Source organism: Stenella coeruleoalba, assembly GCF_951394435.1.
Source record: "Stenella coeruleoalba genome assembly, chromosome: 6".
Lineage (NCBI taxonomy): Eukaryota > Metazoa > Chordata > Mammalia > Artiodactyla > Delphinidae > Stenella > Stenella coeruleoalba.
Window position 1 is genome coordinate 125283446 of NC_137151.1, and position 64258 is coordinate 125347703.

General features: G+C 53.2%; 3 protein-coding genes and 1 pseudogene across 7 annotated transcripts; 3 read left to right on the forward strand and 1 right to left on the reverse strand.

The window, feature by feature from the left end:
• Positions 1-205: 205 nt before the first annotated feature.
• On the forward strand, positions 206-9331 carry KLHL30 (kelch like family member 30; the record flags this gene model as incomplete). The annotated part of the gene is made up of 7 exons (XM_079924793.1): positions 206-979; positions 2288-2423; positions 4315-4401; positions 4936-5091; positions 6249-6437; positions 6968-7113; positions 8485-9331. The coding sequence occupies 7 exons, from the start codon at positions 206-208 to the stop codon at positions 8734-8736; spliced, it is 1740 nt and encodes a 579-aa protein (XP_079780919.1). The 3' UTR covers positions 8737-9331.
• A 6729-nt stretch (positions 9332-16060) lies between these two features.
• On the forward strand, positions 16061-26856 carry ERFE (erythroferrone). Its single transcript, XM_079924427.1, has 8 exons — positions 16061-16319; positions 18764-18886; positions 20668-20770; positions 21966-22231; positions 22304-22412; positions 22506-22596; positions 23356-23434; positions 24701-26856. The coding sequence occupies exons 1-8, from the start codon at positions 16149-16151 to the stop codon at positions 24797-24799; spliced, it is 1041 nt and encodes a 346-aa protein (XP_079780553.1). The 5' UTR covers positions 16061-16148; the 3' UTR covers positions 24800-26856.
• A 1035-nt stretch (positions 26857-27891) lies between these two features.
• Positions 27892-57147, reverse strand: ILKAP (ILK associated serine/threonine phosphatase). 4 transcript variants are annotated; one of them, XM_079923604.1, is made up of 12 exons: positions 56820-57147; positions 47940-48005; positions 47410-47466; positions 44078-44197; positions 42534-42660; positions 41038-41144; positions 40317-40410; positions 39950-40037; positions 38457-38578; positions 31589-31708; positions 28417-28498; positions 27892-28158 (listed from the first exon to the last, which is right to left on the reverse strand). In XM_079923604.1, the coding sequence occupies exons 1-12, from the start codon at positions 56872-56874 to the stop codon at positions 28018-28020; spliced, it is 1179 nt and encodes a 392-aa protein (XP_079779730.1). In that variant the 5' UTR covers positions 56875-57147; the 3' UTR covers positions 27892-28017. The 4 variants fall into 4 exon arrangements, with proteins under 4 accessions (XP_079779730.1, XP_079779731.1, XP_079779729.1 ...); XM_079923605.1 differs by lacking the exon at positions 56820-57147 and adding an exon at positions 47796-47842 and having other exon boundaries at positions 47940-48007; XM_079923603.1 differs by lacking the exon at positions 56820-57147 and having other exon boundaries at positions 47940-48212.
• On the forward strand, positions 49200-56413 carry LOC307187488 (heterogeneous nuclear ribonucleoprotein A1-like; annotated as a pseudogene). The gene has a single exon. The product of its transcript is annotated as a heterogeneous nuclear ribonucleoprotein A1-like (transcript).
• Positions 57148-64258: the final 7111 nt, after the last annotated feature.

Here is a 64258-nt window from a genome sequence, read left to right on the forward strand (position 1 = left end):
TGGGAAAGACACTGCCTGCCTTGCAGAGCTATGGGGACGGCTTAGGTGAGAGGCTGGGCGAAGCGCTTCACACACAGTTGATGCTCAGACCGATGGTCGGATGGATGGGTGACTCGGGCTGAGGAGACCGTCCCCGTGGCCGACCGTGCTGGCTCCTCTCCCTAGGAGCCCGTGGGGACGCCCGTGAGTAGGTGGCCGCGCAGTCATGGTGTGGAACGTGGACGACCTGGACTTCCACCTGCCCTCGCACGCCCAGGACATGCTGGATGGCCTGCGGCAGCTGCGCTTCCAGCCCAAGCTGGCGGACGTCACGCTGCTGGTGGGTGGCCGGGAGCTGCCCTGCCACCGGGGGCTCCTGGCGCTGAGCAGCCCCTACTTCCACGCCATGTTCGCGGGCGACTTCGCCGAGAGCTTCTCGGCCCGCGTGGAGCTGAGGGACATGGAGCCGGCCGTGGTGGCACAGCTGGTGGACTTTGTGTACACGGGCCGGCTGACCATCACCCAGGGCAACGTGGAGGCGCTGACCCGCACGGCCGCGCGCCTCCACTTCCCCGCCGTGCAGAAGGTCTGCGGCCGCTACCTGCAGCAGCAGCTGGATGCCACCAACTGCCTTGGCATCTGTGAGTTTGGGGAGCAGCAGGGGTTGCTGGGCGTGGCTGCCAAGGCCTGGGCCTTCCTGAGGGAGAACTTTGAGGCCGTGGCACAGGAGGATGAGTTTCTGCAGCTGTCCCAAGAGCGGCTGGCCACTTGTCTGGCCGGCGACCTGCTGCAGGTGCAGCCGGAGCAGAGCCGGCTGGAGGCCCTGCTGCGCTGGGTGCGCCACGACCCCCAGGCCCGGGCCACCCACCTGCCCGAGCTGCTCGGCCTGGTGCACCTGGACGCCGTGCCCCGGCCCCGCGTGCAGCAGCTGCTGGCCACGGAGCCGCTGATCCGGGAGTCGGAGGCCTGTCGGGAGGCCCTGTCCCAGGGCCACGAGGGGGTGAGTGACGGGTGGGGAGCGGGGAGAGGCGCTCCAGAGACCCCACCGGCATGGGGACTGACAGTATGATGGGGGTGTCCCCAACCTTGCAACTCTGCCTCCCTTGGGCCGGTTACCTGTGAGGGGGTCGCAGTTCATCCCCAAGTACAGGTTGTGCCCCTGGGTGTGCCATACCCTGGACGTGAGGGGAGAGGGACCCCAGAAGTGGTCATTCCCAACCCCTGTCTTGAAGGAGCCCACAGCTTGGTGGGGACAAACCTGGAAACACACCTAAGGCAGCATGAGAAAGGCCAGCGCTGGACTGTGGGCATCCTCAGAGGGTCAGGCAGTCACGGAGAGCTCTCCGGAGGAGGCAGCATCTGAGCTGGGCTTTAGAGGAAGGATAGGAGCTTGGCAAGGGGGACAATAGTACAGGAAGACGGCACAGCTTGCGCCCAGGCAAGGAGCACGGACAGGCGTGGCAGCCGGCCACCACCTGCCCCTTAGGAAGCTGCTCCAGCGTTTATCGGGTGCCATTTCCTATCTGTGCTGGAGGTGGGCCCGGTGGGTGGACAGGTCCTAATGAAGCGACGGGCCAGGGGAGCCGAAGTCTGTCCGCTGCCAGGCAGCCTTGCTCGGAAGGGCTTCTTAGGAGCCATGTCAGGGGACAAAGACGTGGCTCAGGCCGGTGGCGGGGTGTGTGGTGGCAAATACTAACCGCTCCCCCGCCAGGCCCTGCCAGGCCCCGCCAGGCACAGAGGGCGGCCTCGCGCTGGAGCCAGCTAGGAGCCCCGCCCACTAGGTGGTCACCCGGTGACGGTGGGTGGTGGGAGGGCGGGTCTGAGAGGCAGTGGGACCCCGCAATCCTGGGAGCTCTGGGCGGTGGCTCCTTACCCACCCAGGTAGGAACATCCCAGCATTTCCTGCTGGGCCATCCCAGCGCGCCCTGCCACAGGCTGGCTCGGGGAGCTGGGCTCCTGGTGGGGCGGGGAGCTTAGGTGGGGAGCTGGGGAAACGTATGGGCCTTGGCCGCTCGAAGCGAGCAGGTCTCACGCGCAAGCACACCAGGACCTGATGCCCCCGCCTTTCCCGGCCCTGAGCGCTTCTTACCGTCGCCGGCATGGCGTGTGGACGTGTGTGTGTGAGTGTGCACCCACGCACAAGCACACCCGGGCACGCACGCGCTGCAGCTCGCCCCGTCCTGTCACAGGGCCACGCGGAGGGCCCACGGCTGCCCCCAAACGCCCCAGCCACCCCCTGCCGCAGAAGCCACCTTAGCGGCCCGCCGGCACCCGGGCGCCTCTGACCCCAGCCCTCCCGGCCCCACAGGCGCTGCTGAGCCTCCCGCGGGAGCTGGAGGAGGTTCTGGTGGTGGTTGGCGGGCGGGCGCTGGAGGAAGAGGAGGAGGACACCGAGCAGCTGGCTCCTCGCCCCGGGAACTTCGCCTTCTACGACCCCAAGGCCAGTGAGTGACCGTCCGGCGCCCAGGGCACGGGCACTGCTGTCCCCGCACCGCGACACGGGCTGCACAGAGAGCGGGGCACCCACCGGCCGCGCAGGGGCGGGATGGGGGGCTGCAGAGGAAACCGGGGCCCCCACAAGGGAGGGGGGCTGACCGTGGGGGGCGCTGCGGCCCCCTCTCCCTCCAGCCACAGCCCTAACTTTGGGCCCCGGGGCCTTGGGTAAAGGGTCCTACCGCCCAGACGGCACAGCGTGGGAAGGTGGCCGCTGGCCGGAGTGGGAGGGCGGCCTGACCGCTGCTTCCTCTTGGCACCCCTGCCCTGTGCACCCAGTGGAACCAGGTCCCAGGGGGAGGACAGAGGGCCGGGGGTGCAGGCAGCCTGGGGAGTGAGAGCTCTGGGTCGGCCCAGTGGGGCTCTGATTCTGGCCTTTGAGTGGGTCTCTCCACCTCCTTGAGCCTCGGTTTCCTCATCTGTGAGATGGCCTTTGTAACAGGGAGCCAGTGGGAAGAGGGGCCAGGCCTGCCGTCTGGATGGGGCCTCTCCTGACCGCAAGAAAGCAGGGTTGAGAGGGCAGCAGGACAGTGGAGGGGCCACACTGGCCCCAGGAAGCTCTTTGGAAAGCACTGCGGAGCTGGCCGCTGTCCTGGGGCCGCACGGCAGGTGGCCACCACCCCCATGGCGTCAGCGGCTGGCGGGCTCCAGGAAGTCCGAGGCCGGCTGTCCCAAGTCAGGGCCTGACGAGAAGGGATTTGGGGGCTGACGTCAGGAGCCGAGCCCAGGAGCAGCTGTCCCTCAGACCCTGAGGGGAGGGGGCCGGGGGGCACTGGCAGGCAAAGGTCTGGTGACCGCTGGGCAGTCCCCACCCTAGGGTGACACAGACATGAGTCAGAGGGACACGCAGTCCCTGCCCAGCGGCCTGGCACCCGGCAAAGCCTGGGGTTTCACATGTCCTGAAAACTGTCGTAAACAGTAAACGAAGTCCTCCCAGGGACGTCCCCGAGGCCCAGGTCTCTCCCACAGCCTCCCACAAGCACCCAAAATGTGTCCATTATAGGACTTAACCACTCCCACACTTGTTGCCTCATTTTGGTTTTTTCAAAGCACCTTCTCATCTCTTGCTTCAGTTTACCTCATGTAGCTTCGTGAAGGCAGGTCCAGCGCCGGGGCATTACCCCATCCCTCACATTGGGGACGCTGTACCTTTAACAGCAGATGCCGTCTGACAGACGAGTCTCCTGTAGTCCCCACGCCCCCAGAGATGGGAATTAGCCCCATTGTACAGATGAGGAAACCGAGGCTGGGGCTTATTCAAGGCCGCACTGCCGGTGCAGAAGAGCTGGGGTCTGGACCCGCTCTGCCCGCTACATGGCCGAGTCTGATCCCCTCCACGCTGCCCGTGGGCGCGGAAGGTGCTCAGGATGAATGAACGGATGAGAAACGAGTGAACGAATGAGGCTGGTGTCATAACCCCCCTGTGGCTAGTGAGCAGGCCCCTTAACCCATTCCCCCATCGGACTGAGGTGGGACCTGACTCAGGCCCAAGAGGGCCATCGGGGGTCAGTGGGATCTGCTGCAGTGCCGGGGTGAGACCTGGCCTCTGGAGCCTGGACCGCTTCTCGGCACACCCTGGGTGCAGTCAGGTGTCCAGTCTGGGTGCCAGGCTCTGAGGGCGGCGTGGGGCACCGGGGGTCTCCAGGAGAGACGGTGCACACGCAGCCCCCGGGGCCACCTCGAGCCTCACCCCACCGGGTGTCCTCCCCCACCTCTGCCCTCAGCTGAGTCCCGCCCCTTGGCCCTCCCCACCGGTGAGGGGACATTTCTGCACCTCTAGAGCGGGGAGGAGAGGCCCCCGCAGTGAGCCCAGCCACCCTGACCCCTCAATCTTCTTGCCAGAGAGGTGGATGGCGCTCCCAGACTTCCCTGACTACCACAAGTGGGGCTTCTCTCTGGCGGCGCTGAACAACGATGTCTACGTGACAGGTGGGCAGGCGGGCGCTCCCCGCCTTGAGCCAGGCTCCCAGCAGCTTAATCCACAGAGCAGATCTGACCCCTGAACGTAATGGTCGTGAGAACAAACCCTCGCCCTGCACTCAGTGGGATACCTGCCCGTTTAGTCAAGGCTCTTCCAGACCTTTCCATCTTGTGAAAGCAAGGACATTTACAGTCCACACGAGGGTGCAGGGAACCGTTCTGTGTTCTGTCCTACAGCCGGGGCCTCCCCAGAAGGAGCTGTGTGATGGAGGGTGCCGGGGTCAGTCTTCTGTTTTATGTCTTAGAAGTTGGGGGTCCTTGTAAGGTCTGATTGAGAAGAAAGCTCCCACTGGTGGAGGTTTGAAACCACTGATCATGTTCCGCTTGTTTCTGGGGTGTCCAAGTCACACGGCGAGACTGCGCCACCACGGCCACCCCCTGCCCAGTGTCCAGCAGGACGGAGGCCTGGAGTGGGGGGAAGGGGGCGGGCTCTGGAGAGCCCAGGCTGGCGGGCGCCCGAGTGGACAGAGCCTCTCCCGGCAGGGGGCTCTCGGGGAACCAAGACGGACACCTGGTCCACGACGCAGGCCTGGTGCTTCCCGCTGAGGGAGGCAGCCTGGAGGCCCGTGGCGCCCATGCTGAAGGCCCGCACCAACCACGCCAGCGCGGCGCTCAACGGGGAGATCTACGCCATTGGCGGTGAGGCCCCTCCCCTCGCCTCCTGCCTCCTTCCGGCCCCTCCTCGCCCTCTAACGCCTGGCAGCCTCTCGCCCCCACACCTGGGCCACCTGCTCCCTGGGCATCCGGGGTGAGGCTCAGACGCGAGCCTTGGTAGCCGGCCCCAGGGTGATTCAATGCTCTCCAGGGACGCAAGAACAGGACAACGAGTCAGTCCCCGAAAGGGACCCATGAGGAGCTGGGGCCTCGAGCTGCCAGCAGGGACGACCACTCCCATCCCAGAAACTTGGGCTCAGCCCTCAGCTTGGGGCCACCTCCTTGGTGACGTCCCTGGGGTGAGGGGACCCACCGTGCCTCCTTTTGCTGTCACCTTTGCCCACACCACGCCCTCAGCCTGAGCCCAGGGCCCACCTTATCCCCCTTACACCCCAGAGCTGCTGCAAGGAGACGCTAACGGTTAGATAAGTATTGAGACATGAGATGCGTGTGGGAGTTTCCCAAGGCCTCTGGAGGTGACAAGCTGGCCCTGAGGCCGTCCTAGGTGCCCCACCTGTCCTGGCCGGCCCCCTTGCCCTCAGTGGCTGCCGTATCCCTGACCCAAGGGTAGAGGGCACGCGTAGGGCCCAGGGCAGCTCAGGGTCCCCAGGCTCTCAGAGCCCAAGGTGGGCTCCAGGGAGAGCAGGAAGCCCTCCCACCCACGGCTGGTCTATGTCACTGTCCCATCCAGAGCGGAGGCGCTGCCCAGAGCTCCACCCACTGACCTCCTCTCTCCCACGGAAGGACCCCACCACGTGAGGGGTCGGGGGCGGTGGCCTCCTGGGGGCCCCGCGGGCACCTCTCCAAGCGCCCTGGGCTCTGAAATGTTCAGAGAGGCTGGGCTTCACCGTGAGGCCCCATTGCCCACTCTGGAGTCGGGCGGTCCTGGGTCCAGGTGCCCACCCTCATGCCACTGCTTGGAGGTGAGGCCTTGGGCAGACACCCTCACCTCTCCGAGCCCCAGCTTCGCTCTCTGTAAAATGAGGATAAGTCCCCTGCCTCTCAAGGCCGTGCCCTTCCCCTCCTGGGGCGCCCGGAGTGGTCCCTGCGGCCTCTACAGGGCCCCAGACCCTGCATCTCTGGGAGCCTTCGCTCATCCTAGCCCCCTGCAGCCCTGACGCCTCCACGCCTTGCCCCTGCAGGCACCGCTCTGGATGCTGTAGAGGTGGAGAGCTACGACCCCTACACGGACACCTGGACGCCCGTCAGCCCCGCCCTCAAGTACGTCAGCAACTTCTCGGCGGCCGGCTGCCAGGGCAGGCTCTACCTGGTGGGCTCCAGCGCCTGCAAGTACAACGCCCTGGCTCTGCAGTGCTACAATCCCGTCACAGGTCGGGGAGAGGGGGCATGGGGCACGGGGAGGGGCCGGGGCCGGGCCACCAGTCCCTCCCAGTGTGGCCGAGGGGTAGGTGGGACCCGGGGGCAGGGCACAGGTGGGATCCCACCTCAGTGAGCGGGAGGGTGGAGGCCCCAGGTGTAGGTGAGGTCGAGGGGGGCAGGGCGCCGGCCGCCACGGCCCCATCAGCAGCGGATGGGACAGTCGAGGAAGGCAGGGGACCAAGGGGGCAGGGGACAAAGGGGGTCACCAGCTCAGAGCCACAGCTCCATCCCAGCCTGGAGGTATAGGGGGCTGGGGGCAGAGTGCCCAGGGCGGGGGACAGGGAAGCCCAGCCCTGGGACTGAAAGCTGTCTGGCTGCTGCCTCTGCCTGCAACTGGTCTCCTGGGGACGAGCAGTGGCCCGGACCCCAAGGCACAGTGGGCGCCAGTGTGGGCTCTAGACTCTGTGCCAGGCTTTGGGCCCCCTCGGGAGCCCTGGCCGCACGGCCGCCTGGTGACGTGGGCTGGGGCGTGTCCCCGCAGACGCGTGGAGCGTGGTCGCCTCGCCCTTCCTCCCCAAGTACTTGTCCTCGCCGCGCTGCACCGCGCTGCACGGGGCGCTCTACCTGGTGGGGGACAATACCAAGAAGGTCTACGTGTACGACCCCGGGGCCAACCTGTGGCAGAAGGTGAGCCAGCCTCACCTCCCAGGGCGACCCCCACCTGGACCCCTGACCCTGCAGAGAGCAGGCCTGGGGACGGTGGGGTCTGGGGGTGTCGCCACCGAGGGAGGTGGGGACAGTGAATGGAGACACGAGAGCCCAGAGCCCCCCTGAGGATGAGCGCGCCGAGAACCTCAGGCTGCTGGTCGTGGAGGGTGCTCCGTCCCCAGCACACAGCGCCTGTCCTCCTCAGGGGGCAAAACCGGGCTCAGTACTCAGGGACCTGTGGACTCAGAGACAGCGCTTCCTTCTTGGTGTAGGCCGGGCCCGAGGGGGAGTGAGTCTCCCGGCCCTGGGGGTGGTCAAGCCAGGGAGGGGATTCCTGAGCTGTGGGGGCGGGGAGCAGCCATTCCTAGGCACCCCGTTCACCCCACCCCCATTGCCGCTACTCCCTCCCTCCTCCATCAGGCCCAGGGGAGGGCGCGGTGGGTGGACCCCTGGGGGCAACGGAGCCCTGGCCTTTCCCCCTGTTTCTTCCCGAGAAGGGGGAGGGACAGTGCCCGGAGCCCGTGGTGGCCTCGGCACTAGCTGGGCCAGCAGGGCAGCAGCAAGGCCTCTGTGATCCTGCTGACCGCAGCTGGCCCCTGGCGTCAGCGCTCAGCTGACCGGAGGCCCCCATTACAGCGGCAGAACAGGTGCAGGGAGGACCTGCCAGGCTGCCGCTTTCTTCCTGGGTCCCGTCGGCCGGGCCCGTCCCAGCCCACAGCGTGGTTCTGGGCTGGGTCCCAGCTGTGCGGGGCTCCACTTGGTCCTCCCCAGGCCTGGGGGGTGCCACCCAAGACCTCTCTCTTCCTGCCCTCCCAGGCTCTTCCAGAAGGGCTCACATCTTTAGCCCTCACCCCGCAGCCCCCATCCAGGGCACCCCTAGGCTACGGGCCAAGGCAAGGGGTGCAGGGGCAGAGCGATGGGTCCCATGGGGCACCAGTCAGGGCTGAGGCCACATCTGTTCCCTCCGAGAGAGAACCGCCGAGAACCAGAAGCGCAGCCCAGCCCTCACCCTGGGAGGGAGCCCTGGGGTCAGCCCTCCACATCTCCCACCCGCTTTGACTCCCCAGCTTCAGATGTGAGCAAATTCAGGCCTAAGAGAGAAAGAGGGGGCCGGAAACATCATCCTGGGAGACGTAGGGTGGAGAGGGGACCAGTGGGGTCTCTCCACTGAAGGGAGAGTCTGAGGGGTCCTGGAGGGGCAGCCGGGGTGAGGTCCCAGGCAGCAGGTGTGCTGGTACCCTGGATGGGGTGCGGGCCATCCTCTCTGCATGTCCCCCCGTCCCACCCCGAGGGCACCGTCACCACCACCCTCCAGTCGCCCACTGGACGCTGACCGAGGACTGTCCACAGGTGCAGTCCCTGCACAGCCTGCATGAGAACGGGGCACTGGTGTCGCTGGGGGATGAGCTGTACGTGACGGGCGGCCGCTGGCAGGGCATGGACGGCGACTACCACGTGGAGATGGAGGCCTACGACCCCCGGCGCGACACCTGGACCCGCCACGGCGCCCTGCCCCGCCTCTGGCTCTACCATGGGGCCTCCGCCGTCTTCCTGGATGTCTCCAAGTGGACCCAGCCCTTCGGGCCCACCCAGGAGCCCTAAGCCGCCCCTCGGCGCGCCTGGAGCAGGCCCGCTGAGCTCCCGCCCCGGGGGACGGCCCCCTTTCACTGTGGCTTGTGAACCAAAGTGTCGCCGTCCCCTCCAGGGCTTGGGCTGGGTTCGGGCCACCAGGGGACGTCAGAGGACACAGCCTTGGTCTCCGCAGCCACCACGCCAAACTCTGAGCTGACCCGCGGGAAGGGCTGGGCCTCTGGAAGCCTGTATGGATGGGAGAAGCAGCTCTACTGCCTGTGGGGTGTCTGAGACCTCAGAGGAAGGAGCCCAGGGCCGGGGGAGCCTTGAGAGAACTCCCGTGCTCTCTGAATACTGGCCGCTCCTGGCTGTGTGTCCCACTGGTGGCTTTTGGAGGACCTGCACAGGTGAGGGTGACACGGAGGCCCAGGAAGCTGAGGCTGTTGCAGAGGGCGGGCAGCACAGAGCAAAGGGCCTGAGGTGGGGTCAGCGCCCAGCCCTGGGGGGCCTGCTTCTGCCTGTCCCACAGCTGTGTGACCACGGCCGGCAGCCGACCCTCTCTGGGCCTCGGGCACATGGGGCTGCCTCGGGTGGGCTGCCTGCTCTCCCTGCCCCCAGCCTTACGTTGGCACCTTGTTTCCAAAGACTGTTTCTGGGGACAAAGGAGACCCAGCCTTTTCTGTGTCAGCCCCAGGAGGGCAGCACTCAGAGGCTCTGAGGGAAGGTGGTGGGGCGTGGCAGGAGGAGAAGGGTCCTCCCACCCGCTTGGGCGCTGGGGGCAGAGGGGGCAGTAGGGCTTCCCAGGGAGGCGAGCAGCGAGAGCCAGGACCCCCCCTGTTTCTTGGGGAGATTTGCTTCTAAACAAAGGCTCTTCATCAAAATGAAGGTCCCCAGACGCGGGCCCACAGGGGCGGGGGTCCTGCAGGGACTTCGGGGGATGGCCCTTGGGCGCTTTGGTGGTTTGCGCCCAGGCGGCCTCCTGAGTGAGGAAGACCAGCATTTGGGGTGACTCGGGTGGCTCGCGCCTGCCCAGAGCCCCCCGACTTGGACTGGGTCCCCTCGCGGGGCTGGCTCGGCCGCCCTGCTCCTTCCACCTCATCCTGAACAAGGCCAAGTTTGTAGCCAAGGGGATGATGAAGGACTCCCACTGGGTGCTCCGTGGGCCAGCCCCTTTGACACAGCCTCTGTCAGGGGACACAGGGCTCCAGATGGGGAGCTCTGGGTCCAGCCTGGCACCGAGCAGCTGAGGCCTCGGGTACCTCCCACCCCCTCAGGACCCGGGTTTCCTCTCCAGGACCAGCCCACAAGCTCCTCTGTGAAGGCATCAGGGACCCAAGGGACCCTTGACATCCCTGGTCCTGAGGAAGGAGCCCCTGGTCCCTCCAGCTTCTATGGATCCAGATCCACTTTGCTCCCAGACCTGAGCCCTCACAGCCATGTCTTACGGGAGAATCCAGTTGGCCCCGGGGCCCAGACAGAGCGGGGCCTGCTGAGTGTCTGCTCTCTGCACCTGAGGACACGTGGTGGGCTGGTGGCCTGGGCGAAAATGAGGATGAAGGTTTCTGGGATCCTTGAATCTTTCCTTAAGAAAATCTTCTGAATTTTCAATCCAGACAGTGATTGAAAGTGCTGTTTCAAAACAAAAACTGAACGTGTCAAAGTGGACTTATTTTGATGACAAATGGGTAGTTGAAAAGGTGGTGTTCTAGGAGAAGACCTGCTTTCTGCCCCACTTGCCCCCACGGCACTGGGGGGCAGTACTTGGGGTGGGGGAGCATAGCCCACCCCAGGGCCTTGTCCTCAACTTTGGGGCGCCAAACCGCCCTTCGTCTGATCAGCAGAGCTGGAATCGAGCCCCTCCAGTTGAGTGATGGAGAATACTTTAATGAGGAGCTATTTCCGAGGTGCGGGCAGGCTGAGGGGGACCCAGCAAGGGCTCGAGGAGCTCCCAGGGCTACCGATGGTGGGGAGCTGCCACCACCCCTCGGCCTCCAGGGCCGAGCAGAGGAGGTGCAGACCCCAGAAAGGGAGCTAGAGGGAAAGGGCTGCTGAGGGGCTGGGGCCTTTGCTAGAGGAATGCAGCCACTGCCACTGCCCCAGCGCCTCCCACTGGCCAAACCCAACCAGAATCAGAGGAAAGACAGGCCACGGACACAGTCTGTAGTGGCCAGCCTGCAGGGGCAGAGAGCAGGTGGAGAGGGGTGGACAGGGCACCAGGATGGGCAAGCAAGGTCTCCAGCACACAAAGCAAACACAGGAGATTCTCATGTGAGATGGACACCCATGTACTCATTCAAGCAAGGATGGTCGTGGAGAATCCAGGCCTCCACACCCCTTTCCAAAGCCCCCAGAAATCAAGGCTCATCAGAAGGCTTGGGGCTAGTGCGGAATCTAGAAAAGGGAACAGGTAACCCTGGAACACGTGCAGATGCCCACCACTCTGAGACCCACGGCAGGCGACCACCTGCCCTACTCCAGAATACTCGTGTGTGCGGGTGGGGGCATGCTGCCTTTCCCTCAGACCATGCTGGGTAGACGGAGACACTTCCAGTGTCCTGCAGTGACAGACCCTGTCTGCAGCGACCACAGTGCTCTCAGCCGCCAGGCCCAGCACAGCTGAGCCGGGGGAAGCTCCCTTTGGTCCCCAGATGAGCCGGGGTTAGGGATGCTTCTAGCCATTTCCACTGGACTTGGATTTTCCAGTACCTCCTAGACAAGACCATTTCATTACTGAGCATCTTCCCTGTACCAGGCAGGGACAGGGATTGCTGGAATCAGCCAGCTGACATTTGTAATTAAATGGACTGGTCAAATGACAGTTCACTGTAGTCCATTTAGACCACTGCACCAGTTGGCTGGTTGACCAGGTGGCCCAGTGGAAAGTATGCGTATTGACCTGGACTCTGGTAGTGGCTGAAGAACGGGGTAGTTTCAGCCACATACAGCGTAAGGATGTCCACTCCTCCAGGGCTATGTCATTCGTCTTTGATTCCCAGCGCCCAGCACAGCGCTGGACACTCAGGCTGAGCGTAGCTGCCGTTGCTATGTGTGCAGGACCAGGTACACAGGAGAACAGCCGGGCATGAAGCGGATTAATTGAAGAATGGAATAGACTGTGATGAGACTCTTCACGGAGAAAGTAATTGCCTGTTTGGCATGAACACCCTAGGAGGCAACGTGATGTCCTCAAAGCTAATAGACTGTCCTAGGAATTACCTTGGTCACAATCACATTTAAGAATGTGCTTCTTCCCACAATGGCAAACGGAGCCATTGAGAGCCTACCATCTTGTAATAAGCTGAGAGGTGGGCTAAGGCCTAATTTTAAAATGAATCTCTTGAAAACATGGAAACAATTAGCAGAAAATAACCCAAGAGACCCTCTTGGTGAGAGGTGAGAAGGAATGCTTCCCCTGAGCATTAGACCTGAGGTTGCCCACGGTCCCATCCAGGAGGTACATGCAGGTTCCCAGCACTTGTCCCTGTGCTTGGCACGCAGCAGGAACTGAGTCAACATTCATTGAATTGAATTGAATCTGTGGGCTTCAGAGTTACTGACCTCAAGTTGCGGGGCCTGGATCTGGACGAGTTTTCATTTGGTGGCTACGTGACCTCAGGCCGATCCCAAGACCTAGCCTCAGTTTCCTTGTCTGTGCAATGGGGACAATCACGTGACTTGAGAATTAGATGATGTCATGCTGGGAAGGCTCCGACGGACAGCAAAGGTTGCCCGCCTGTATACCGGGAGACCACACAACAAGGTTCCCATTGTTTTGGGGGCAGAGGGAGCTTTGATTCCCATGACTTCATCTGCAAAGGTCCTTCCTTTGGAGGAAGAGAGGAGAGTGGGAACAGCCTGACTGCAGCAGGCCGCTGGGAAGCCAGGGCTGAGGCTGTGACATGAGGGCCCAAGAATGAGGATTAGATTTCAGCCAGGCGTGAAGGCGCGTGGGGGAGGCCACCTCGAGCCCCGCCCGCCCCCTCCTGCGCCACTCCATCCAGTCCTTCCTCCCTGGGATCCATGAACTCACCCTCAGATGCCACCCTCACTTCTGAGCCCACGGGATGCTGCTGCAGTGGAAGGGGCCCCCAGGGTCATCGGAACCTTGTTTGTGGTGGTCGTTGAGCTGCATGCTTTGCTAAGCTCCCCCCTCCTCTGAGTAGAGGCCGTTTCTGGAATGCGACCCCAGAAACCTGCAGGGAGCCCCACCTGAAGGCCCCAGCCCTCTGTGCTCTCCTGCCCCACGGCCAGGCTGTGTCATCACCTCCGGAGAGGGTTACTGGAGGCTGCACAGTGCCAGAACGGATTTGATTTGGGCCCTCTGGCAGGCCTATGACATCATGAGGATTGTTCACTGTTTGGGAAAATAACTGTTTTTCACATAGCAACAGCTCCTGTCCTCAATGCTGGCCTTGTGAGGACTGGGGCTCCCTACTGTGAGTTGGAAATGGTGTCACAAGACTATCTGAAGGATCACGTGACCCAAATCTGGTCCCTCCCTCCCCACACGTCCTCACGTGACCCAAATCTGGTCCCTCCCTCTCCACACGTCCCCCTGTTGTTGTGCCCATTGTACAGAGCAGCAAACTGAGGCTCCGGGGGATGAGGGCCTGAAGGCCCTGAGGTGTGCCTCCTCCAAAGCCCCAGAGGGCCGTGTGAGGACCAGGTTTGCTGCAGACCCGCGGCTGGGTGTGACCTGGGCTCTCTCCAGGCTCTGCCATGGCCCAGGGCCTCTGTCTTCAGGTAGATCTGAGGGCACCTACCCTCCGCGCCCCCATGCTGTGATGTGATGACCCTCACTGCTCAGGCAGCCTGGAAGGCAAGCAGGCCTCGCTCGTGGCTCCACACAGGACCTGCCATGGACTCAGCTCCTCCTAGAGCAGGCCCTGAGGACACGTGCATTAATCCCAGCTCTCAGCCAGGGAAGCTGAGCCTCCAAGGAGCTCGAGGACAGGCTGGCCACCCTCAGGTGAGGGGCAGAGCCCAGGGGGAGCCCCTTTCCCACCACATCGGGCTGCCCCCCTGGACTTCCATCCCCCCAGGAAGGGAAAGCTCGTGATGAGGCCCCTGGTTCAAGAGTGGCAGCCGCACGTGTTTCTCTGGGCTTCCCTCACAGCCAGACCCCCATAGGAAACCCCACACCTAAGGGGTTCCCGTCCCGGAAAAGACAGAGCTGTATTTTCAATAACCTTCAAGTTCATCAGCAAGAATAGGCAGGACCCTGATGGGCAAAACATGTGGCTGTGAAGATGTGACCATGCCCAGGGGGCCAGAGGGCCCAGCCTGGCCCCAGCCCCGAGCCCAGGCTGTGAGTCCCTAGCGAACCCTCATCTCGCTGGGCTGACCAGTGAGAAGTGAATGAGGTGCTGGATGTGGACAAGCTTTTTCAGAAACATGAAGGTACTGTTCACAGAGCTGCATCTCCCGAGGACAGAAGCCCCTCTCTGCCAGCGGACTGTGGGTTTCAACGATGAAAACACCCCACACTTGGCATCCCATGGTCCCAGATGAAGTCTCCCCCGCGAAATGAAAGTGAACAAAATTTTAATACCTAACGCTGAAGCACACGCCCAGCGCACACACACACATGTCATTACAAAGTTCCAATGCCCGGCTTCCTAACAGATGTTCCTTGTGGGACCAGAAATGAGAAGCCACCCAAGAAGTCCTGAATTCTTTGAGAACCTTCTGGCAACACCATCTACAAATTTTGGAGCAAATGGCCTTATTTGTAGCAAATGGTTGCCGATGGAATAAGTTCATATAGTTTATTGAGTATGTATTATAAAACCCAGTATTTCTCAAATATCTTCTTGGAGAGCTGCAATTTCTATAGGAATTTCAGTTTTTTCATTCCACTGATAATTTCCCCCCCAAATTGAATAAAGATAAAGACAGAACTCCTTTGCAGTTCTAATTTGCCTTTCAGTAAGTCTCATAGAGTAAGTCTGTAGGACACACCCTGGCGGGGACACATTCTCAGGGTGGGAAGGGTGTTTTTCTCTTTAAACCCCCCCCAAAACTACCACCATCCCCCCATCCTACAGGAAAAGAGGCAGAATCACAGGGAAAAACTAACATCTAATACCAGGCTTTTTCTAAAGTATTAAGTGTTTCCTGTCCCCTGGAAACAGTGCAGGGGTGGGGAAGACTGCAGGCGAGGCGGTGAGGCCCTGACTGAGGATGACCCCCAGCCCTTCCCCCAGGCCCTGGCTGCACTTGCTGAAATTGGCGGAGCCACGCTCTGAAACAGGACAGGGGGAGGTCCCCCCTCTTCTCAGAAGAGGTGGAAATCATCCCTTGTGAGGGTGGCAGGCCCTTGTAAGGTGCAATCCTCAGCTGTGCCCTTCCCTTGAACCCCCTGAATAAAATGCACTATTTACCCACCAGGTTCAGGCCCCTCGGGGAGGGACACAGGAGAGCCTGGAGTGCCAGCCTCGGCAGGCAGTCGGGGCGGGGTGTGGGCGGAGTGGACGGTAGGGGTGGAGAGGCGACGCGCAGGTGATAGAACAAACAGCCCATGGAAGAGTGAAGGGGCTGCTCTTTTCCGGGAGGAGCCTGGACCCCAGGCCTGCAGGGCCTGGTCCACGTGTGCCCGCGGCGTGCCCTGCGCTGATCCTGGTGGGCTGCGGGTAATGTGGTCCCGGGTCGGATCGGCCCCCCCGCCCCGGCCCCCAGGTCGAGATTGGGCTCAATCCTCCCAGTCCAGGCCTCAGGGCGCCCGCTTCAGTGCAGGGCGCCTGTCCCCGGCTGTAGATTTGCTCCGTGCCCCACCCCCGCCCCCGGAGGCCCCTGCAGGTGCGCCCTGCTGGGGAGGAAGAGCCCATCTCTGACCTCAGGGTGCCCCAGCCTTGGGGAGAAGGCTGCGTCGGAAGGAAGGGGCCGTCGCCTGGGAAAGGGGCTCCAAGGAGGGACCCTGACGGTATTTGCGCTCCGATGTGCTCAATCTAACATGCAGGGCGCGGCCGGGAGAATGGGGAGGAGGCGTCTCGAGGTCCCCGCAGAAGACGCGCGGGATAGGGAGGAGAGAGGGATGCCCCGGGTCGGTAGAAGGGGCGTCCGGGCTCCCCGCCAAGCAGAAGCGCGGGACAGAGCGCAGGAGGGACCGGGAGTCCCGAGCTGGGGCGGAAACGAGCTCGACAGGAGGGGGCGCTCAGACCACCGCCAGCCAGCGCTCCCCGAGCCCCCTGCCTCCCCTGTACTGCCTTCCTCGACCCCCGCGCCCCCTTTCCTAACGCGTGCCCCGCCCCGCAGCGCCCCCTTCCCTCCCCGCACCGGCCCCCCGCCCCCGCGGCTGCAGCGCGCGCGGGAGCCGGGAGGGGGCGCCGGCGGTGATGCGCGCTCTCCGGGCGACGCGGGGGATTCAAGCGCGTTATAAGGCGCGGAGCCAGAGGGCGAGTCCCAGACGTAGCGCTCGTAGGAGAGAGGGACCCGCCGCCCTCATGGCCCCCGCCTGCTGCCCTGCCGGAGCCTTGATGCTCGCGTACGCGGGCCTGTTGGCCGCCGCCGCGGGCCTCGGCTCCCCGGAGCCCGGCGCGCCTTCGGGGAGCCGCGCCCGCGAAGAGCCGCCGCCCGGGAACGAGCTGCCCGCAGGGTCGGCCGCCAGCCCGCCGGTAAGACGCCGCCCGACTACTCGCCCGGGCCCCAGCGCCCCAGAGACCTCCGGGCCTCAGCTTCCCCACCCGGAGCCCGCACCTCCTGAGCTCCAGGGCGCCCCAGAGGCGGAGGGCGCTTGCTTCCGGGGCGGTGGGGAGCGCGGCGCCGCGAGCGGGGACCTGGGCTGGCTTGGGTGTCCTCCTTTGTAAAGTGGGCAGAAAAACGCTTAGCTTGCGGGGGAGGCCCAGGAGGTCTGGACGCCTCCTCACTGCACCTCCCCACGGGCGCCTTAAGGCCAGCCGTGACCTTGGCTTTTGGGGTAGTTCTTTGGCATTGAAGCAAAGTTCTACCAGACCGGGGGAAATGCCTTTTCTTTGGTGACTTCTGCGTTGGGAAGTGAGTAAAGTGTAAATAACTTCATTCTCCTGAAATTGGGAAGAACGTATTTGTAAAAGTGTGAGCAAGTTACTGACCACCACCGCACCCCACCCCTGCCCCCAATCTGTTTGGTGCAAGTCTCTCTGGAAAACAAAAACTGCCTTGCTGCTGGTTGGGGAGGGTGCAGGGGAGAAAGGGGTGGGGTGCCGGGCCCCCAGTGACGTGTGATTTCTGGCCGAGGCCGGTGATGCTTAGCTCAGCCTGCTTCTTCCTTCCCTTGCTACACAAGAGGGTGCTCAGGTTGGAGGAGGCTGGGGAATTGGGACCTTCAGAGGGGCCCTCAGTGTGGGTGGGGCCTTTCAGACAGGGAGGTGAGGGCCGTCGGGGAAGGAGCTTTGAGTTTCTTTTTTCTGAAGATGCCTGTGGGCAGTGCAAAGGGCAGAGCCTTGCTGGGGCCTCAAGCCTGCACCTCTGCTCTCAGCATCACTCTGGGAACCATGATGCCCCCGCTAAAGGACACCCCCATTAAAGACAGGTGGAGGTGGCGGCCAGCCCTGCCTGCCCCCTGGGAGGGGCCTCCCCGAAGCCCTTGTTCCCATCACCTCCGGCCACTTCCCATGGACTGAAGGCAAACCCTACCCAGCCAGCCAACCACAACCCCTGGGGGGCAGGGGTGCCAGATGTTGAGCTGTGGTGGCCAGGAAGCAGAGGGGGCTTCACGTGCTTCCAGGTGGGGTTCTGGCCTGGGACCTTCCTTGGGTCCACAGAGGCTCCTTTCTGAGAGCCCCTGGAGGCTGGAGACGTCAGTCGGCCAGGGCAGTTGCCAGATACCCACCCATACTGCCGCAGGCCCATCTCCCAGACCCCCAGACCAACGTGGTCCCACCTGTTTCAGTTCCCCAAACCAAACTGGGGTCTGAGTCCTTCCACAGGCTACTGGTCCAGCTGGAGGGCCAGCGTGGCACACCGTCCAGCCCACGTAGAATCCTCCTGCCACGTGTTTCCACTGAGGGCAGCGTGAGGCCGTGAAGTGAGGCCACAGGTCCTGGTGTCCGTGGAGAGGAAGCAGTCGGGGGGCGCCTCGCGGGGCCCAGCACCCAGGGAGATGTGGGGAAGCCCCAGGCACCCTGAGGCCTTTCCGAGGCTTCCCCGGCTCCTCCATCACAGAAGCCCGTCCCCATCACAGCACACTGGCTCCTGATGGGAAGCCCCAGATCCTTGCGGAGGGGCTGCCAGACCACTGAGTCTGCCTCTGACGAAAGGGCCTGGTGGCTCCAAGACCCCAGGGTCCTTCCATCAGTCACCGGAGTCGGCACCCATGACCTCATCTAAGCCCTCTGGAGCCAATTTCCGTCCCAGCTGGCAGCCCTGCCTGGAGCTCAGACTGTGCGAGGCCCACTGCCCAGAGGGCCAAGGGCCTCTCCCTGCAAGGTGCCTCCTGGAACGCTCCTCCGTGTCAGGACTAGTCAGAGCGCGCTGTGAAGGGGAAGGGACATTTCTGGAACCATCACTGTCCTTGCTTAGCTCACGCGTCTCAGAAGTCCTGAGGCAGACGAGCGGCGTCACATGCCGTGCAGGCGCCTGGAGTCACATCTCAGTGCTGGACACCCCCCTACCCCGGTCCCCCTAACCGCACTGGACTGTAGGCTTATCATCGCTGAGGGCTGAAATTGGCCTCCCTGGAACTTCGGACCATCGGGCTTGGTCGGGGGGCCTGCTGGGAGTCGGGGGCCCCTGCCTGAGCACCCGTGGAGCCGGTGGTCTGATTCTCCGACCCCCAGGAAGGTGCATTCACTGCAGCTCCCGGGACGGAAGCTGGGACAGGCCTGGTGGCCCAGCAGAGCCCGATCCCCACGTGCTCTGATTCCCACGCACCATGCCCAGGGGCCTCTTCTCCCGCAAGTCCAGGCTGTGGAGTGGCCTGTTCCCCGGGGGTCGTCCTCCGCGGGGCTGGGGGCCGGGGCTGTGCTGTCTTGGAGGGCGCAGTGACAGGGGCCCGAGGGTGCCGGAGGCCAGTCCTGCACAGTGACCTCCTGCAAAGCGTCCAGGGGAGGCAGACCGGCTGATGGCCGCCATGTTCCAGGAGCCCCCCGTGGAGCAAGTGCGCGGCATCGATCCGCGAGATGCCTGGATGCTCTTCGTTAGGCAGAGTGACAAGGGCGCCAACAGCAAGAAGGGGAGCAGAGGCAAAGCCAGGAAGTTGAAGGTGAGCCCTGGAGCTCCAGCCAGTGTTGCGTGTGCGTGTGTGTGTGTGTCCTGGGTGTGTGTGTGTGTGTCCTGGGTGTGTGTGTGTGTGTGTGTCCTGGGGTGTGTGTGTCCTCGGGGGTGTGTGTGTGTGTGTGTCCTGGGGTGTGTGTGTCCTCGGGGGTGTGTGTGTGTCCTGGGTGTGTGTGTGTGTGTCCTGGGCTGTGTGTGTCCTGGGTGTGTGTGTGTCCTGGGTGTGTGTGTGTGTGTGTGTCCTGGGGTGTGTGTGTCCTCGGGGGTGTGTGTGTGTCCTGGGTGTGTGTGTGTGTGTCCTGGGCTGTGTGTGTCCTGGGTGTGTGTGTGTCTTGGGTGTGTGTGTGTGGGGGGTGTGTGTGTGTGTGTGTGTCCTGGGGTGTGTGTGTCCTCGGGGGTGTGTGTGTGTGTGTGTCCTGGGGTGTGTGTGTCCTCGGGGGTGTGTGTGTGTCCTGGGTGTGTGTGTGTGTGTCCTGGGCTGTGTGTGTCCTGGGTGTGTGTGTGTCCTGGGTGTGTGTGTGTGTGTGTGTCCTGGGGTGTGTGTGTCCTCGGGGGTGTGTGTGTGTCCTGGGTGTGTGTGTGTGTGTCCTGGGCTGTGTGTGTCCTGGGTGTGTGTGTGTCTTGGGTGTGTGTGTGTGGGGGGTGTGGGTGTGTGTGTGTGAGCCCCCACCCACGGGCCTTTCCCCAAACCCCCAGTCCACCACCACCACCCCACACCCCTCACTGGCTCCCCCTGGACACCCTGAGCAGTTCCAACGAGCAGAGACCCTCACCCTCGGGCCAGAGGGCACAGAACTGTCAAGCTGGGGCCTAGTGACCCTGAGTTTGGGGCCTGTTCCAACCGTTTACCCTGCACCCCTGGAATGCCAGGCAGCCTCACTGGCTCCCCGCTTTCTCTCCCCTCTGCATCCTGGCACGGGAGGCCTGGGCTGGCCTGGTAGGGCAGTCAGGGAGCAAGCTGGAGGGGCCTACGGGCGGGCTGGGGTGACACGGTCTGGTTCCTAGTGGCTGGGGGACGTGGGGGCCCTGGCAGCTGCCGGCCCCCACTCTCATTCATCCTGGCAGGGACCTGGCACCTGGTCCTGACGGCTGACTCTTGCCTTGAGCCCCAAGGAGGGCTATGTCCCCTGGGGTGAGCGCTCTGGTCACGGCTGTGCTGCCCATGCTGAGTTTGGGCCTCACCCTGCCCCAGATCTGACCCAGTGACCGAGTGCCGGGTTCTGAGCCTGAGGCAGCCGGGCTGCTGGGCTGTCACCATGGCCTGACCCGTCACCCCCGACGCTGAGCTGGGGGCTCCCCCAGGCTCCTCCTTGCAGGGGACTTCCTTGCTCCTGGGTGGGTACCAGCCCAGCCCAGTGAGGGCTCCTTGAGGACCCCAGGCCCCGGTGCTGGGCCAGGCACAGGGAGAGCTTGCCAACTGCTGCTGAGACGACCTTGAGAGTGGAAAGCAGCCTGGCGTGTCCCTCCCTCCCCTTTTCCCTGCATCAGGAAATCCAGCCCCGGGGCTGGGCTGCAGCCCTCTGCTTCCCCACTCGTGCACTTTCCTCCCCCCAGCCCTGCCCCAGGGGCCCCACCACCCTGAGGCCCTGTGCCTGCAGCTTTCACTGCCTCCTCAGGGGAATCGGAGGCCCTGGAGGCTGACCTCCACCCCAGGGGTCAAAGCAGGACCCCACCCCCTTGCCAGGCTCGGTGGCAAGAGCTTGCAGAGGGGGTGCCCGCGGTCCCCAGCCTGCCTGTTCAGATGTCTTCACCGTCAAGCTTCTCTTTCAGCTCGGCCTGCCAGGTCCCCCAGGGCCCCCCGGCCCCCAGGGCCCCCCGGGCCCCATCACCCCACCTGAGGTCCTGCTGAAAGAGTTCCAGCTGCTGCTGAAAGGTAGGGCGGGGCCCCCACCCCACCCCCGGTGTGAGCGGGGCCGGGGAGGGCATCCTGGAGGAGCTGAGGTGGGCTAGACCTTTGTTGACCCGTATCCCAAGGAGGCTTCTGCTCCGGTGCTGGCCTGGGTCAAGGCCGTGGGTCGGGAGCTTGCGGGGGAGGTGGGAGGAGCGTGGTGAGGAGGTGGCTTCCAGAGGAAGGTGGACTTGGCCACTCGGTGTTCAGCAGGGGCCTGGGGACCAGCATCCACGCCCCACTTGCGAGTCCGGTGAGCCTAGCAAAGGCCGAGAGATCTAAGCCCATGGGGACTGTCAGAGGGGGCTCAGGGCCCCGTAAGCTTGTAAAGTGCTCCTCTGATCCCCGCAGTGACACCAGGGAGATCGGAGGCTCAGCCCAGTAACACAGGCCCCCTTCTACCCCCTGATCACCTGTGCCCCCGCCTCTTCTCCTGACAGATCTCTGCCGCTGGCCTCAGAGCCGCATGGGAGGGCACCAGGAGGCCGCCCTCACGGGGCAAGGAGGATGGTGTCTGGGGGCAGCACAGGGAGGAGGATGGGGCAGCCGCTGGAGGCCGCAGGCGGAGAGAGCAGCGCTGAGCGGGGCTCCGGCCCCGAGGGCGGTGTCCCTGCACTGTGGCCAGCTGCTGAGTCGCAGCTCACGCTATTGACTAGATAATGTCATTGTGAAGAGCTACTGAGTCTTTTTCCCCCTTCAGTTTAATGTACTGTTCATTTAAATAGACCAGCTTCAGCGGCTGAAGAACCTCCACATTATGTGCAATATAGCTGCAAAATTATTTATTTATACCCAGCTTCTTTTCAAAAATGACCAGTCTGGCTTAAACTATTGCATTCCCTGATACAACAAAAATGTAAACAGAGAAGAAACAGCAGCGGGAAGGGGGAAGAAGCGGTAGGATAGGCAGGTGAAGCAGGAGAACGAGGGTCCTGGGTGAATCAGCCCTGAGCTTCCCAGTAGCCAAAGCGTGAAAGGAAACAGGTGCAGCCGCAGGATCAGGAGGCAGTTTCCGAAGACCCGCCAGGCCCGACTGCGTGCGCCCGGCGCGCGGTTCCGGGGTAACCGGTAATGGCCCCCCGCGCTCTCAGCAGCGCCCGGGTTTGGGGAAGGGGTCCGGGCGGGACACGGAAGGGCGAGCGAGGTGGTCCCGGCGCGGCCACCGCTCGCTCTGTGCCAGGCGCGGCGCGCACACGCGAGTGCTTGGAGCCTGAGCCCCGCCCGCGCGGCCCCGCCGCGGTGCCGGCCGTCCCCGCGGAGGACGAGGAGGACGAGGAGGAGGAGGAGGCGGCGGCGGCGGGGGGCGCGGGCGTGCTGGCGCTGCTGGCTGCGCCCCTGGCCCCGGGTCCGCGGGCGCCGCGCATCGAGGCCGCCTTCCACTGCCGCCTGCGCCGGGACGCGTCGGTGGAGCGGCGCGCGCTGCACGAGCTCGGCGTCTACTACGTGGTGAGTTCGGGCCGGGGCGGCCGGGGCGGGGCGGGCGCGGTGGGCCCGGGGTGACCGTCCGTGCGCCCGCAGCCCAACGCCGAGGGCGCCTTCCGCCGCGGCCCGGGCCTGAACCTGACCAGCGGCCAGTACACGGCGCCCGTCGCCGGCTTCTACGCGCTCGCCGCCACGCTGCACGTGGGTGAGGCCCGGGGCTGGGGCGGGGCCTGGGGGGGGGCGCCCCGCCGCGCTTGGTTCCTGCCGCCCGGTGACCGCCCCCGTGCCTCCCCAGCAGCGCTGGCGGAGCAGACGAGACGGGCGCCGCCGCGCCCCCGGGACCGCCTGCGCCTACTCATCTGCATCCAGTCCCGGTGCCAGCACCACGCGTGAGTGGGCGCGGGCAGGGCGCGCAGCCCGGGCGCCCGCCTCCTCCCTCGGGGCTTCCCCCGGCCACCGTCAGGCGTTCCTCCCGCCCCGGCGCGCGCTCCCGGAACCCCGACCCGGGACGTGGGGGCCCGGCCCGCCCCAGCCCCTGCTCTGCCCGCCCCCCACAGGGGACTGACTCCCCTCCGGCGACCCGAGGCGCCAGCGTCGCGTCCCCAGGCCTGTCCTGACCAGTCTGTGCGGACCCTCCCCAGGCTCTCTCCCAGCCCTTCTCCGTGAACTTGTCCAGCTTCCCGTCTCTTGCTGGTCCGGGAGGGCAGGGCTGCCCCTTCGGTGTCCCCAGCACCCAGAACAGCCCAGGCAGAGAGCAGGTGCTCCACAGCGGTTGCAGAAGGCATGCATGGGTGAAGTTCAAATCTTCTCACTCTGGTTTGGAAAGCCCTGCACCCACTGGCCTGAACCCAGCCTCACTGCTGCCAGCCCCGCACCTCCAGCTGCACCGGCCAGTGTCTCGCTTCCCATCAGAGCCAGGATTTGCTGCCCGGCCCTCACGGCACACCTTCAGCCCTGTGGAGCCTGTCCTTACTCCTCTTGGGGACCCAGTTCAGATGCCACCTCCACCGGAAGCCCCGGCTAAGACAGCCGTTCTCATGGCACTTTGCTGGTGTCGGGCGCTGCGGTGATTGTGAGCACATTGTGGGTGAAGTTGGTGGTTCTGGGGCAGGGGTCTCAGGCCCACCCTCTTTCTGTTTTGGCCACAGCTCCCTGGAGGCTGTCATGGGGCTGGAGAGCAGCAGCGAGTTCTTCACCATCTCGGTCAACGGCGTTCTGTATCTGCAGGTGTGTGGGGCAGGCTCAGCTATGGGGGGGCCACCCGGACACAGCCATGGGGGTGACTGGGTAGGGAGGGGTGCTGGTGGGTGCTCAGAGCTCTGGGTACAGTGCCCGCAGCCTCCAGGTCCGGGCAAGGGTCAGGGCGGCACAGAGCACTCCCGCTAGCCCAGGCAGAGCCAGGCCGAGACTGGGGCTCCTTTCCCCAGACCTGGGCCCCCCATATTGAGGACTGGTGCTTCTGGCCGTAACGAGCCCTTCGGAAGGGACTCAGTGGGCAAGGGGGCGGGGGGCAGTGACAGAGGTCAGCTCTTTGCCCAGGATGACATCACGACCCCCTGGCCCATTGGGACTTCGGGAGGCAGATGCAGTTATTTCCTACACAAAAGCCCAACTGACAGTCTCTTTCTAGAACTGTGGGGATTTGGGCAAGGGCTTGAGAAACTGATGAAAAGATGGGATTTCCTAAGAAAGAAAAATTTAGGTACAGATGTGTGGAATAAAGCTCACATGTAAATAGCACTAACTAGGCCAGGCCCGTTCTGAGCACTTAACATAAATTACCCATTACTCACAGCACTCTGAGGTAGAAAATAGTATTCCCCTGTTTACAAATAAGGGAACGAGGGCACAGAAGCGTTAAGTAATTTGCCCAAGCTCGCACAGCAAAGCCAGGATCGGAGGCCAGGCTGTGGCTGCAGGCGGCTCTGGTTGCTGGAAGGCGTTTAGAGGTCTGGTCCCTGGCACTGCTGCATGAGCTCAGATGGCACACAGCGTGCCTGGGGTCTTAAGATGCAAATGCCCAGATTCTGCATCTCTGGGAGTTCCCAGCTCACATCTGGGGATGTAACCCTGCTGATGCCTGGACCATATTCGGAGTAGCCAGGCAGAGTACCAGTCCGACCATGGCTCTACCAGATGGGTCAGTGGCCGGGCCTGTGGGGGGAAGGGGCACCGTCACACGTGAGTTCAGCACGCTTTCAGGCTTCGAGTGCAGCAGAGGGAACTGTTTGACGCTCGAGCCCCGCTCTGGCCCTGAGCAGAGGCTTGCTCCCCTGCACATGCACTACAGGGAGCCCATTGGTGCCGGGGCTGATGGAGCTGGGGAGGAGGCACTAGACCAGGCGTCAGGGGTGCTGGGTTTGAGGGCAAGGCCTCCCTGCCGGCCCTCGCTACTGTCCTTGGGCGGGGTGGGGCGGGGCGGGGCAGGCATGGTATGTGGTGGGCGCACCTGCAGGCCGGCGGCATCCAGGCTGACGCTGACCTTCCCCGCAGGCGGGGCAGTACACCTCCGTCTTCCTGGACAATGCCAGCAGCTCCTCCCTCACAGTGCGCGGAGGCTCCCACTTCAGTGCTGTCCTCCTCGGTGTATGACCGGCCACCCCAGGCTCTCCCTCTCGCCGGGCAAACGGAGCAGGAGTGCGAACAATCTCGGGGCCGTGGCAGAGTGGCGGGGGCCACACGCAGGAGGGAGCCCGCCGAACTGCCCACCGCAGTTCAACCCAGAGATGCTACTACAGGCAGCCTGGGGAGGTGACACGCAAACTGGCAGTCCCAGACTGGGAGTGATTTCAGGATGCCAGCTTAAGTTAAAGGGGAGACGTTTCAGTGTGCCCAGGAGCACGTGCTTTGTCCCTCCCCAGCTGCAGACCTGGGCCCCTCCTGGCCCCAGTGGCCCCGGCAGCCTCAGCTTCGTTGCTGTGGCCCAGCCCCACCTTTTCCATCTTTCTTAGTGTTCTCATGGGCTGCCTGCTGGGAGTGCCAGGACGGAGGGCAGAGGCCGCCCAGCCTGCCTGGGTCCCACCTGCCCCTCTCCCAGCCCTGCCTTTAGCCTGCAGGGGCCACAGGGCCCAAGCCTCTCCTTGTGGCCCCGGGGCATAGCAGCCTCAGGCACCAGAGAGACACCGGATGGGGGCTGATAGGGGACAGTGACAGTCTGGAGCTGTTTTCACTTGTGACACGTGCAAGGTCACTTGCACGCTCACCCAGCCTTTCCACATAGGAGCTGCACCCTCCTCCTCCGTCACAGACCCTCTTGTGGATGAGGGCCCCTTGCCCACCCCCTTGTGGCCCTGGCTCACTGCTGGGATCCACCCACCAGATGAAAGAGCTAGAACAACCTTGCAGGTCAGGGGCGGCCAGGCCCTGCCTGCCCCTCTGCACGGATGAAGCGGACGCTTCCCACAAGCTGACAGGCTCTCGGTGCCCAACCGCAGCCTAGCCTCGCTGGGTCTATCCAGCTCTGGGGCTCTTGAAAGAATCTTCCCCACGGGGGTGGGAATATGGCCCCAAGCTCAGATGGGTGTCCTGAGAAGACCAGGTCCCAAGTCCTTCTGTGCTGCTGCAGCAGTGATGGGATGTGGGTAGCAGTGGTGATGGGGGTCTGGGAGTTGCTGCAACTTCTTTCAAGGTGCAGGGCCCCCGCTGCCTGCTGAGGAAGTTACCCAACCCCTGTACCTACACACAAAACAGGCTACAGGAACGGGGTACCATAAGATGTCCTGGGGGCCAAGCTGGTCTGGTAAGCCATTGCCCCCTTCTCAGGCCTGGGAGAGAAGTGGGCAATGGCTGCAGTCACCTCTCACCGTAACCTTCTAGCTGGCCTTGGGATGAGCAGGTGACTGTGGCCAGGCCTAGCTGATGCCCCGGAGCCCTAAGCTTCCAGCGCCACAGTCAGGCTCAGACATTTCCCTCCCAGCCAGGGGACCCCAGGCGCAATGCACACAAACCACCAGTCTGTGCCCTTTGGCAGCCCTGGCACAGTTCTCAGTAGGACTCGTACCCGCCCTACCAGGAAGTACCAGCTGGCCGGGTCCTGCCTGCCCACGCTCTCTGATAACGGATGGTGTGGCCACGCCCTTTTCTGGATTTCACTTTGTATCCAGATATTTTAGAGAAGCTATCTTTTACCCTTGAAAAACCCACAGATCTCTTTCATTTTCTCAATATGAGTGTGTCACACAGCAATTTATTGAAGTATTTATTGTATAATATTGTCAGGTGGAATATATATATATATATATATATATACACACACACACATATATATATAAACTGACTTTTGAGAATTATTTTATGTGATTATACAAAATTACAGAAACAAAGGGCTGACCTTAAAATATAGAGTCTTAGTCATTTAGGCCAGGCTCACCAAGGACGGAGGAGTGAGCTCTGGGAGGGGAGGCGGAAGGATGTTTCCAGCCCATGGGGGCCCTCAGACCTATGGAGAAGGTGGCAGGGACAGCCCGTCCAGGGAAGACCAGCGCCAAGCCTCTCCCAGCTCTAGGACACTAGCGGTCTGGGGAAGAGGGATACATGGTCAAAGACTGGTGCCTTGTTTGCTGTAAGAAAATGTTTATTGAATAAATTGTCCCACTTCCCAATTCTGAGACGCTGAGGTTCTTTCCTTCCGCGACGCCACACCGCGTCATCCCAGTCCTCAGCAGGAGTGAAACCTGGCTCTTAACACTCTGGGGAAGGGTGTGCTGGAAACGCTCCCGAGGTACTTGTAGGGAGGCCGGTCCCACTGACAGAACTGACGAGGTGATAAGGCCATGTGTGCAAGCTGGGCAGGGCCAGCAAACATGACAAAACAGCTTCAAAAGCAAATTTTCAGAATCTTACATCATCCTGAGGCAGCATTTACACAGACCTAAAAGCTGCTTTACTAAGTAATTACAGCAATACCAATGGCCTGCTTTACATATAAATAAGGGCTTGAAAAGAATTTTAAAGTTTGTTTTTCTGAGTAGGCTCATCATGCATTTGTAACATCTCTGACAGAAGTGTGATCATGACCATCAGCCCCAGCCCAGCACAGAACCAACTGAATGCACGTTCCTAAGACTAAGACGGGAGGCTGGACCCGGCCACAGGGAACAGCAGCTTGACTGCTCAAACCTGGAAAAGTGCGCACTTTGCACCCAGGGGACCCAGACGGGAGACCCAGTAAACCCAGCCCTTCTTAGAGTCCCTCAGCCAGACTGTCATCACAGAACTGGAAATAAGCAGAATCCCGTGGTGTTTCTGGAGGGCCCGTTGGGGGCACGCTGCTCCACAGAGTGACCACCTCACCTTGTTCCCCTGGCTGAGCCTGGGATCATGCCGCATAACGTTTTGTAACCTTATTTTTGTATAGAAAGCTGAAAGCAGCCAGAGTGCTCCAGCAGCCCTGGGCTCTAGTCGTGGCCTGTCCAATGCAGTCATTACCTCGATTTCCTCACTGTAAAATGCCACTTCCCCAGGCAGTTATCAGGAGGGTGAAACAGCACAGGAAAGGTGCGCGTAAACCACAGAGCACTGCACAACGAGCAGCTTACTAAGGATGGGCCGTTACCACTGGCCAACCCAAGATGCCTATAAGGGTTTTAACGAGGAGAGACCCAAAGCATGTTCGAAAGCAAACACAACCTCTGAAAGGTCAAGAGTTGCTCAAAATGTAATAAGATAACTCCAAAGTCTAGAAAAAAAAAAACAAAACCTTTATTTACAACCATGGGAATCCCACAGGAGTACACGAAACACATAATGTGCACAACACACAAAATGAACATTGGAAGTCAACACCACGCCGCGCCCCGGCCCGCAGCACCTCAGTGCCCTATCCGCACCACCATCACGGTGACGTTGTCCGCCGAGCCCCGCTGCACCGCCTTGTTGGCCAGCCTGTTGCAGGCGGCTTCGTAGCGGGCGTCCACGGCGGGCTTCCCTTCTCGGCTCTGGATCTTCTCATCCTACCGGGCAGGAAAGGGGCACTGGTGAGTGGGAACCCTGCACCCCATCACTCTCCTGAGACACCACTGCCACAAGGAAGAACTGCTCCCCAGTCCCCATCAGGGCGGGCAGGACAAACTGACCGGTGAATCCCCAGGCTGGAGTTCCCACTCCCAACTACAGGGAACATGGGGGAGGAAGGGGGCTTCGGGACTTCTCCTCTAAAGCCCAAGTGCAGCTAGGACGACTGGCACCCTCTCCCTTGTGAGACTTCTTACCTCAAGGCAGGACAAGATGAAGTTCACGGCTTCTTCTGGGTTAAAGACCTTGAAGAGGCCATCACAGGCCAGCAAAATAAACCTACAACACAGAGAAAAAATATAAATGGGTTTTAGCAGCAAACTTTATTAAATGGCCTGGCAGTGGAGGTAAAAATATTTGTCCAACTACTCAAAGGCTAAACATTTTTTAAAACCAATTTAACTTCTATGAGACAAAGGTTAAAACTACTTAAAAATATTTGTAGGTGAAATGTTATACATCAAAACTGGGACTACGCTCTGTTCACCAAAAGTTACGGATTAACCTAAACCCACTTCTTAGACGAACTCTAGGAAAATCACCGAATAAAACCCATCAGGTGTTATGATAAATACATGCTAAATTTCTATCACCGCACGCCTCGGCCATTTCCCAAACATACGCGTGGGCCAAAAGGTTCGTTCAGTTTTTTCCTGTAAGATGGCTCTAGTAGCTCTCAGTTGTCTTTAACTTCATTCGAAACAATTTTGTTAGATTGTATGTGACAGCTGTCATATCAGCGTACATTTAAAAAAAAGACTTATTGGGCTTCCCTGGTGGCGCAGTGGTTGAGAGTCCGCCTGCCGATGCAGGGGACACGGGTTCGTGCCCCGGTCCGGGAAGATCCCACATGCCCCGGAGCGGCTGGGCCCGTGAGCCATGGCCACTAAGCCCGCGCGTCCGGAGCCTGTGCTTTGCAACGGGAGAGGCCACAACAGTGAGAGGCCCGTGTACCGCAAAAAAAAAAAAAAAAAAAAAGACTTATCAAAATTGGTGAATTTTTGTGTAGCCGTTTTAATATTGAAGATGGGAGAAAAAAAGCAACATTTTCGGCATATTATGATTATTTCAAGAAAGGTAAAAACGCAACTGAAATGCAAAAAAAGATTTGTGCAGTGTATGGAGAAGGTGCTGTGACTGATCGAACGTGTCAAAAGTGGTCTGTGAAGTTTTGTGCTGGAGATTTCTCACTGGACGCCGCTCCATGGTCAGGTAGACCAGTTGAAGTAGACAGTGATCAAATCGAGACATTAATTGAGAACAGTCACCGTTATACCACGCTGGTGACAGCCGACACACTCGAAATATCCAAATCAAACGCTGAAAATCACCTGCACCAGCTTGGTTATGTTCATCGCTTTGATGTTTCGGTTCCACGTAAGTTAAGCGAAAAAAACTTTCTTGACCACATTTCCGCATGTGATTCTCTACTGAAATGTAATGAAAATGTTCCGTTTTTAAAACAAATCATGATGGGCAATGAAAAGTGACAATAATGTGGAACGGAAGAGATCGTGGGGCAAGCTAAATGAACCACCACCAACCACACCAAAGGCCGGTCTTCATCCAAAGAAGGTGATGTTGTGTATATGGTGGGATTGGAAGGGAGTCCTCTATTATGAGCTCCTTCTGGAAAACCAAACGATTAATTCCAACAAGTACTGCTCCCAATTACACCAACTGAAAGCAGCACTCGACGAAAAGTGTCCAGAATTAGTCAAGAGAAAACGCATAATCTTCTAGCAGGATAACGCAAAACTGCATGTTTCTTTGATGACCAGGCACAAACTGTTACAGCTTGGCTGGGAAGTTTGATTCATCCACCATATTCACCAGACATTGCACCTTCGGATTTCCATTTATTTCAGTCTTTACAAAATTCTCTCAATGGAAAACAATGTCGATTCCCTGGAGGACTGTAAAAGGCCCCTGGAACAGTTCTTTGCTCAAAAAGATAAAAAGTTTGGGGAAGATGGGATTGTGAAGTTGGCTGAAAAATGGCAGAAGGTAGTGGAACAAAAGGGTGAATACGTTCTTCAATAAAGTTCTTGGTGAAAATGAAAAATGTGTCTTTTATTTTTACTTAAAAAACCAAAGGCACTTTTTGGCCAACCCAATAAAACTGACAGTTTGTGGACTTAAGGAATGTTCTCAAGCACTCACTCCCCACGTGAAGGGAGAACCACCTTCCACTTTCACCATCTGAGAACAGGACTACCTCCCTTTCAAAGCCCCCTCTAGACTTCCCAAGGAAAGTCTTTCTGAACAATGATGGATGAGACGAGACAGTTCTGGTTCTCCTAGGACAGTTTCCCCACAGATCTAACACCCTTTTCTCCTCATTTTAATACCCAGGTCCTGGTTTTACTCTTTTGACTGGGCATTCATTCAACACGTATCTACCAGGACACAGGTCCAAGCAGGTGCCGGCCCCTTCCACTGACGTGACAGACCCTAAGCAACTGGCCATACAAACACACAACCATGATCCAAAGCAGAGGGAGCTCGAGCAGTACATACGACAGGGGGCCTGGTCTAATGTGGGGACAGACGAGACTCCCCTGAGGCATCATCTAGAAAACCAGGGGAGCTGGTGGAACCGTGTCCCAAGACGCTCACTCAGCAGGCGGGGGGCCGGGGTAAGGCTCCTCCCTCGCAGCACTGGCCTCCCCGGTCTCCTTCCACTGCTGCCTTAGTTCACCTCCCCCATCCCCACCCGCAGCGAGGGCCAGTGCATCAGTTCCTAACTGGCCGCTGGGCTCCGTCCTACTCCAGCCTCTAACACTGACTTGCTGAGAGCTTCTGGCACTAGGCATGGTGCCTCACCTTCAAGCAGCTCAGAATTAGGGGCTGGACAATTAAACAAGGGGTCTCTTTCTCAACCTAACTTGACTCTGCTTAAAAACCTCCCAGGATTCTCCACCAATTATGAGCTAAAATTCAAGCTCCTCAGCAAAGAATCCAGGGCCTTTACAATCTGTCCCCAGGTACCCTGCCATCACTTTCCTGACTCCCTATTATGGCATCTGCCTGGCCACATCTTCATCCTGTCCCTGTGTCCGCTCTGCCAAAAAGCCCTTCTCTTTTCTCCAGCAAGGATGCCTCTCTCCCCCCACAGCCAAAGTCTCCCAGAGCACCCCACACTCTTAAGACACACTAGACTGGAACCGCCCATTCACAGGTGCTCCCCCCGGCAGACTGTGGACCCCACGAGAGCAGAAACGGTATTTTATTTATCCCTGCACCTCTAGGGCCTAGCACAGTGCCCGAGACATGGCTGCCCACCCCAGGTTCACTACACAAACTGGAAGAAATCAGAAGAGAAACAAAACCATGTGCGTGCACACCTGTGCCTCTGGGAGGTTTTACCTGTCGTTGGGGGTCAGCTGGCAGCGTCTGATATCTGGCACAGAGGTGACCCCACAGCGCTTGTACTGCCCATCCCCAATGGAGCGGGACACCTCCAGCACACCCAGGACACGCCCGTCCCTAAAATGAGGGGAAAAGCAAATTCAGATTCCATCTGACAGTCACGGGTCACAGTACTCAGAATCCGATCTTAAAAGCAGAAAAATGGGATAGAGTAAAAGATGTAACCTGTGGAATCCGCATCTCTTAGCCTCTAATACATAGCAGCGTCTGAGCATTTCTGTGCTGAGTCTTCTTTGTTCTAGGTCGTTCACACTCCTGCTGCCCCTGGCTCCTCAGCCCAACAGCACACTGATGGGGACAGCGCCCCCTCTAGCTGGCATACGGCAGCCCTGGGCCTAATCCATTGATTTGCCCACAGTCCATGGTCAAACTTGATTGGATGGGGACCTGGCTTTGTTTTTATCGTAAAGCTTCTCACGTGATTCAACCATGTCACCAGAGTTAAGAATAGCTGGAACAGAGGGATATTTTGCATTTCACTCTAATCAGATTCGGAAAATACCTGAAAATGACTATTCCCAGATTTGGAAGCGAGTTTTCTTCACACTGGGTATGAATAAGATTTAATGAGACTTAAATACAAATGGCAGTGTTCTGCACAGCATTATACTTCCACCCATTCTATTTTTAGATGAGGGATAGGGAGATGGGAAGGTGACCTATAAAAAGACTCCACATTGTAAGACAGAGTTCTGTCAGCAGGAGAAACAGTCCCTAGCCTGACACTCCCAAGGACAATCCGGGCGGTGTACTTGCTGTGTGACCTCGGGCAGCTGCAACCTCCCAAGCATCTAGACCCTCATGTGTAAAACCAGAACCCACGCTCGACAAGGCGCGTCAGAGCACTCAGCAAACAGCAGCTGTGCGTGCGTGGAGGTGTACTGTCACCACGGGGCTCCCAAACGACAGAACAAGCTCTGGAGATGCTGTGTGATGGACACACATGGCCAGAAGCTGCTCGCCTGGGTCTGGGCTGCCGTCTCATAGAGTCAGAGCTCAGCCTGGCCCCTGGCCCTTCACTGTGCCCACAAAGTCGCCCTCACCCTCGCCCTCACCCAGTGGTCACAGCTGAATCACCAGCAACGAAGACTTCTGCTGGTGTCTGTGAAGAGCTGAGCAGTCTTCTCAAGTGCAAACAGTAACCGCGCAGCAAGAGGGGCCGAAGTGCACAGGGGCCGAGCTGAAGAGTGAAGTGGGGCGGGGGGCGGGATCCCTCGGCCTCAAGAGCGCCTTTGAGGAAGCAGCTCAAAGCACGAGCACCGTGAGAAGCCAACAAAGCGCTCCTTCAGGATCGAGGAACTGGGTGCCTGGCGCGCACCCAACCCCACCCCCAAGTCACAGACCCAGCTTGTTTCGGTGAGATTGTGTGCAGTGGCAGGCCCCAAAGCCCCAGTTACTACCAGCACAACTCAGTACACAAAACGTGGAACAATTCTTGAGTGTAATGAAGAAAAACGTGTGCCACAGCACAGAAGCTGCCATTTCCATTCCTGTTTACACAGAGTGGAAACCTTACGCTCACTCACCTACTGGAGTGACAGGAGAAAGCAACAACGGACAGAATCGCAGACCCAGGAAAAGCCACTTACGCTTCAGAAACGGACACCGCAAGCTGGCTGTCGCTCTGCCTGCACTCAGTGTCACGGGCTATCTAAGACGTGTGTGTGCAAACGCCAGTCAGCTCCAGAGGCCAGTGCCAACTCTAAGGCTGTGCATCACAAGAGCACGAAGCCACACCACCTGGCTTCATGGTCAGTGACAACTGGAACAGGACCACACCCGACGAGGCCCGTCCGGAACCAGCCACGTGGATGTGTGGGCTCGCACTTCCCGGCGCGCTCCAATCCCCCTCAGCAGAGCTCCTCCACACGCACCCGATACGATACGCGGCCAGCTTCCTAAACGCACAATAGGAAGCTGCGTGCTCTGCAGCGGGTTCTCCCTCAACAAACGGCTGAAAACCCACTCTCCTCCCGCTACCCTCCAAGTTCTCCCCCAAGACCACCATGCTGAGGAGGGAGTGGGCTTTGAGGTCCACACTCACGACCCACGTGCCTTCCCTCGGTACCAATCGTCCACAGGCCTGGCCTCCCACCCTCAAGCGACTTTTGCTCCACATTGCTTTGTCCCTCATCTCCTTCCCATCTGCCCAGCCGTCAGAGAACTGCTGTTCTATTGGTGGGAAAGTCGTTCAACAGAGTCCCCTGATCGTAGCTCTTTTTGCTGCCATTTTCTGTTCCAGTTCTCCCTTCGCAATCGGAGAGGGAGGCACTGGGACAGCCAATCTGGCTGTGAGGACAAGCCAGACCCTGCTTGGACTTCAGCAACTCTGGCAGGTGAGCAAATGCAGGGACTCGGTGGTCTTGCCAGGCTCGGAAAGCTGAGGCTGGGAGGTGGACGCTCCATCCTCTTCTGACCATCCCAGGATTGCAGATGCCAAGATCCGGTGTATTAATACGATGCGTGCTACAGAGAAGACTGCAGGTATGATTCCAGAAGTGTTTCTTTTTGCCATCAGAGACCTGTACCAGCACAAGTACTGCAAATCTGACACTAAATGCTACATGTGCAAGCTTCCCTTCAGCTGTTCAGTTGCCTTCCTTGTAAAATAAACACAAAACTGTTTTCACCTTCTCCGAGGAAGTCACCTGAAGGAGTGTAACGCACTGCTGCATACAGTATACTACCTTCAGTGTAAGCAAGTAGGAAAATAAAAATACATACGTGGATTTGCTTATTTTTGTAAAAAGAAACACTGAAAAGAATCAGGAAATAAGGGTGAAGGGAAGAGAGACAAAAGCATGTCTAACTGTGCCTTTTATTTAACTTAATTAACCACGTAAATGTGGGGGGGTTTTCATTTTTAAAATTGTGGTAAAAATACATGTAACATAAAATTTACCATCTTAACTACTTTTTTTTTAAAAAATAAATTTATTTATTTATTTTTGGCTGTGTTGGGTCTTCGTTTCTGTGCGAGGGCTTTCTCTAGTTGCGGTGAGCGTGGGCCTCTCACTATTGCAGCCTCTCTTGTTGTGGAGCACAGGCTCCAGACGCGCAGGCTCAGCGGCCATGGCTCACGGGCCCAGCCGCTCCGCGGCATGTGGGATCTCCCCGGACCGGGGCACGAACCCGCGTCCCCTGCATCGGCAGGCGGGCTCCCAACCGCTGCGCCCCCAGGGACGCCCTTAACTACTTTTACACGTACAGTTGAGTGGCGTTAAGTGCATTCACATTGTTGTGCAACCATCACCACAATCCATCTCCAGAAACCTTCCCATCTTCCCAAACTGAACTCTGCGGCCATTAAGCACCAACTCCCCCTCCCCCTCCCCCGACAACTCCCACCCTACTTTCTGTCCCGGTGATGATTCTGACCACTCAGGGACCTCATGTAAGTGAAACCATACAGCAGTCACTCTTCTGTGACTAGCTTATTCTAACACTTAGCAAAATGTCCTCAAGGTTCATCCATGCGACAGGATTTCCTTCCTTGTTAAGGCTGAATAGTATTTCCATTGTATGGAGAAACCGTATTTTGTTCACGACTTCATCTATGGATGGACACTTGGGTTGCTTCCACCTTTTGGTTCTTGTGAAAAATGCTGCTATGAACATGGGTGCACGCCTATCTCTTCTAATCCACTGCTTTGAATTTTGGGGGGTATATAGCCAGGAGTGGAATTGCTAGATCATATGGTAGATCTATTTATTTTTTATTTTTAAATTTATTTTTCATTGAAGTACACTTGATTTACAATGTTGTGTGATAGATCTATTTTTAATTTGTGAGGAACTGCCAAACTAGTTTCCACAGCAGATGCACCATTTTACATTCCCACCAGCAGGAAAAGCCCTGAAGTTGAAAGCAAAATGAAACTAATGATCATAATAACCAGAGTGTAACAAAACCGCAGTGAAAATAATTATCCCATGTTTACACACAGTACTCCGTACATCCTCAGTGAAGCACAGACTAAGGATAAGAGAACCACAGGAACTCAAATTCATTAATAGTGATACTGTTGATACTATGATTTCCAAGTTATTTTGGCAAATAAATATACTAATGTTGTCAGGAACCAAGATTTTCAGCATAAAAGAAGACACTACAAGTACTGAATCAAAGAATTTAAGAGAAAGCCCTATAAGTGTCCAATATGAATGAGAAATAGCAATCTAAGCTCACAGCTTAAAGAGAGAGAGAGAGAGAGAGAGAGAGAAAGAGAGAGAGAGAGAGTGTGTGTGTGTGTGTGTGTGTTTCCTGGCTCTGTCCTAGAACAGACGCAGAATTGATGACGCTGCAGTTGAAACAAGCATCCCCAGCATATGGAGCTCAGCTTTAAGACAAAGGCAGAAGTGTCTGAAGCAAGCCGAAGCTCCCGCCCACTGGCCACAGATGAGGTCATGTGAGCAGCAAGAGCACCCTGCCTCTACAGCTAGAATCAGCGCCTCCAATACATAAAGCCACCTGCAGTGACTCATGGAGCAAGGAAAAGGGGATGGAGAGAAGCAGAGAAGGGAAAGAAAACACTAGTTTCCACAACTGTGGGTGGCTCTCACTCTGCAAATGGTGATTAAAGAATTCAACATTTACCCTGCTTTCAGGGAGAAACTATGGTTCTTCCCCTATTGATGAAGGAAAGCCTTTCTTTATAGGATGCCTGTCAATACACGTAGAAGGAAGCACAGAAGTAGATGATCATCTTTGCCATCCCTGTGAATTAAATGATTCATGCAAGGCTCACTAAGGGATGCTAAAACCGTCAGCTGAAAGGCTGGTGGGCCACAATGTTCACAAGGTGCTCAAGTGTATCTCCCCGGATCATGGGCTGATAACACGGAAACACGTCCTTTCACTCTGGAGCCATCTGTTGTCACCACATGGTAGCCATGGTAGCCAGCATGGAATCAGTATCACACCAGTGACCTTACATGGCTACTGAAGTGAGGGACTATCAAAAGTACATAGCATCCCCCGTCAAATATTTTTGCTGAAAATGTCTTATCTGAATTTAAAGAAGCCTTTAGACCTAACTTCTAGTTCACAAGAAATACACACAAGCGACTTAAACAATACTATGAAAAAACAGCACTGGTGACCCTATACAAGTGCTGACTAGTGATGATCCAAGCCTAGTACAAGTGGAGATGATTCTACATGGAAAGATGTGAGTCCAAGGTAGATGCGAACACTGACCAGACCCTGGTTTCAAACAGAGACACTGTGGGGACAACTGGGGAAATACGAGTACAGACGGGATATTAGATAACCTAACACAACCTAAGGAATTATTATTTTCTTAGGTGTTATGTCTGCAACTAACTTTTAAATAGTTCAGCCAAACACACACATAAACAGACAAAGCAAAATGGCAAAATGTTAACTACTGAATCTAGGTGGTAGGTATTGAAATGTTTACTCTTTTAAAATGTTTTCTGCATGTTTGAAAATTTTAATAATAAAAGGAGGAGGGGGTGGTGGAAAAGAAAAAGCATGCCACCCTTGGCCTCAGGCAGGAGATGGGCCACAGCCTGGCCCTGCTGCTCAGGAACAGAAAGCCCCTGCTGTCTCTGAGCCTCCCACCCCGTTTCTCTAAATTGAGGGGCTCACCCTAAGCCCACACTGTTCTTAGCAAGTAGGGACTGGGAAACAGGAAGTAAATGCAATGCAGCTAATCTTACTTTCAGCCATAGGACTGCCAATGTCAAAATCTTTTCAAGGAGTTCAGGCAAAAGCAGCATTTTAAAGTTATAATAAAGGGCAGAAAAGGTGATGCTGACACTAACACTGGGGTCACATTCTCGGGCATTAACTTCCACAGCAGTCATGGGGGAGAAGTCAGGCACAGAGCACTGGCCAAGGTCTGAACCCAGCCTGCAGTTCTGTCGACACTCATGTAGCAGCCACAACCAAGACCCAAATCACCTTTGACTAACCCAGGAGTTTTTTTAACCAACCCTAAGAATTCTAACTGCTCTCCAGAGACCTCCCTGCACCCCTGGCTAGAAACAGCCTGAAGCAATAATAAAAACTGCCCCAAATAAACAACAAGAGAAACTACACATCCAAGGACAAATAACTGCACTCTTACACTGATATATTACTTCTCCCTTATCTCCAACAGGAGACAAAATCCTCATGGGGTCAAACTGTAAGATGAACCAGAAAACACCTCTGATCAAATTCATAGTGCAATGTCCTTAAAGTATAATTCTCCTAAAGTGCAGAAAAGACTTAAGCCCTCCTTTAACTACCTGAGAGATGGCAGATGATAAACTAGAGCCGGCACACACCCTTCAAAGGTGTAAAGAGAGATGAACTGGAATTGCCACGGACGCAGCCAGGTAAGAGCGGCCCTCTGGGCTAGATAAGTTGTTCTCCAGGAAGACCAGAGGTGATCAGCACACACTACTGTCTTACATTTACTGTCTTAACCACTTTAGATTTTCTCTCTGGAGAATTTGCCGAAAACTGTAGCTTACCGGGTTGTGACAAATGACAGCTTTTATGAGAGTTACCAGGACCAGAGACAATGCTGCAAACGGTGAACTTGAATTTGAGACAGGTCTCCTGTTGCAAACGTAGGGAAGCATGTTTCTTGCATACATTTTTTGCTCCCACTTGGACACAGGTGAAATCCTACAACACTCGTTCACCTACTTCGACTTCACCAGGTTAGACCTCATACAGAGTCTCATTACGCTGAAGACTACATGACACAGAACGTTGCACCCTCAGAGGTCTCAAGGCTGCTTTTACGTAAGTGAACCCTCCTCCCGAGTTCCCGTCATTCCCAGTTACCTGACATTCCCTCCAGCCTTCTGTATTCTCATTCGTTCCTCATACTGGGTTGGATTATGCTCCTTGCTGAGGCTTAAGGCTGCATGTTTTTGACTCTCCTCATTGTAACGACACAGGATTGCCTGGGAAGATGGAGAGTACACTGGCTGTGAAATTTAATGGGCCCAGCACCTAAAGTTGACAGCTGAAGAGAAAGGCTAACAATGGAGTTTCAGATTCAGCCTCCTGCTGACAAACTTGAAGTCAGTGGATCCAGCATCAAAAGTACAAGCAGCAAAGTGGTGTCACAAAAAAAATTCAGGGAGAGAAGCCCCGGGCTTGGGTCTCAACTCTGGTGCAAACTCTGCTGGATGACCACAGCTCACTGCTCACCCTCACTAGGCCATCATCTTCTCATCTGTGACGTGAAAGGGAGGACCTAACAGGTACCAAGGCCCCTTTAGGCGTTACCATTCCAAGAGTTTACAATGGCAAAGACGAGGGCAGTTTGGTGGACTGACCAAGTACCTCTCCGTGGGTTCCCGCCACCATGTTTACTGTGTGGTAACTTCCGGACAAACCTCTTATTCTACAGAGGAGGAAGCCTGAGGCCCAGGGGATAAGCATCGTGCCTAGAGTCAGAGAGCAAGGCCAGGACTCAAACTTGGGCCTGACTCCAAAGTCTCTCTTTTTTTGGCCAATTTTACTCATGTTGTTTTTTTAAGTCCTTTGATCTAAACACCTATGTACAAGAGACAGTCCACTAGACAGACCCACTAAAACATCACCAGAACATGAACTCCACTAGGGCAGGGCTGTCATCTGTGATGCTACAGCTCCTAGCGCTCCATATTTATAGATCACCCTAAAAGCAACAGGAGTGGGAGCAGCTATTTCCACGTCTGAAGGTGCTAGTAAGAGTGGGAAGGTCACTTTGTCCAGTGACTGCTGAACAAGCATGGAGAATGGCTGAAAAGCAAGCAGCAATGGAGGTGAACATCCGCTCCTGGCAGGGGAGGTGGGAGGGACTGCAGAGACCCTGCAGAGCACTGCCCTCCAGCTCTGTCATTCCCCACAACTGGGACTGGGAAACAGGATGTCACCAGTGGGAAATCATCGCGTTTCTCCCTCAGCCAGGTGTACTGGGCTCAACGGATATATGTCACATCATCTAGCACTTTCTAGCTACAGCTTTTGAGTTATTCATTCATTATGGCCTGAGGTCAGAAAAATGAAGATGAATATTTAAGGTACTTGCAGGCCAATTAAATTCCAACTCACAGCTCTGTATCTGACAGACAGGGTATAAGCCTTCTCAGAGAACAAACAGCCTCAAGCTTAGCTGCTGTTCCCTGACCCAGAACTTAAACCCTGCAGCAGAACCCCCTGCAGCAACCCCAATAGAAGATTCGAACCCAGCCATCATCACTGTAATCTTATTCAGCAAGTGCTTCTACAGCTCTTCTCCCATGTGACATGCTGTTATCTAAATAGGTGCCTCCAGAGTCACATACCCGACTATCTCCGAGGTTGGCAATATAAAGAATGTTGTCTACAGCCAGAACACAGGTAGCAGTGGACCCATCTTTCCAGGCAGGCTTCCTGGGGGGAAACACATCAGAAATACAGTCACCACCAACATGCTAGCACTTTGAGGCTAATTTCCAGAGTTGAATGGGGAGTCTTATACTTTTTAAATGGATGGTTTGATACGTGCTTTTTTCTGTTCCAGATTTCGTTAAGTTGTGAGAGATTACTTGGTGCTAGGAACTTTGCAGACAGTGAGCATCAGCATTAAACTGCATTAGCAGGCCTGGAATGTGTTTAGGAAAACAACACGCGTGCTCCACTCATGTGTCTTCATGTGGTTATTACACTTACTGGCTTGAAGCTTGCTTCAGGAATTCTTCATCAGTATGCTTGAAAGTGTCCAAGAGGCATCTTTTCACGGTTTTCTCTACACTGATTACATCTCCTATTACAGAAGGAACAAAAGAAAACAAACTCTTAAGGAGGGAAGATTATCCTCCCGCCACGTCATTTTGTTTCTGTATTACGACCAAGAACAGCCTGTACTTCCTCACCTCTAAGTGCCACCTGCATTTGGTTTTAGTAGTCTCCCAAATACAAAGGCAAGACACTCACTTGTACCCAAAGACATTCCGCGAGAGGGGCCAATCACTCAGAGACACGAGAAGTTCCATACTAGGCACACCTGCACGGCCACTGCACCTGCTCAGCTCGGAGCCGCCTCCTCTCAGCCCTGCTCTTTTATTTTTTTTTATTTTTATTTTTTGCGGTACGCGGGCCTCTTACTGTTGTGGCCTCTCCCGTTGTGTAGCACAGGCTCCGGATGCGCAGGCTCAGCGGCCATGGCTCACGGGCCCAGCCGCTCCGCGGCATGTGGGATCTTCCCGGACCGGGGCATGAACCCGTGTCCCCTGCATTGGCAGGCGGACTCTCAACCACTGCGCCACCAGGGAAGCCCATCCCTGCTCTTTTAGAGTCACCAAGGACTCTGCTAAAGCCAGTGACATGTCACTGATCAGCACAAACAGCCAACACCAAGATGAACATGAACTGATTTAGCTCTCAGTCTCACCTTTAGGAAATTTCCTGATTAAGTTCTGATGCAAATTCTGTGCAGCAAATTTTGAGGCTCGAATTCCTCCATGTCCATCGAAAACAGCAAAATATGAAACCCGGGTACTGGAACAATGAACTGAGAGTCAGAGAGATTCTCACAGCAAAGACTACTCCTCTCCATAAAAGCTGTTAACTCTTAGACAGCGAACATTAACATTACCTGAGACAAACATTTAAGTAACTTCCGTGACATTTTTAAATTAAGAATTAAAAACTCACACTTGTTTTTAAAAATCAAGAACTATTAACCCTGATTTTTCACTAAACTAAAATTCAGAACTTTTTTCTATTTAAAGCAGATTTAGTTTCAAACACTAACACACAGATAAACAGTTACTGATCCAAGACGGTCAAAAATATCTGTAAGAGTTACAGCTGCTTCACTTTGCTGTATGGCAGAAACTAACACAATATTGTAAAGCAATTACACTCCAATAAAGACGTTAAAAAATTATTTTAAAAAATCTATGAGAGACAGAATAGGTAATTTCAGGATTCTTGCTCAAACTCCGGCCAATATAGAATTCTTAAAGCCTATCTTACTATAGTCTTATTCCTATTCCCCTTTCAAGTTTTGCCAAAAAACAGAATAAATGTCATTAAAAAACTGTTTCAAGAAGGATAGAACAAAAATGCCTATGAGAAATGACATTTATTCTGCAGAGCTGCTCTTTTTTCAAACATTTTTGAAATTCCTTTTCAATTTGGGACATCACAAGCCATGAAAAAATAAATTTCATGTGGTTGATAACTCAGAATCTTACAACGTAGTATTTGCTAGTTATGGCTTAGTGTTCCTCAATTAAATCTATCCCGAAAATATCTACCCCCGTGGGGCTCTCCAGAAGCCCCTTTCCTGGGTTCAAAAGCAACTCCAAAGCATATTCCTGCTCTTGGTGAGCAATGGCTTTTCCTCCATGCCTTTTCCTTCATTTTAGTTTGTGCAACTGCAGGAAATCTTCTTGATGCCATTTCTGCTTTTTTGTTCTCTTCCTGGGCCCTCGCTATATGCACTAGCTCTCCCGGTCACCATTCACCTCTGTAATTAGCAGCTTCTACCTCTATCTCCTGGGTCAAAGAATAAGAATACTATCTGTCAGAACCTCTTCAGGTACTGGTGGAAAGCACACACCCCAAGACCCAAAATAGGGAGAGTCATTTCCCAATTAGCAGGGTTTCTCAAGTCCAGCAGGACAATTGTTGCAGGGCTAACCCGTGCACTACAGGATAACATCCTGGCCTCCACTCACCATATGCCAGTAGTACATCCCCCACTGTGACAACCAAAAATGTCCCTGGGGGGCAAAACCAACCCCAGCTGAGAACTACTGATGTTGAACCAAGCAGCTCAAGAAATATGTCTTTCTAATAAACACAAACTGGATACAGCCCAAAGTTCCCATCAGAACAGAGACTTTTATGCCATCAGGCTGCTAGAGCACAGACACTCACATGAGGGAGGAGGGGGGCCTACACTCCTCGGTGATGTCATTCAGGATGACATGGGCGTCCTGCATCTCCTCCCGCTCGCCCTTCCGCTCAGCTACATAGCCTTTCAAACCAAAGATCACCGAAGAGCCTAAGAAAAAGAGAACAAAAAGCCAATACAAAACTGTGCCCTTCTCTCCAGAAGCCCTAGTCCCAGAGCAAATGAGGGAACTATGGCTGTTCTTCAGCAATGCCCTAGCGCTGCAAACAAATAAGCTACACCCCTCAAGGCATCTCCCGGACTGCAAGTCTGTTACAAGGTTCAGACCACTGTTGGACAGGGCCGGTCTCTGCAAGGCTGAGCAGTGGGAAGGAGACAGCAGACGACAGCAAGTTAGTACAGAATGGCTTCTCTTGCGAGGGCATTAAGTCAAAGCACCAGAGCAAGGAATGTGCTGTCATCCCACAGAAGTGGGACTTGAACTGGGGCAAGGAATTCTGTGCAAATCTAGTCTGTCAATAATTTAATAAGGACAAAAAAATTTCTAGTTTAGAGGAATGCAAGCAAGTAGAGTTTATCCCTAATACCCTGTTGGATACACTGGAAATATATATTTCCATGCTTGAGGCTGGAAGAATTTGAACAAATGGTAGGATCAGCTGCTTTTACTTTAACTGAGGAAGGACAGGAAAAAGGAGTTCACTGGAGGCGCAGAAATGTCTCTTTAATGGCTGGTTTAAGCTTTTTCTGACACCTAGATCCACAGAAGTGATAGAATGAGCGCTTTCTGAAGAGTGGCTGGTGGCAGGCACAGTGCTCTCCAGGCTCAAGGCAGTGACAAGCCAAGCTGAGCGCACGTCTTCACAGCAGAGGCGGAGCAGGTCCTCTCACACCTGCACTGCAGCCTACAGCCTCTGCCTTGAGATCACTTATGGCACAAGACAAAGTGGCCAGTGCGATAAGTGAAAATCCACAGTTTTTCTCTTTAGCTGATACTTTTCATTTCTTCCCCACTCACTGTGACATGTTACAAAGCTGACTACAAATTTCAATTGCTTTTTCCAGCCTCAGGCTGTCTCTTGGGACCTGTCTACTGAGCTATTCACAGAATTCCAAGTGCTAACCAACAGGCTGGGGACAAGGAACTGGGGGGCCAATAAGCTAAACACTCACTGCCGAAGGCTAAGTAAGAACTACCTGTGGTTTTTAACCCTTGAAGGACAAATGCAGGTTTCCTATCTGACCAAAGGTAACAGATGTACATGGAGAGCAAGGAGAGAGGAAGCAAAAGTAAACTTGGAAATCCGTTTGCAAATAAGAAACCCTATCCACTTCTTAAATACAGACATTAAAAGGAAGTATTGGGTTGGCCAAAAAGGTCATTCAGTTAATGAATACATTATTCAATGAACTTCTTGGTGAAAATGAAAAATGTCTTTTATTTTTACTTAAAACCGAACGAACTTTTTGGCCAATCCAATATTGTCGGAAAGCTGAGCTTGCTTTTTGCTCTGGGTTGTTTTACAATATGAAGTCTAATACATTTGTTTTCAAACTGTCTGAAAACCTTTACAAACTTTCTTTTCCACAAGCTCTTCACTGCCATTCTTCTCTTCTTCAGAGGTTTTTCTCTTTGCTCCTTTCCCTTCATTCTTTACCACCTGGGATATCGAAGTGTCAAGAGAACCTGGAAATATAAAGTCAAAGCCAGACAGAAACACAGCTGTAGACGATAAGAGTCCCTAGCAGACCAGGCTCCCTCCCAGCCCTCAGAGACAAAAGACATTTGAGAGAGGCCTGGCAGAGAGAGAGGCACAGCAGTCACGGCTATGACTTTGAGGGGTGGGGCAGTGCCTGGGCACCCACAGTGGGAGACCACAAATTAAGATCCAGGCCCTGCTCAGACTGGCATAAGACGACATGCAAGAGAGGCTTCTCAGTGGTAAAAATACACATTCATATCTTGGGGCTATGGCACATATATGATGTTTTACATCCACAAGCCCTTCCTTATAAATAAGTTTCCAAAATCTGCAAAGTGAAATGTCCTGAACCAGTTCAAAAGAGTAACAAGTGTAGGGCTTCCCTGGTGGCGCAGTGGTTGAGAGTCCGCCTGCCGATGCAGGGGACACGGGTTCATGCCCCAGTCCGGGAAGATCCCACATGCCGCGGAGCGGCTGGGCCCGTGAGCCATGGCCGCTGAGCCTGCGCGTCCGGAGCCTGTGCTCCGCAACAGGAGAGGCCACAACAGTGAGAGGCCCGCGTACCGCAAAAAAAAAAAAAGAGTAACAAGTGCCAAAAAAGGCTTAAAATAAACATCAGGCTTTAAGAACTGTATGTATCCTGAGAGGCAAAATAGGACTGCTGAAGCCATTCCCACTTGCAAAGGGACGAATTTGTATTCAAAGCCAGAGCTAAGAGCACCTGCAGTGTGTATGCATTTTGGAACAACAGAAGTCTAGTTTCAAATCTCAGTTCTGCCACTTCCAAGGGGTGTGCCCTTAAGGCAAGTTACTTAACCTTCCAGCCTCAGTTTCTTCACCCGTAATAGGGTGAATACTGTCCTCTCAGGGGCTTGTTTGAAAACCGCTGGGGAGAAGGTATGTAAAGCATTCATCACAGTGCCTGGTCCATCAAGTATCCAATAAATGGCCCTAAGTGTTCTCTGCATTTAGGTATAAAAGCATGCAACCATTTATTATTTATTCAACTATTCTTTGCCAGACATTTCTGAGTACTGAGAAAAAAAAGGAAAGAAATGTCCCTGCCTGCAACAAGGGTCAATTACTTGCAAAGGACAGATTTCTGCAACAGTATAACACACACATCCCACCCCACATAGTAAGGCAAATTAACTGGGACAATGTCACGGATTTCCCAAAGGTCTCTTCATTAGCCTCCTGTCACTTACTGTTTGTGTTCCAGTTTTCCCAATGTGTATGTAAAAGAATCTTCCTTTCTTTTAAATTGAAAAACAGAGAAATGTTTTAAACTGTTATTGACTTCTAAGTGAATCACATTGTCATCAGAGAATAAGGTCTACGTATGAAGCTGATTCTTTACTGGGACTTACTTTATGGGCTAGAATGCAGTCAATTTTTGTAAATGGCTCTTGCCTGCTTGAGAAGAAAGATATGTCTTCTCAAGAAAGCCTGAATACTGCATACAAGATTGGATTCTATATCCAAAAAAAAAAAAAAAAATCAAGCTTGTTAACAATGGGTTGATGTCTTCTAAGTCTCTACTAGTTTATTGCCTTTTGCCCTGTGGATAACTAAGATGTAACTATGCTGAATCTTCCTTTTTTAAATTAAATCTGTTAAGAGCCCTAGTTGCACACATTAACTTTCATTTTAACTAAGTGCACTGTCTTTATTGGGAAGGTTTTAGGGTAAATTGTATGAGAATGCTGTAATTTTTTGGTATGGATACATAGCCTGAAAACCTGAGACTTCTTATGTAAGACGATTGTGATACTTTTTCTAAATATAGGAATGATACCTAATTTAATCCGTACTTTCTAGACTAATTCCAATGAATTTATGGTAAAGAATTAATAATACAAAAAATATACCTGAAAAGCAGCAAGTGTTCTATTTGACAACATAAGGAAGGTTTTTTACACTAGAGGATAAAACTGCACGTGAAAAAGGACAGCCTGCATCCCCACTGTCCCCCACCATTGCCCTACCTTCCCCCTCCCTTTGGGGGAATTCCATGTGAGAAGTTCTCAGTTAGTGGAATAATACATTCGTCATATATGACAACCTAGAAGAATCGGCTCTATTTTCCCCTTCTGTGTAATTGGGACATAAAAGGAAAAGTTAAACATTTACAGGCTCAGGTAGAGCCAATGTTAATAGGCTTGACAAAAATGAAATCAAATCAATAAAAAGAATCTTGAGAACATAAAAGGACTGACTGGAAAATAATTAACTAAGGTCTTGAATTTTAAGAATTCAAATTCCTGCACATGGTCTGTACCAGTCAGTAAAGCAGTGTCATTCTGACTTCATTTTCTTAAAATCAAAATTCTTTTTAATGTAAGTGGCATAAAACAAATGACTTATTTATCAGGAAACTGAAAATATTTTAACTGTACTTCATATATTCAGACACTTCTGCTGGATACATTTGGGCCTGTCAGGAATATAACAAGGCAAAACCAGAATGAAAGACTGAGATTTTCTTTTAAACGTTAATAACAGGGACTTCCCTGGTGGTGCAGTGGTTGAGAATCTGCCTGCTAATACAGGGGACATGGGTTCGAGCTCTGGTCTGGGAAGATCCCACATGCCGCGGAGCAACTAGGCCTGTGAGCCACAACTACTGAGCCTGTGCGTCTGGAGCCTGTGCTCCGCAACAGAGAGGCTGCAATAGTGAGAGGCCTGCGCACCGCGATGAAGAGTGGCCCCCGCTTGCCACAACTAAAGAAAGCCCTTGCACAGAAACGAAGACCCAACACAGCAAAAATAATTAATTAATTAATTAATTAATTAAGAAAAACACGTTAATAACAAAGATCAAAGTAAATTACTGGACTCTTCACTTCTTAAAAGTCAGTTGCAAGAAGTAAAAAATAATCACCAAAAAGTGATGTAGCATTTAAGCGTCTTTTTGCTCCCACCTAATGGTATCTATTTAGGGTTTTTTTTGCGGGAACTTAGTTCCCCAACCAGGGATCAAACCTTGGCCCCAGCAGTGAAAGCACTGAGTCCTAACCACTGGACTGCCAAGAAATTCCAGGTATCTATTCAGTTTTAATAAACCTTATGTTGTATTATGATTTAATATCATCCTAAGGCTTGTTACAAGCTATAAATAAATAAATTTTACGTAAGGGTAAAATAGTGCATATTATTTCCACCAGCACGTTGGACATTTTTCCCTACCACTTACCTGAATCACCACTGCTGGCTGGTGGGAGATCATCAAAAAGCAAAGGTCCCCCCGATCCTGAAACACAGCAGAACACTGAGTGAGCCCACAAAACCAGGAGGAGGCTTAAGTTTCAGAATCCATCCCACCAGGACACCTACACAGGTCATTGAAATAAACTCAAAACTCTTGTGTCAATCCAGTGGCAACTCATACAGTGCTAAATAATGTCTTGAACCTATTTTATTTTAAAGTCCTATCATTTCAAAGGAAACAAAAAAATCTGCCTTAAAGAGTTAAATCTTATTCCAGCTAGTATATTAAACACTCAAATGAACCAGAGAAAACTGCTCAACACTTTTATGCAGTTTCTCAGGGCTAGCGACTAGCGGATTTTTCTGCCTTACCTGATGCCATGGATTCAAAACTTAAGACAGTCCAACACCTAAAACATCTGTGTGTTGAAAATGGGGGAAAGGGAAAAAGATTGAGACAACTACAATCCCAGGATGACATGTTGACACACACCTGGGAGAGCCTGAAGACTGTACCTGAGTCAGTACTGCTGGCCGGAGGGAGATCATCAAAGAGCAGAGATCCTTTCTGAGCTTCTTTCCCTAGAACACGGAACACCTGCTTAGAGAGCATTTGGTCATTGGCCAGATGGGATTCAAAGGGGGACATCTTTAAGTTTGCCATTAAATTCAAATCTTCTCCCCGCTGCTGGACAAAGCTTATTTTTAAAAAATATTTTCTTGACAGCCATTTAATAGGGACATTTGTTTCCAAAAAGTTACAGTCAACACATAATACAAGCAATGAAAGATGACCCAACAGGCGTTTTAAGGGCTATTGCGTGTTTTGAGGGAAACAAGTATTTTTTTTGATAATTTCACTATTGAACAAATATTTTAAAATCTTTCTTTAAAAGTGAATCCTGGGAAGAAAAAACTGACTCTAGAGCAAAACAATAATTCTATCTTGGTACCTCAATACAGAACTTCAGAAATAAAGGGACTCTTCAAAGATCTACAGGTCTTAAAAATCCTATTTCAGTACCATTCTGAATTAACCACCAGGGAGAATCTTAAACACACGGAGCACAGAGATGGTGAGAGGCCTGAGGGAAGCCAATCTGCCTTAAGAGCACAGTGCCCAATTCAATAAATATCTATGAAGAAAATGAGGGATTTCAGATACTCCAAGGTAAACTCAGGAGAAAGCCAGGAAACTTTCTAAAAACCTAAAGATTGGGCTTCCCTGGTGGCGCAATGGTTGAGAGTCCGCCTGCCGATGTAGGGGACACGGGTTCGTGCCCCAGTCCGGGAAGATCCCACATGCCGAGGAGCGGCTGGGCCCGTGAGCCATGGCCGCTGGGCCTGCGCATCCAGAGCCTGTGCTCCGCAACGGGAGAGGCCACAACAGTGAGAGGCCCGCGTACCGCCAAAAAAAAAAAAAAAAAAAAAAAAAAAAACCTAAAGATTTACCTACCAAAAGTACTTATCTGAAATGTTTTATACTCAATTATCCCTTTCCACATAAAATGTAACCATTATTCCTTCTCCAGCTTTCCCCAAAATTTCTATTGAAGCTATGAAATACATGAACTGGCCCACAGGAACGTGGGGGAAACAGAGGGCTAAAGATGAAGGTGTGGACATCCACGTCCTATGAAGTTCAACACACTGATCTTTCTCCTCTGAGTTCAAGTACAGAAATGTACTCATTTAAAAACCAATTCAGAGATACGTTCGGTAGATTACTCCTTTCTGCTCATGGACGCCACAGAGTAAGTATCGTTGACATCTCCCCTCCGCCCCTCCACTGCCATCATGTCTATGTCAGAGTCACCCGAAGAGCCCGAACAGCTGCAGAAGCTCTTCATCAGAGGTTTGAGCTTTGAAACAACCGATGACAGTCTGAGGAGCCATCTTGAGCAGTGGGGAGCGCTCACAGACTGTGTGGTAATGAGGGATCCAAACACCAAGCGCTCCAGAGGCTTCGGGTTTGTCACATACGCCACTGTGGAGGAGGTGGGTGCGGCCACGAATGCAAGGCCACACGAGGTAGATGGAAGAGTTGGGGAACCAAAGAGGGCCGTCTCAAGAGAAGATTCTCAAAGACCTGGTGCCCACTCAACTGTGACAAGGATTTTTGTTGGTGGCATTAAAGAAGACACTGAAGAACATCATCTAAGAGATTATTTTGAACAGTACGGGAAAACTGAAGTGTTTGAAATCATGACTGATCGAGGCAGTGTAAAAAGAGAGGCTCTGCTTTCGTAACCTTTGATGACCATGACTCTGTAGACAAGATTGTCATTAAGAAATACCACACTGTGAATGGCCACAACTGTGAAGTAAGGAAAGCCCTATCTAAGCAAGAGATGGCTAGTTCCTCATCCAGCCAAAGAGGTCGAAGTGGTTCTGGAAACTTTGGTGGTGGTCGTGGAGGTGGTTTTGGTGGGAATGACAACTTTGGTCGTGGAGGAGACTTCAGTGGCCGAGGTGGCTTTGGTGGCAGCCGCGGTGGTGGTGGATATGGTGGCAGTGGGGACGGCTAAAATGGATTTGGTAATGATGGAAGCAATTTTGGAGGTGGTGGAAGCTACAATGATTTTGGCAGTTACAACAATCAATCTTCAAATTTTGGACCCATGAAAGGAGGAAACTTTGGAGGCAGAAGTTCTGGCCCCTAGGGCGGTGGAGGCCAATACTTTGCCAAACCCCGAAACCAAGGTGGCTGTGGTGGTTCCGGCAGCAGCAGTAGCTGTGGCAGTGGCAGAAGGTTTCGATTACTGCCAGGAAACAAAGCTTAGGAGGAGAGGAGAGCCAGAGAAGTGACGGGGAAGCTCCAGGCTACAACAGATTTGTGAGCTCAGCCAAGCACAGTGGTGGCAGGGCCTAGCTGCTACACAGAAGACATGTGTATGGGCAAAAAAACTCGAGGACTGTACTTGTGACTAACTGTATAACAGGTTATTTTAGTTTCTGTTCTGTGGAAAGTGTAAAGCATTCCAACAAAGGGTTTTAATGTAGTTTTTTTTTTTTTTTTTTGCACCCATGCTGTTGATTGCTAAACGTAATAGTCTGATCATGACGCTGAATAAATGTGTCCTTTTTTAAAATGTACTGTGTAAAGTTAGTCTACTCTGAAGCCATTTTGGTAAACTACGCCAACAGTGTGAAGTTAGCATTCCTTCAAGGTGATGCCAGGTTCCATTCAAAATTTACTTACAACCTGCTTTGGTGGAGAAGCTACTGTCTTCCGAAACCTTGGTGTAGTTGAACTGACAGTTACTGCATTGTGACCTGGAGTTCACCGTGAAAAGGGTCACCCAAGCCAAGTCATGGAGTTTTTTGATTATTAATATAAGATTGTTGGCACATCCTATGCAATATATCTAAATTGGATTATGGTACCAGATATAGATGGGAATGAAGCTTGTGTATCATCCATTATCATGTGTAATAAATAAACAATTTAATACCCTCTTAAAAAAAATAAAAGTAAAAACCAATTCAATGTGTACGCTCTAAAAGTTTCATCCATATTGTCTTTTTGCCTAGAAATGAGCTGGGTATCAATTTTACTTTTTTAAAAAAGTAAAAATTTTAATTAAAATTTATAAACTCCAAGAAAGGAAATTTCTTCAGGAGTCTTTAGGTCAGAAGTACATTAAATACCTGGTAATTCCTAATTTAACAAAAAGTAACTCTTCTGCTTTATACCCCTAATGCAAATGGGAAATGTCGACTCCATAAATTACATTTTTATCCCTTAGGATTACCCTAAAGACATTAAGTAATTACAAATACTTTCATTTTTCTCACAAGTGACATAAAGACTCTGTGGGGAGTATCCAAAAAAACAGCATTAGGAGGACACTAAGAGGCATTTAGGATAACCATTTACTCACTGTATTAATCCTCCTACAAGAATTGCTAATATTCTAGCAAGCCACTTCCAACGGAAACTCAAACTGTATTGGTCTAAGCATCAACATGCCCATTCCAACAGACTCAAAACTGAATGCGATGACCCAGAACAATCACACTGGATTCAGCGGGGCCAGAGCACCAGGCATCTTGGGAGAGGGGGACATTATAGGGAGGAGGCCAACCTGAAGACAATCAACCCTTCTACTTACGCAGGGTCCGATTTTAATTTCTGAATTAAACTACCCATCTAAGTCAGGTCTTTCCAAATCCAATGTCCAATGGGGCAAAGTCCTCTTTTACCCAGGTATTAATACATTTTCGGTCCCGGCAAGCATTCCTCATAATAGAGTTTCCAGCTTAGCACTAGCCTGGCCTCTCTCCTTTGGCGACAACTCAGTTTAAGTCAGTTCCTCAAACCTACCACCAGCCCCAGAGAAGGGCTTATCTTCCCATGCTGAACAGAATGAGCCTCTCCTCTCCTCTGTCACTCTGGAATACTGTGAGTGGTATTTCAATTAAACACAATGAGATCATCTCATATTTTTGTTGGCCACAACTGAAAATGGCTTATATAAATGATAATTAACATTCGCTGCCTGCCAGGAACTATTCTAGTGCTCTACAAATTTTAATGGATTTAATCCTTACAATAATCTTATGAGGTGGGTACTATGATTATTGTAACTTACTGATAAGAAAACTGAGGCGCTTAGGTTAAATAACTGTCCAAGAGAGAGCCAGTGAGGAGTGGTGATCCAAACCCAGGCAGCCTGCTTTCCCAGCCCATGCTTCTGGCGACGTGCTACACTGCCCCCACCCCACACTGTTCTAGGAACTTCACAAGGATCATCTCATTTAACCCTTACACAACCCCACAAGGAGAATCCCGAGGCTCTGTAAGATCTCTGGGACACCTTTTTGCACCATCAAAAGGGTCAGAGTTAGAATAGCTTGCATCTGGATTCTGTAACAACAATCTGTAGGTCACAGATGCTATAAAGGGAACTTCTGGTTAGCCAGAACCTTACATTCTGTTTTGGATAAATAGTAATTCAAAGTATTTGGAGCTGCAATCATTGGACCAAGTGTGACCTTGACCCTAAACTTTGGAAGAGGCCCCTGATCTAAATATAAGAACTCTCATAAAGAAAGAAACAAGACAGAAAACAAGTTTTTCACTATAGATAATCTTATCTAGATTGTTGGTTTTTTTTTTTAAGTTACCTACATTCTGAAGCTAAGTCTACTGAAAGTTACATACTATGCTGAGAAAAATCCTCTTGGGCTGATTATATTCAGATTAGCTATAAGTTGCTACACACAGTAAAGCAACAACAAGCTTTTAAATATTTTGCCTAAATTGCTTCTTATACCTAGATTTTCTCTTCAACTACAAATGTGACACAGCTGACCTCCTCATCCGAGGATGTGGAACCTGTGGATGCGGAGGGCCATTGTACTAGGCCATTTCATTGATATATAAGGGACTTGAGCATCCTCGGATTTTGGTATCCGAAGGGGATCCTGGAACCAATCCCCCACAGATACTGAGGGACTACGGTACATGTTTTCCAAATACCACAGACGTATTAGAAAAAGGCCCCGCCTCCCCGCCACCGTAACAGTTTATTGTATACTTTCCACTTTCCTTTATGCTCGTGAACTTGTGTATGTGCATTTTAATTTTTAAAAGGTAGAAGTATACTATATACACAACACTCTACATATATCATTATTCATGTAAGCCATCACACTGGGTCTAACGATTCGCTTCAACAGCCGCACACTATTCTCTATGGAAAGCACTGCCACTCACTTGGTCTGGTTCCCTTACTGATGGGCACGCAGCATGATTCTGGTTTTTTACATGACAAATAATGCCACAATAAACAACCCTAGGCTTATATCCTTATTTTATCTGCTAACTGCTGGTCAAAGGGTAAATTAATAAATCTGACAAATGCCAAAATTTGTTCCAAAAAAAGTTGTGGTAACTTTCACCCCCAACACGCTTTATGAGAATATCCATTTCTCTACACCCTCATTACCATCTTGCCAATTTTTAAATCTGATGGGTGAAAAATATGGCACATCAGTGATCTGCTATTCCTTTCCAGTGACGGAGGAAGCTCTGGTTGATGGGTCATTTGCATTTCTTCCTCTATAAACTGTCAGGACACATCCTTTGACCATTTTTCTAACGGGTCATCTCTTTTTCTTATTAATTTATCTGCGCCTTTCCCTTACTAGGGATAGTAACCTTTAGTATTGTGTACCACAACCACTTTCTCTCAGTCTGTCTTTTGCCTTTGTGCTATTTTGCCTGCAGAAACTTTTTATTTTTACATAGCTAGATCCATTCTAATTTTTATGACTTGAGTTTTTTCTTATTAACCCTGAAGTTTTACAATTAGTCCAAGTTTTTTCTAATATCTTAGCCTTTATTTTATGTTTAGATCTCCAATTTTCTAAAAGGAAATATTTTGAAGATGGCCTGCCAAGCAAATATTTATTTAGTCCCTGACAGCTGACCATCAGCTTTAAAGTGTACTGGTGCAGTGAAAGAACCGCCCTATAAAACTGAAACCAGGTTACTGCCCAAACAACTTTAAACCAGGACACCTTTAACTTGTTTGGACTGCCAAATATAAGCTGTCAATCTTTAAAGACATCAAGTCAGCACTTTTATGAGTATGATGTACCAGAGAAATTCCATTTCTATCTGATAATAACAAACATACTCCCTTTTTTAGGTAAGCTATGTATACTGTATATAAAAAACCTGATTTCACTCAGCAGTCAAAACATGTTAGGGGCTGGTATGAAAACTCCTAATTTAGCACAAAATCTGAAAACATTTAATGCGTTCTTTCCACATTTTTCTTCAGACCATAAAAATTAAGAGGCTTGGGGTAGGAACATTAGATGTAATGTTTAAAACAAAAAATCAAAGAACTAAATAAAATACACTTGATGTGATCTGAGGAGTGTGATACTTCCTCCCTTTGGACACTTAGTGTTTTCACAAAATCCATTTAAGAGTGCATTTTTTTCCCCTTCTGAATGGCTGTGAAAGTTAACTCATAGAATAGCCTCTACCAGGCACTAGCATCTAGTAAGCGCAGACCTCGTGCTCCACCTGTGCTACATGCTGTAGACACAGCGCCCTGTCTAACCTGTGGGCTAACAGGAGGAGGCGACATTCATGTTTCCCAGAAGCAGGAACTGCCACAGAGGACAGCAAGAGCAGAGTTGGGGTCAGAAACCACACAGTCTGATAACATGTCTGGAACAACTCTTTTTGGGGACTGTGAAAGTGTCTAGGTCTTTTATTGTTCCCTGAATTAGCTCGGAAATTGGTGGCACCTGCACATCCTTTGTGAGGGTCATGATGGTGCGATTTAGCCTCATCTCTCCATCCACTTCATGAAACCAACTTTATTTTCCTCTCATTCTCTCTACGTTCAATTTTGTCAATCAATATGATCAATTTTTCGGAAACAAAAAGTATGACGTTTTGAATTAAGTTTTCAAAAATCAAAGCATTTCCACAAAATTGTGAAATCAGATTCTGTTCTTGTTCAAATGATTTTGTTTAACCTGTTAAGACTCACCTTGTTGGTCTGAACTAAATGCCTGTCAAGATAACTTTGGGTCCCGATTCTGTCACTCACTTTAGTACTTATCCCTCTCAGCTTTCTGTCAGCTACAAATTCAGAAAGCAGGCCTTCTTTGTTTTCAAGGCTGTTTAAAAACATACACCCAGCCAAGCAGGACCGTGTCAGTGCCCTCCCCACAGGCAGGGAGCAGCTCACGAATCCACGCTTCAAGGAAGGGGGCGTTTAAACTTCACGCAGCACCCCTGCCACCCTGTCGTCTCAGCCAGGGCTGGATACGCCCTCCCAAGCACCAACCTGTAAGAGTTGTCAAGTTTTGTATCGTTTCAAGGGTCCCTTTGCGATTCAAGAAAATGACAGGCCCACAGGCACATCTGCGACTCCAAACGCTGCCCCAAACATATTCAGATAGAGGTTATACTCCATCAACAGAGTAAGGAAGAGTGCATACACAAGCCAGAGTTTTCACCCGTACCTAGAACAATCTAGAAAACAAATCTCAGAAACAATCCACAAGATGAATGTTTGGTAGGGAAAAGTCACGGCACCGTTACTGGGAATAATGGTCCGACAAAGACTGGCCAGCCTGGTGGTCCACGTGTGACAAGCCAGAATCCAGGCCCCATGGAGGGCACAACAACCCCTTCTCTGGGGGCCTTTCTTTTAGGGCCCCATGTCACAGTAGCCCTCCACGCTGGTACGCCCAGGCCAACTAGAGAACGAAACGTTCCCCAAAGAGCACACCGTTCCCTTGCCTAGAGTCTCTGCAAGTCCCAAGTCTACCCATCTTCCGAGAGGCCAGATTCCAGCACCACTTCCTTCCCCGCTCTCTGTCCACGGACTACAAACGTCGCTCCTCTGGACACTCAGCGTTTCCCACAGGCATTAACCTTAGCCATGTTCAATTTTCATCACTTGCGTGCAGAATTAGGCTCCTGGAGAGCAAAGGCTGGCCATCAGTCACCCTCCCCTTCCCCTTCCCCTACGACAACGAGAGCTCCCGAACCAGGCTCTGCAGACCCGCGCCGCGCGGTCCCAGATCGCCCGCGGATCCCCTACCGCAGACGCGGGCCCCCGCCCCCCGCAGGCTTTCAGACTGAGACCCGGCGCTGAGCTGAGCCTGCAGTCTGAATGCGTTTTTAGAGTTTTCCATGTTTTCTGCCACCAAGCTGGGCTCGTAAAGAAAGCCCTAAACCACAGCACCCAGCTGCGTACCTAGCCCGTGAACACATTCGCCAGGCCAACCTCAACCTGGCGTGGCCGTCACCCGCTGGACACACAGGACCAACCGCGCGGTCCCCGCGCTGCTGCCGTGGGCGGCTCCAACCCCAGCCTCCAGGAAGGACCTGGCACAGCGGCCGAGGTCGGGGGCCGGCAGGGGAGCGGGCCCTTCCCGGGGCCCCGGAAAGCACAAAAACTACCATGAATCGTTAGATCCAACGAGAGGAGCAGAGAGAATGAATTCTCTCTTCTGGGCCTCACAACCCCAAGCACTGAGTCGGCGATGACTTCCATCTCCGGGGTAGAGACGAAAAACAAAGCCGAAGAAAACGCAGAACTGGGAGCGCGCCCGGAACGACGCGGCCCACACGGCGAGCTGTTCGGACGCAGGCCGGCGACCCGGCGCGCGGCTCCCGTGAGCGGGCGGCGGCGGCTGTGCGCGGGCCGCGGCGGCCACACGTGTGGGCCGCACACAAAGGTCCCCGAGCCGCGGTCCCCTCCTCCTGCGCAGCGAACATGGCGGAGACCGCGAACTCCCCGCGCCGGTGTAGGCCGCGCTCACCCTCCCGCGTCCCCGCCGCCGCCTCAGGCGCCGCGGCCTCAAGGCCGCCGCCCGCCCTCCTCCTCACCGTCCGGGCGGCCACCCGCTTACCCGCAGCCGGGCGCGGCGAGCGCTCGGGCTCCGGCAGGTCCCCGAACAGGTCCATGGCGGAGGCTGGGAGGCGGAGGCTGGGAGGCGGAGGCGGAGGCGGCGGCGGCGGCGGCGGCGGCGGCGGCGGCAGACGCGCAGCCCGCGAGCGGCGGCGGGCTCCACACCCTGCGGCTGAGGCGGAGGCGGAGGCAGCGGCGGCGGCGGCTGTTGCGGCGGCTGGGCGGTGGCGGCCCGGGAGCCGTCAATCACCCGAAGGCGGGCCCGGAACGCCACCAATCGGCGCGCGGCGTGGCCCGGCCGCCCCAGCAGCCTGCGCGCCGGCGGGGGGGCGGGGCGGTGAGGGGGGCGGGGCGGAGGCGCGCACGCGCACAGATCTACTCCTCGCCGGCTGCGCGAGCGGATACCTGGGCGCCGCGCCGCGGACTGTGCGATGTTTCTGTCGGACGCCCGTCCCGGGCCCCTCCTGCTCTTCCTGGGCACGGCCGTCCGATACCAAGAAGGCCCTTCCAGATAGACATGTCTGAGCTCGAGGGCAGCTGTAGTGAGCCCTGGTGGCCCGGAAGGCTTTATGGGGTTTTCACATCGGTTCCGTCCCTTCATCCTCACACCGCCACGGTAGGCCTACATCCTTGGCCAATTTGAGATTGAGAAGCCGAAGCCTCATAGAGCGGTCCCTTAAGATGCAGTGTGGAGAGGAGGCATGTCTCGACTGCCGCCATCCGGGCACGTGGCGGGGAGGGGAAAGGGAGCGTCCATGGCAGGTTCCAGAGAGCAGGGACGTTAGGGAGCTGGCCTGGCACACAGCTGGGCCTCGGTGTTCTGTTGAATATACACAGGTTCATAAAACGTCGACATCAGGCTCTGATGACTGATCAAGCCAAAACCGAGGCCCCTCTCTTCATGTCTGAACACAGACGAAAAGACGCGCGTTGGCCAAGCCACAAAAGTGACCAAACATCCTTCTGTCTTGGCCAATAAGAGTGACCGCTGCTTCTTTACCAATGACAAGTTTAGGATTTCTCTAGTCTTCCTGCCTTTGAGATACGATTTATTAAGTCATCCAGTCAAGGAATTGCCTCCTTTTCCTGGCATAATCCAATCCAGAGCAAAGCCCTGCCTCCTTAAATGTTTCCCCAAATCAACTAACACAGACCCAAATGTAAGTCCTCTGCACGTCCCTTTACTGAGGTTGCCCGTGGTAATAGTCTCCCTGGCTGGGATGAGTAATAACCCAATTCCGACGACTGCAGGTGTGTTTCTGGTGATCTCTGGCTGAGGACACTGTGGGGCCCAGTGGGCCTTCATGCCTCTCATCTACTTGCCCGCTCACTCACCACTATTTGAAACCCTCACTGCTCTCTGCTCTCCCTTTAACAGATGAACTGCCTCATCCCTGCAGAAATGCTCTAAAGTAGCAATACCGTCCCATTTCCTCACCTCTCATCCATTTCTCAGCCCACCCCAACCTAGCTTCACCTCATCACTTCCCCAAAACAGTTCCTGCTAAGCTCACCAGTCATTTCCCATTCTGTGGCTAAATGGAGGTGATGTTTTTAGTCGTCCCCATACATGAATCCCAGCAGTATGACACGGTCAGTGTCTCTTTCCCTTTGGTTTGTGGAACACATCGCTCTCCTGGTTTGACGCCTGTTCTCTGTCTGCTTTGCAGGCCCACGTCTTCTGCCCGGCGATTAACTGATGGCATTCTTTAAGACTTGATCCTGGGTCCTCCTCATGCCACACTCCCTCCTTCGGCAAATCTCATCCACACTTGGCTTGAATTACCACTCATCTAAACGTGGTTCATTAATTTATGTTTCCTACCAGCTCCAGATCCACATGTTCAAATATCACTCATGTGACATCTATTGGATGTCTCAAAGGTACCTCAAGGGTTTCCCTGGTGGCACAGTGGTTGAGAGTCTGCCTGCCGATGCAGGGGACGCAGGTTCGTGCCCCGGTCCGGGAAGATCCCACATGCCGCGGAGCGGCTGGGCCCGTGAGCCATGGCCACTGAGCCTGGGCGTCCCGAGCCTGTGCTCCGCAACGGGAGAGGCCACAACAGTGAGAGGCCCGCGTACAGCAAAAAAAAAAGTACCTCAAACTCAACATGTCCCAACCAAAATCATTTTCTCGACTCCTCACCGTATCCCCTTCGATATCTCCTTCCAGGATTGACACCTCCCTGTGTCCCTACCCCAGAATCCCTCTTGGGAAGATAGCCTCCAAGGTGGCTTCCACAATCCCCGTCTCCTCATATTCAGCTCTTGTGTGGTCACCTTCTTTTGAACGTGGCTGGTGTGACTTGCTCTGGTCAATAGAGTCCAGCAAAAATGTCAGGAGGTATGTGGTTACGTGGATGTAATTCCTTCACACAGGTTAGTGACACCCATCCTGCTAGTGTGACCCAGCAGGATCCTATGAGGCCTTCTCAGAACAGACTCCCACCCATGTCCTCCACCTGCCTTTTGTCTGTAGAAAAACTTTAGTCAAAGAAGTAATTTAATCAGAGAAGTGAGAAAATGCAGAAAGAAAGGAAAACAGTCAAACAGGACAAAATAATAATACTTTAGTCATTAAACAAAGTCAAGGACATTTAGTTCTTCCTCAAGGACTCTAGATAATATTCTGAACCACATCCTTTGAGCTGTTTTGCAGATACTGAAACCCACACCAAGTGGAAGAAGTTAACTGTATGCTGCCCACAAGCACGTAGACCCCAAACCAGTTGGAACCAGAAGGTTGATGATGCTGATTCCCAATTACCTCACCACCAACCAATCAGAAGAATGTCCATGAGCTGACCACGCCCTGTTCCTTGAACTCCGTAAGACTCCTCACTCCCCCCTCCAGGGAGGGACACACAGTCTTGAGGGAAGTAGCCCGCTGTGGCCCCCTTCGCCTGGCAAAGCAATAAAGCTATTTCTTTCTATTTCACCCAAAACTGTCTCCGAGATTTAATCCGGCCCCGGTGTACAGAGGCCAAGTTTCAGCAACACTAAGAGGCTCTCTCTTGCTGACTTTGAAGAAGCAAGACACCATGCTGTGAGCTGCAGAATGGAGAGGGCCACAGCGAGGACCCGAGGGTGGCTTCCGGCTGACGGAAGCGGAGGGCTTCAATCCAGGAGCACACAAGGAAATGAGTGCTGCAACAGCCTGTGAGCTTGGAAGCTGGTCCTTCCTAGTCGAGCCTCAGATAGACTCCTGGCCAGGCCCACACCTTGACTGCAGCCTTGCAGAGGACTCTATCGTACCTGGACTCCTGAACCGTGAAAACTGTGCCATAACAGTGGATGTGGTTTTAAGCTGCTCGATCATGGTAATTCGTTATGCAACATAGATAACAAATACACCCTCCATCACCAAGTCCTATCAGTTTTATCCCCTGACTGCCTTTTGAATCCACCCCCTGACCCCTGCGCCCACCAAGTCTGTGTCACCGAATCATGGCCTCCTTTCGAGCTTCTCCCTGAGGCCTTTTCTCAACCCCTGTACTAGTTTTTCTCTCTCTGGTCCCGGCATATTTTCTCATGTGGGTCCTTTGGCTTGGGATGTTCTTCTAGGTCCTCCACTCCAGGAAAATTTCATTTGTTCCTCGGATTTCAGTCATCGATTCCTCAGGAAAACCATTCTTGACTGACCTAAGTACGATCCCCCTTTATGGCTTTTGTCATAGTTGCCGTTTTACAGTTATTTATGTGATTATGTCATTAACGACTGGATCTCCTAACAAAATGTAAGCTGTAGGAGGTCAGGAACTATGTTTGGTTTTGCACATTACTGCATCTGGCACACAGTAGGTGCTCACGTACACTGGCTAGATGAATGATGAATGAATGAATGAACGAATGGATGAATGAGTGAATGGATGAATATGTCCATTTTTGATGCTCAAAGTTCATGACACAAGCCTTCCTACCTCAGGAATGTCAGGCAGTTTGGAGCCAATTTCGTGCTTGCTCAGGGCTGCCCAGACTAAGTTCACTGTTGTGCTCTTAGAAAAAGATCATAGATTTCTGATTTTGAGAGCTTAAACTGTCTAGAGATAAGGAAGGTACCGGATGTCCTAGGACATTATCAGCTGCCTGAGTGGCAGACGGTATTTTCCAAAGTTTGCTGCAACAATGTTTCCCATCCCCTGTGCTCTTCTAAATGGGTCCTTGCCACTCCCCCCATCAACAGGTAGGTTCTGAGTCTCCTCCCCTTCAACCTGGGTGAGCTGCGACTACTTGGACGGATAGAGAATGGAAGATGCGCCATTATGTGACTTCCAAGGCTAGGTCGTAAAAGGCCCCTCAGCTTCTGCCTGGTTCTCTGGAGGTGCTTGCTCTCGAGGAAGTCAGTCACCAAGTAAGAAGTCCAACTACTCTGAGGCTGCCGTGATGGAAAAGCCTCACGTAGGCACTGTATCCAACAACCCTGCCGAGGTGCCAGCCAGCAGCCGGCAGTGAGCGCCAGCCGAGTCGAATGAGTCATCTTGGACATCCATTCCAGGGAAGGAAACACGCAGACTAGGGTTCTGAGCCCCAGCCAGCAGCTGACTGCAACCTCATGAGAGACCCCGAGCAAGGACTGCCCAGCTAAGCCCTTTATGAAATCCTGACCCACAAAACCACAAGCAAAATAAAATAAGGTTTTTTTTTAAAATGGAAGTATAGTTGATTGACTATATTGTGTTAGTTTCATGTCTACAACAAAGTGATTCAGTTATATATATATATATATATATATTTTTTTTTTTTTTTTTTTTTTTTTTTTTTTTTGCGGTATGTGGGCCTCTCACTGTTGTGGTCTCTCCCGTTGTGGAGCACAGGCTCCGGATGTGCAGGCTCAGCGGCCATGGCTCACGGGCTTAGCCGCTCCGCGGCACGTGGGATCTTCCTGGACCGGGGCACGAACCCGTGTCCCCTGCATCGGCAGGCGGACTCTCAACCACTGCACCACCAGGGAAGCCCTATATTTTTTTAAAATACATCTTTATTGGAGTATAATTGCTCCACAATACTGTTAGTTTCTGTTGTACACCAAAGTGAATCAGCTATATGCACACATATGTCCCCTTATCCCCTCCCTCTTGAGCCTCCCTCCCACCCTCCCTATCCTACCCCTCTAGGTCATTGCAAAGCACCGAGCTGATCTCCCTGTGCTATGCGGCTGCTTCCCACTAGCTATCTATTTTACATTCTGTAGTGCATATATGTCGATGCTACTCTCACTTCTCCCCAGCTTCCCCCTCCCACCCCGTGTCCTCAAGTCCATTCTCTATGTCTACATCTTTATTCCTGCCCTGCCACTAGGTTCAACAGTACCACTTTTTTTTAGATTCCGTATATATGTGTTAGCATACGGTGTTTGTTTTTCTCTTTCTGACTTACTTCACTCTGTATGACAGACTCTAGGTCCATCCACCTCACTACAAATAACTCGATTTCGTTTCTTTTTATGGCTGAGTAATATTCCATTGTGTGTATGCACCACATCTTCTTTATCCATTTAACTGTCAGTGGACATTTAGGTTGGTTCCATGTCCCGGCTATTGTAAATAGTGCTGCAATGAACATTGTGGTACATGTCTCTTTTTGAATTATGGTTTTCTCAGGGTATATGCCCAGTAGTGGGATTGCTGGGTTATATGGTAGTTCTATTTTTAGTCTTTTAAGGAACCTCCATACTGTTCTCTATAGTGGCTGTATCAATTTACATTCCCACTAATAGTGCACCACACCCTTTCCAGCATTTATTGTTTCTAGATTTTTCGATAATGGCCAATCTCACTGGTGTGAGGTGATACCTCACTGTGGTTTTGATTTGTATTGCTCTAATAATTAGTGATGTTGAGCATCTTTTCCTGTGCCTCTTGGCCATCTGTACGTCTTCCTCGGTGAAATGTCTATTTAGGTATTCCACCCAGTTTTTAACTGGATTGTTTGTTTTTTTGATATTGAGCTCCATGGGCTGTTTGTATATTTTGGAGATTAATCCTTTGTCTGTTGTTTCATTTGCAAATATTTTCTCCCATTCTGAGGGTTGTGTTTTTGTCTTGTTTATGGTTTCCTTTGCTGTGCAAAAGCTTTTAAGTTTAATTATGTCCCATTTTGTTTATTTTTGTTTTTATTTCCGTTACTCTAGGAGGTGGGTCAAAAAAGATCTTGCTGTGGTTTATGTCAAAGGGTGTTTTTTCCTATGTTTTCCTCTAAGAGTTTTGTAGTGTCTGGTCTTACATTTAAGTCTTTAATCCATTTGGAGTTTATTTTTGTGTATGGTGTAGGGTAGTGTTCTAATTTCATTCTTTTACATGTAGCTGTCCAGTTTTCCCAGCACCACTTATTGAAGAGGCTGTCTTTTCTCCATTTTATGTTCTTGCCTCCTTTGTTGTAAATTAGGTGCCCATATGTGCATGGGTTTATCTCTGGGCTTTCTATCCTGTACCGCCAATCTATATTTCTGTTTTTGGGCCAATACCATACTGTCTTGATTAGCTTTGTGGTATAGTTTGAAGTCAGGGAGCCTGATTCCTCCAACTCCGTTTTTCTTTCTCAAGATTGCTTTGGCTATTCGGAGTCTTTTGTGATTCCATACGAATTGTAAAATTTTTTGTTCTAATTCTGTGAAGAATGCTACTGGTAGTTTGATAGGGATTGCATTGAATCTGTAGATTGCTTTGGGTAGTATAGTCATTTTCACAGTGTTGATTCTTCCAATCCAAGAACATGGTATATTTCTCCATCTGTTTATGTCATCTTTGATTTCTTTCATTAGTGTTTTATAGTTTTCTGAGTGCAAGTCTTTCGCCTCCTTAGGCAGGTTTATTCCTAGGCATTTAATTCTTTTTGTTGCAGTGGTAAATGGGAGTGTTTCCTTAATTTCTGATTTTTCATTGTTGGTGTATAAGAATGCCAGAGATTTCTGTGCATTAATGTTGTATCCTGCAACCTTGCCAAATTTATTGATTGGTTCTAGTAGTTTTCTGGTGGCATCTTTAGGATTTTCTATGTATAGTATCATGTCATCTGCAAAGAGCAACAGGTTTACTTCTTCTTTTCCAATTTGTATTCCTTTTATTTCTTTTTCTTCTCTGATTGCCGTGGCTAGAACTTCCAAAACTATGTTGAATAAGAGTTGCGAGAGTGAACATCCTTGTCTTTTTCCTGATCTTAGTGGAAATGCTTTTAGGTTTTCACCATTGAGTATGATGCTTGCTGTGGGTTTGTCACATATGACTTTTATGATGTTGAGGTAGGTTCCCTCTATGCCCATTTTCTGGAGAGTTTTTATCATAAATCGGTGTTGAATTTTGTCAAAAGCTTTTTCTGCATCTATTGAGATGAATCATATGGTTTTTATTCCTTAATTTGTTAATATTCTGTATCACATTGATTGATTTGCTTATATTGAAGAATCCTTGCATCCCTGGGATAAATCCCACTTGATCATGGTGT

Excerpts from the sequence above, each read along its gene's own strand:
- ERFE (XM_079924427.1), top strand. The coding sequence starts at position 16,149 with ATGGCCCCCGCCTGCTGCCCTGCCGGAGCCTTGATGCTCGCGTACGCG. Across the intron at positions 16,320-18,763 it reads GGTCGGCCGCCAGCCCGCCG|GAGCCCCCCGTGGAGCAAGT; the intron begins GTAAGACGCCGC and ends GCCATGTTCCAG. Across the intron at positions 18,887-20,667 it reads GCAAAGCCAGGAAGTTGAAG|CTCGGCCTGCCAGGTCCCCC; the intron begins GTGAGCCCTGGA and ends CTTCTCTTTCAG.
- ILKAP (XM_079923603.1), bottom strand. The coding sequence starts at position 48,087 with ATGGCAAACTTAAAGATGTCCCCCTTTGAATCCCATCTGGCCAATGAC. Across the intron at positions 41,145-42,533 it reads AGGCCCCCCTCCTCCCTCAT|TACCCGGGTTTCATATTTTG; the intron begins GTGAGTGTCTGT and ends TCATTGTTCCAG. Across the intron at positions 31,709-38,456 it reads AAGGCTGGAGGGAATGTCAG|GGACGGGCGTGTCCTGGGTG; the intron begins GTAACTGGGAAT and ends CCCTCATTTTAG.